Below are 72,089 nucleotides of genomic sequence, written 5' to 3'. Positions count from 1 at the left end.
AGTGGATTGATAGTTCTGTCTTTCCACTAGATTGTTCCAGGAAGCTAATGCTCCTATTTTAAAACGCAAAATGCATAATGCATGCACTGGAAATGGCCCCCAAGCCTACCACAATTCCCAGTCCTGCCTCTGAGAGTCCAGTTACTCTGCTCATTGATAACCGCACAAAATCTAACTATATGCTAGTTCCTTCAGTGCTAAAAACAGTAGTCAAATCAGAGTTGGATTCCCCTATGCAGTCCAAAAAGAATTTATCTCTAGCCTGTAAACAATATGATCTGGATCCTGACTTCATATCATATATTAAGATACCTACAGTAGACAGTCCTGTTTTACTTTTGTCTTCTTGGAATCTTGTTCCCAAAGAAAGAGACGCCCAATTGAAGGATGTAACTGATAGGAAGTTGGAGTTTGCACTTCGAAAAATCCATGCTGCAGCTGCCCTGTCTATAAGGGCATCTTGCGCAGCATCTTCCTGCACACGCTGACGCTGGCAGTGTGTGGCTCAAGGACCTTTTGCACTCCCTTCCCCCAGGTGCCATTCATCAGCGCCAAGCCATTTCTAAACCTTTACAAGCGCAAGCCTTTATGGCAGACACAACTATGGACACACAATTTGCAGCTAGAGCTATGGCCTCTCAAATAGTGGCACAATGCATGCTTTGGCTTAAGAACAGACATGCTGATTCCGCGTCCAAAGTAAAGCTCTCTACTGTGTCCTTTGCTTAGGAGCAAAGGTCACTTCAGTTTCCTTATCTAGAGGGATTAGGGTGTGTATTTTCTTAGCTTATGATACTATGAAATTGCCCCACCCATCTCATATTTTGCGCAGTCCTCTGGGTCAGCCTCGACTTCTGCTGCCTTTATGGCTGATAAAGAGAGTTGTAGGGCAGCCACTTGGTCTCCTCCTTCCACTTTCACTAGGCATTGTGAGTTAAACTAAATGTCTTCAGCTCAGGCAGCTTTTGGCCGCACAGTGTATACCAAGTTTGGTAATCAGTGTGTCAGCCGTGTGGACCCACCCAGTTATTGGGAAGTGCTGTGGTATGTTCCAATCCACTGTTCCCAGCGTCCCATGAAATAAATAGAACAATTGGCTTACCTGAAGTGTAGATTTGTTAAATCGGGATGCTGGGGACAGTGGAACCATCCCTGTGATGGTCTGCAGTCACACTGGTTTTTTCCCCAATAATAGGGGTACTCAGTTGCTGCTCTATTTATTGATTTATGAGCCGGGAAGGGAGGGAGGCTGCTATTCTTTCAGGTGCTTCGGTGAACATTGCTGCTTGGCAAATCCAAAAAACTGAGGAAGTGCCTGCCTCCCACAAGTCTTTGCTCCTGCCTGAGGTCATGTGAGAGGAAATACCCAATCCACTGTCCTCAGTGTCCCCATTTCACAAATCTACACTTCAGGTAAACCAATCTTTCCTTTTAACTGCTTAATGATGACAACAGCAAGTGGGGAGTTGTACAGACACCACTACTTGTGATTGTAGGTTCGTGCAGTTGTGTGAACTGCTTCCGTGCAATAACCACCTGCACTCTAATAAGGATTGGTCCATAATACCGCCAGATATGGGTTAACTACCCCCCCAATCCTAGGCCACCTTTGAAGAATTTGTTCATGATAGCTTAAGTAGCTTAGTTTGCATGTAATGCTAAGCCCCAAACCATGATGTTGCACACAGAGGCAAGGATGTGGGTTCCTTATCTAGCGATCACGACAGCAGCACTCCTCTCCCAAACCTGCTGCTCCCTGGCTTCTTGGGGCTAAGCTGTGGTTAGTGTTGTTTGAACTTGGCTCATGGTTTGTCTTGCTCTAGACATACCGTGAGAAGCCAGCAAGGTTTGTTCTTACAACTTGAGGTTTCTGGGGAAGACAAATCGCAAGCTTGGGTTCAGGTGTAATGCTAAGACAAGCCATAGTTTAGCCCCAGGAAGAATGGCCTGGGAGTGGGCTGCTGCTGCTGCAATCCTTGCTCCAGGAACCCACAAATGTGTTTGTTCACACTTAGCTGTGGTTTGTCTTACTGTTATGTGTGAACAGGGCCATTCTTGTAGCAGGCAGGAAACTGGGGGGAGGGGAGCATTCAAGAACTGGCTTTGTACTTGCTGTTGAATTCCTGCTCCCATCAGCTCCAGCCACTGGGGTCAGGGGTTAGGGCTGGTGGGAGCTGCAGCCCCACGTCAGGAGAGTCACAGATTCCCTGCTCTAGGGATTGCTACATTAATTTCAACAGAAATTAGCAGATTCAGAATTCTTGTGAACAGGTAGTTCTAAAGTAACATAACTATCAAGAAGACTGCTACCTAATCTTTCATTTGTCACTTGCAAAGCCCTTCCTATATCCCAATACTGAACTTCCCTCTTGCTTGCTTTCCCATTTCCGTTCATTATTTAATGTCTGAAAAGTGGCCACACACTTTTAAAATAATAATTTTATGTATTTAAAGAAAACCAGGATTAGAGGTTATGGCAATATAATTCACATATTATTAATCTCCAGATACTGATTTTGGTGGGAAAATAAAATACATGACAGTAGAGCTGTGAACACACACAGCAGCAGAGGTGAACTAGTTATATAAAATAAATGCTATACACTGCTAGAAGAATGGTCTAGGGCCTGCCTTACCTGGGAGCATGCTCTGCAGGGATTAGCTCTTGGGATCGTTCTGTACCACCTGAGACAGTCCTTGTGTGCACACCCAGGTTCCATTCCTGGCGGCGTGGCTTGCAGAGCTGGACTCATTCTGGCAAGGAAGCTTTGGGGAGGAGATGCTCCTCTGGAACATGCCAGCCCTTCTGTCAGTCTCAGCCAGAGCGTGACACTATTCACCCAAGTAGACTGCTGACAGGAACATTTGTCTGAGCAAAGCAAGTGTTACTTTACTCCAGCTGGTTTCCTTTTCTGTAACAGCTGCATAGGTATTTGGATAGAGTTACATCTTTTCTGCATGTTTAAGGGGCTTCCTTTTTCATTCTGCTAGCATTTGCTGCTAGCACCTTCTGATGTGGCAGGCTGGGGCATTTTCATTAAGGATCCAGTGCAGAAAAACGAATTCATCTCTGAATATTGTGGTGAGGTAAGAAACAAAATTTGAATAAAGTTAGCCTTTTCATCTACTACTTCATAATCCAATCTTCAGGAAAGTCCTCTGTATTGCATGCCTCTTAGTTAATACAGTGGAGCTTCCAGATACGAACTTAATTTGTCGTGGGGGTCCGTACTTAACCCCAAAAAATCCTTATCGGGAGGCGCCACTTCTGCACATGCGTGCACAGCAAAACCCAGAAGTATACATTTTCTGGGTTTGCTGCATTCATAACTCAAAACTATGTTACCAGAAGGTAACGTAACCCAAGGTACCACTGTAATTCTGCTGTATGTCAAGCTGCAGTTCCTCAGACCTTTTTCAAATAAATCATGACTTTGAGAGACAGCAGGGACAGATGTGAAAAAGAGAGTAACTTGATTTTTATGCTGTTGGTGCAGATAGCCTAAAGCAATAGCAGACTTGCAAATGCTGACAGAATGTGGTGGTGGAGGATGATAAATTACTATTTTTTAAAAAATCCCACCTTCCTATTTACATAAGATGCCTTTCAGGGTGTACCAATAAGCAATACAAATCTTCAATAAAAATGTATCAACTTTATTGTTTTAACATATCAGCATGAAGTACTGCATGCCAAGGTTTAAACTGAGTATTAGGATACGCTTTCCCTAGAATCTTATTAAAAGTCAGTTTTGGCATGCAACTGCTGGAAATATCTAAATATAGTGTTACCTTGTTTCCCGAACTCAATCCATTCTGGAAGTCCGTTCGATTTGTAAAACGTTCATAAACCAAGACGCAGCTTCCAATTGGTTGATTAGCCCTGGAAATAATGCTGACAGCTGAAATTGACATTTGGGTTCCAAAAAACGTTCGCAAACTTACTTCCGGGTTTGCGCCATTCGGGAGCCAATTTGTTTGGGAGCCAAGCCGTTTAGGAACCAAGGTACCACTGTATCTGAATGCACCTGCCTAGAAGGCACACAGGTTTGATCTGGCTTTGAGCCCTGTGAGACTTTCTGCAAAAGTTGCCAAAAGGCAGTTTCTCTACTCAACTGCTGAATCAGCAATCGTGTAAAGATAGCTGGTAATTTGGGGGATGAGAGACAGTTCTGTTTGTGCATGTTACCAAAACAATGTCAAAATCTTCCTTTCAGATAATTTCTCAGGATGAAGCAGACAGACGAGGCAAAGTATATGACAAATATATGTGCAGTTTTCTCTTCAATCTGAATAACGGTATGTGTGCTACTCTTAATCCCTCCACTATTTAGCCTCTCTTGGGATATAAAAAATTGCTTGTTTTCATGTGACTGTTTCCAGCAAAGTGCATCCTCAGGTTTCAGACTGTAGGAGGGGCATGGGATCAGAACAGCATTTATATTTAAATTAGCTACCTTGTTGGGGGTGTCAACATTTAGTCCAGACTTGCATAGATTGTCACAACAAACCTTTTTAGGTGGTGTGATAAACAAGGCTATATATATAAGGATATATAAGGATATATATAAGGTATATAAGGAAAGCAGAGCCGTGATGTAGCCTGTGGGGGTGGGGGGCACAGGAGTGGTTGCTGCTGAAAGCAGCTTCTCCATGTGAACCAGGAAGTGACCTCTCCAGACAATGGAACATCTTTTCTTACCTCTGCGGCTGCAATCTCCTGGGTGATGTAGATGCCGTTAGGCATTTGAATGCGCAGGCGTACTCCGTCCTTTTCCCTCCCACCCTCTGAGCGGCCCTGGGCCCTGGCAACCCAGGCCACACCACTGAAGCAGAGAAAGTGTTTCATTAAAAAGCATCCATTGTTTGAAATTAAAAACTTTTAAAAACATGTGTAAGATAAGTTTCTTGTATAGCATTAGACACGTATGTAAGATTACAAGTAAACATTTTCATAGATAAACTGGCTGTGTTCAATGTTATTACAAGTTAAGCCAGAGACAATAGCATTTTAACTGTAGTGACAGTCTTCCAAATAGCAATTTCAGTGAATATTGCCATAGTATCCACTTTTCAGTCTGTTGCAGACATTTTAACAACAGTTTTTTTATTTAGATTTTGTGGTTGATGCAACAAGGAAGGGTAACAAAATAAGATTTGCAAACCATTCAGTCAATCCCAACTGCTATGCAAAAGGTGAGTGTTTATACATTTTACGGGAGTATAGCTAAATGAGCAAGGAATCCGATTAGCACTCAAGATATTTTAAAAGCCTTGCACCAACTGCACTTTTTGTTTTACAGTTATGATGGTTAATGGAGATCACAGAATAGGCATATTTGCTAAGAGAGCCATTCAGACTGGTGAAGAACTGTTTTTTGATTATAGGTATGTATAGCGTGTTCAATACCAACCACATTTCTCATTCAACAGCCCAAATTTATCAAGTGTTTCAGCGTTTAGGTCTTCGGAATGCAACCTGCTGATCATTTTACCAAGAAGGGAATGCCGAAAGTGTGGTAGCCAAAGAACTAGCAGATGACAGAAATGATTGACTACAGGAGTCATTTCTGTGCCACCCAGAAAATATTTCTGCCCTGACACCCAACAGCACTTGCTCCAGCCTGGGATCTTCCACAAACTGCCCTGTTAATCTGACTTGACTTGTGTAGAGGTTTTGAGTGGTAAACTCAATTTGCAGACAAATTGCTTTTCATCTTTATTTTTCCTTTTGTTTTGACACTTTAGAAACTCCTAAATTTAACAAATCATTTTGTACTTTGTTTCAGATACAGCCAGGCTGATGCCCTCAAGTACGTAGGCATTGAAAGAGAAATGGAGATCCCTTGATACCAACTACCTCTTCTGTAAAACAGCTGCCTTATCTTCAGGAGTTTCTAGTACTGTGGGCAATTTTTTTGAAGATTGAATTGATGCAATTTCAAATGCAGAATTTGCAAAGTACTGTACCTGTAATTTATAGTGACAAATTTTAAATCAACTTTTTATTGCCTTCTCACCAGCTGCAACCCTGTTTTGTACCATGGAACTTTTGCAATAATGCAGTATGGTACATTTTTAAACCTTGAATAAAGGATACTTGAACTTTGAATTTAAGTGGTCTACTTCCATCATTAATCCAGGTCCAAGCCTGGATGAAAGTGTGTTTGAGCTTTTGGCTGAGAAAAAGCTCATGTTAGGTACTCGCCATGACAGATCAAACTGAATGGTTAAGGGGTGATATGATAGCCATGTTCAAATATATAAAAGGATGTCACATAGAGGAGGGAGAAAGGTTGTTTTCTGCTGCTCCAGAGAAGCGGACACGGAGCAATGGATCCAAACTACAAGAAAGAAGATTCCACCTAAACATTAAGAAGAACTTCCTGACAGTAAGAGCTGTTCGACAGTGGAATTTGCTGCCAAGGAGTGTGGTGGAGTCTCCTTCTTTGGAGGTCTTTAAGCAGAGGCTTGACAACCATATGTCAGGAGTGCTCTGATGGTGTTTCCTGCTTGGCAGGGGGTTGGACTCAATGGCCCTTGTGGTCTCTTCCAACTCTATGAGTCAATGAATGTAATGGATTCTCCTGTAGTAAAGCCTGTAACTATCATTTGCAGCTACTGCTAGCAAACTGTCCCGCCTCCTAAAAAGGAAGAATGTTGAATCAAAAACATACTTGAGTTTACAGCTGGGGTGGATTCAACCTAAGATGACAACAAGAATCAGTATGCTTGGCAGAACTTGGAGGCATAGGTTCAAATCCATGAACCCCCATGAAACTTTCACCAGTAACCACCCTTCATTTGATTTTTTTAAGCAGAGGTTGGAAGGCCACCTGTCCTGATGCTTTAGTGGAAGATTCCTGAATTGCAGTGGGTTGGACTAGATGACCCTTGGGGTCACTTCCAACTTTGATTCTACCATCACTCTTACAGGTTTGCAATTTTCATCCCTTTTCCCATCTTCAGTCAACAGCACAATGAGCAGTGAGGGCCTCAAGTATAGATGTCCTTTTCTTGATCACACAGCTGACTTTGTCTCCCTAAACATCTGCTTGATTGTAGAGGATCTAAAGTAAGAATAAATGTTTTCATAATTTTAGGACATTTGACATTTATCCACTGAACTTAAACTATCAAATGCATCTTTGTGAAGTCATCTCTGTAAAGCACCCAACAAATAAGAACTAATTTTAAATCTTCCCAGAATACCCAAAGATTTGTGTATTATCACAGAATCATCCAACCTCTCCTTAAAAACCTCCAAGGAAGGCACTAGCTGTTGACATTCAAGAGCAGGCTAGTTAGACTTGGGCGAACTGAGCAGGCATCAGGATACATAATAGGAGCTTGAAGGGATAGCTGCAGAATCTGGGTAGGCTCGCACAATTTGGCTGAGCTTGCCCCAAGAAATGCCTCCACCTTTGTAGTACTTCTGAAGTAGTAAACAAAACAGGAGGGAGGCATCAGGTTCATGACAGGCTCCCTGTTGTTACTGGAAGGATCAATGAAGTGCTGAAGCAGCTGCTGCTTTAGAAAAGGCAAATTTGCAGTGTGCTTTGGTGGCAGCAGGGACACGGGTGGTGCTGTGGGTTAAACCACAGAGCCTAGGACTTGCCGATAAGAAGGTTGGCAGTTCAAATGCCCATAACGGGGTGAGCTCCCTTTGCTCGGTCCCAGCTCCTGCCAACCTAGCGGTTTGAAAGCCCGTCAAAGTGCAAGCGGGAAGGTAAACGGTGTTTCCATGCACTGCTCTGGTTCGCCAGAAGCAGCTTAGTCATGCTGGCCACATGACCAGGAAGCTGTACGCTGGCTCCCTTGGCCAATAAAGCGAGATGAGCGCCGCAACCCCTGAGTCGGCCATGACTGGACCTAATGGTCAGGGGTTCCCTTTACCTTTGTGGTGGCAGCAAGCCTTATTCCAAGCAGTGAGATTGGGTGTATCACAGCAACCATGTTTGAGACAGCCACCAAAGCAGGCCTCACAGATGACCAGAGTTGTTCTAGAGAACAAGGCAGCTCCCATTAAGCTGTTAAAAACAAGTGTGGCTGCTGCCAAGTCAGCACACACACTTGAGACTCATGAAACACACAGTATTAGTCATAAGGACTGAAGTAAAAAGCAGAGGCTTAAAAAAATCAGCTGCAGGAAATGGACGGGATATTCAGTGGCCCTACTTCCTTGAATTTGTGTGCATTTCCTCCCTTGAACGCTAGGTAGCCACAATAGCCCCTTTGATGGACCATCATCCACTAACAATGTTCCAACCATTAAGTTCAATAACCTGAACAATCTTAATTGGCATAATTTATTATTAAAAACTGAAATCATTTTAACTTAGGTCCGAATTTCTACCTGATTTCTATGCAGTGTTTATATGTGTCAGGGGTTCAGGAGCAGAGACACAGGAGGGGGAGCAAATGGAGAGCGAGGAGGAGGAATCCGAGTGGGATGGAGGCAGTGACAGTGGCCAGAGTCATTCCACGAGCCTCTCCAGCGAATCGGAAGATTCACAGAAGGGAGCGCCGATGGCCAGGGCAAGGGGGGCTCCAGGGGGAAAACCCCAGGAGGAAGGGGCCAGCGGGGACTCCCTGAGCAGCAGTTGGAAATCAGGACCAGCTTCCCCACCAGAGCGCAGTAGGGAGGGGGAGTCCCAGGAATCGGGACCAGTGTTCTCACCACCAGCGAGAGGAGATGAGTCAGGTTTGACCACGCCTCCATCGGAGAGCGGGGAAACGGTCAGGAGGAAGGTTACCGGCTGGGCGCGCGCGCCAAGTTCAAATGTACAGGCGAGCGGCACAGCAGGGAGCCCGGATAGGGAGCCAGGTCCTAAAGCCCGCCGGAAGGAAGGGCAAGACTCAGGGGGGTCAGCATCAGAAGAGTCCAGGAAGGAGGAAACCCCAGGGGGCAGAAGGACCCAGAGGAGGAAGGAACAGCGCAGGAGGTGGAGCCGGGCTAGGATCTTGAACTGGTGCGGAAGGGATAGTGACTCAGAGGGGACTTCGCCGATCTAGAGTCTAGACGTAGGGCTGCGTGCTCTGGGGTTTGAAATGGAAACTAAACTTCAATAAAGACTTTTGTACATTACATCAACCGGGCGTTGGTCCTCTGTGAGCTGGGACCTAGAGGCAGTCCTGACAGTAAGTCCCCTCTCACTTTTACAACCTCGCGACGTGAGGGAACGCAGCGAGGGGCGAAGATTGGTGCTTCGCGAGCTCACGAATACCAGGCAAAATGACTACCAAAGAGCAAATAGCAAGCCTGCAAAATGCAGTGACACGACTGACCGCAGAAGTTTTGGCATCCAAAAAGAAGGAAGAGGAAGCAGCTGCTGCCTGCCAGGATCTGCGAACCAGGTTAGACGTGTTGACTACACAGGGGCTACCGGCACCCAGACCAGAGGGCATTGGGCTGGGGAAGAGAGGAGGGAGCCTTGTGTCTCATTTCGATGGGAACCTGCAGCAGTATCCTAACTTCAGAGCAGACGTGATTTATGCACTACAGTTGCTGGAGAAGGACTTTAGAAGGGAGGAGGAGAAAGTGGGCTTTATAGTATCTCATCTCCATGGAGAAGCTAAAGCATGGCTGCGCAATCTTTGGAGAGATAAGGATCCAGCCCTCCAAAATGCGGCTGCCTTCATTAAAGCAATGGATGCGTGTTTTTTGTCAGAGATTGATGTGGATATCGCCAGGAGGGAGGTTCACGGACTAAGACAAGGCAGAGCCACTGTAAGACAATATCACTCCCGCTTTTTTGCACTGGTGAACGCGCTGGGGTGGGAGAGAGAGTCAGCTGTCGTCAGAGACCTGTTCTGGGAGGGGCTGAACGGAGCTGTGAAAGACGAAATTGCAAGGGGGGAGAGACCCCAGACCACCAGAGACGTGGTGGAGAGGGCGCTCACGATTGGAGTGCGGCTGGAAGAACGCCCTTGGGGCAAGGAGGAAGGGCGTTGGGGACGCACGCCAGCAAGAGCACCGCCCCCCTTTCCCAAGGAAGCGGCGCGCGCTCAATCCATGCCTCCGCTGGGAGGAGGTGAGGAGCCGATGGAGATAGGTGGTGCCAAGGCTCAGTCAGCACCCAGAGCCCTAACGCCGGGAGCAGTCAAAATGAAGCCTCCTAGAGGGAACAGGAAGTGCTACATCTGCGACAGTGCTCAGCACATGGCGAAAGAGTGTCCCCAGAGGATTCACAAGCACACTGCAGCCTCAGCGACAGTAACAGGAGCAGTTCAGCAGAGTGAATCACAGCAGGGAAACGACAATGTCTGGCTGGAATCGGAGGCACTGGGGCCCAGCCAGACAAGTCAGTGAAGCAGTCCCCAGGAATATTGCAGCCCACGGACCCCCTCCCACCCAAACCAGTGGTGCAGCTCACCGCATCCCTTCAACTTCCCAATGGGCTCACCATGGAAGTCCCCATTACCATTGATTCTGGAAGCAATGCAGATTTTATAGGCGTGGATTTCATCCAGCAACATAGCATAGCGCTTCTGCCAGCGGCAGTGCCCCTGAACGTCGTCACGGTGGACGGCAGAGAACTACTGGGAGGACAGGTGCTGCAGCCGACGCCGCCAATGGTGATGCGAATTGGCAATCACCGCGAAGTCATCAGCTTCAACGTCACCCGCCTGTCAGACACGCCCATTGTGTTGGGCATGAGTTGGCTGGACAGGCACAGCCCGGCATTGGCATGGTACCAGCGTCAACTGACCTTCTGCTCCTCCTACTGCGCAGAACACTGCATCCTAGCTAACCAGGAAGATGAGGGGCGTGAGGAAGGACCACAGCTGAACTTGGGCATGTTGCAAGCTGTACCCAACAAGTACAAAGAGTTTTTGGAGGTCTTCTGCGAGAAGGAAGCGGACAAGCTGCCTCCCCACAGACCCTACGACTGCAAGATTGACCTCCTGCCGGGGGCGACGCTGCCAACGGGGAAACTGTATTCCATGTCTGAAGATGAACTGCAGGAACTCAGGGAGTTCATAGATCACAACTTGAAGCGGGGTTTCATCCGAGAGTCCAAGGCGGTAGGGGGCAGTCCCGTGTTTTTTGTGAAGAAGCGGGACACGCCCCAGAAGAGGCTGGTGGTTGATTACCGCGTCTTAAATGCAAAAACTAAGCCCTCAGCCTTCCCTATGCCCAAGATCGATGACCTGCTGGCAACGGTGAGGAAGGGTCGCATCTTTACCAAGTTGGATCTGCGCGGAGCGTACAATCTCATTCGCGTGCGGGAAGGCGACGAGTGGAAAACGGCCATGTTTACGCCGCTGGGCACCTATGAATACAGAGTTATGCCTTTTGGATTACAAAATGGTTCCCACTGTTTTCAGGCCTTCATGCACCATGTCTTGGCGGGTCTTCTCTACAAGAAGTGCGTCTGCTTCCTGGACGACATCCTGATCTTCTCGGAGTCGCAGGAGGCTCACAAAAGAGATGTCAAGGAAGTCCTGCCGCGGCTGCGGGAGCACAGGCTTTACGCCAAGCTGGAGAAGTGCCAGTTCGACAGGACGGAGGTGGATTTCCTGGGCTACAAGCTGTCTGACAAGGGACTCGCCATGGACAGCGCCAAGGTACATTCAGTGCTGGACTGGAAAAGCCCGCGAAATCGGAAGGAAGTCCAGAGGTTTGTCGGCTTTGCCAACTTTTATCGCAAATTCATCAAGGGTTTCGCTATGCAGACAGCGGCCATCACCGACACCCTCAGTTCCAAGAAGAAGAAGTTCATCTGGATGGAGCAGGCGGAGCAGTCCTTTCAGAAGCTCAAGCGTCTCTTCGCGTCCAAAGAACACCTGCTACACGTGAACCCCAGCAGGCCCATGAGAGTGGAGACAGACACCTCAGACAGGGCCGTGGGGGCCGTCCTGTTGCAGCAAGACCACCAGGGGGACTGGAGGCCGTGCGCTTTCTACTCCAGAAAACTCAGCAAGTCGGAGCAGAACTACACCATCTGGGACAGGGAGTTGCTGGCCATACATGCAGCCTTCAAGGCGTGGCGGCACTTCCTCGTCGGAGCCAAACACACGGTGCAGGTCCGCACGGACCATAAGAACTTGGAGTACTGGCGCACGGCGAGGTTCCTGAACCAGAGACATATCCGCTGGGCGGAGTTCTTTGCAGATTTCGACTTCAGGATAGAATACATCCCAGGAAACAACAACATCATGGCGGACGCGCTGTCCAGGAAACCGCAGTATCTGGAGGAAGAGGCGCCGGCCAAGCACATTTTCGCACCAAAGGCGTGGGCATGCGCTTCAGCCACGGTGGACCTGGACGTGGTACGTCGCGCGCTGCAGACGGACTCCTTCGCTCGAGCCAAGAGGGAGGAGGTGCGCAGCGGCACGGCGAGGGACGAAGACTTCCAAATACGCGACGGCCTGCTCATCCGCAAAGGGGCCCTCTACGTACCGGGAGACGACCTCCGCGCGAAAGTACTGCAACAGCTCCACGACGCGCCCAGCGCGGGGCACTTCGGCAAAGAGAAGACGGTGGACTTGGTAGCCAGAGACTTTTGGTGGCCCAAGATGCGGGGGGACATCGCGAACTACGTCAATAGGTGCGACACCTGCCAAAGGGCCAAGCCAGTACACAGGCCGCCGGCGGGCCTGTTGGAACCGCTAGAGACACCGTTCGAACCGTGGGAGAGGGTGGCCCTGGACTGTCACAGATCTGCCCAGTTCGAGAGGCAAGACAGCAGTACTCGTGGTAGTAGACTTGTTCACCAAGATGGCCCACTTCATTCCTTGCGCGAAGGTGGCCACGGCGGAGCAGACCGCTAAGCTGTTCATAGACCACGTGTTCAAGGTGCACGGCCTGCCACGGTCTATCTTATCCGACCGGGGGCGCCAGTTCATCTCCAACTTCTGGCAGAAGATAATGGGCATCCTGAACGTCAAGGTCAGCCTGGCGTCGGCGAGACACCCGCAGACTAACGGACAGGCGGAGAGGGTCAACGCCATCATGCAGCAGTACCTGAGATGCTACGCGAACCAGCAGCCCTCGACCTGGGTGGACTACCTGCCGCTGGCCGAGTTTGCCTACAACAACACGAAGCACGTGTCCACAGGGGTGACACCGTTTTTCGCCAACAATGGGCGGCATCCCAGAACCTTCCCGGGTTTGGAGAAAGTGAGGAAGGGGGAGCCGCAGGGAGCAGAGGCCGTGGCAGCGGAGTTGCAGGAGGTCCACGAGCAGCTCAGGAGGCAGTTAGAGCTAGCAAAACAGGCTTACAAAGTGCAGGCAGACCGACACAGGAGAGTTGGGGAGGACATCCGGGTGGGAGACTGGGTCTGGTTAGCAGCCCAGGCAGTTCCGGCCAGATCGTTGGCCAAGAAGAAGCTCGGACACAAGCAGCTAGGGCCTTACCAAGTCGAGGCGCAGATCAACCCAGTGGCCTTCCGGTTGACACTCCCGGAGGGGTCCAGAATGCACCCGGTCTTTCATAGATCAGTGCTCACGCCCTACAAGGCACCTCACCGGTTTCAGGCGCCAGGGACAGCACCGAGCCCGCTCAGGGAAGCGCCCACGAAGGGGGGGGTCGCCGAGAGGGGGGCCACTTAATGAAGCCACAGAGATTTTAGACTCAAGGTGGGGGGAGGAAGGGATTGAATATCTCCTCGCCACAGAGGACACCCCGGCCAGCGCCAACAGGTGGGTGCCGGATTATGCATTAGAGGAGCAGTGGCTCAAGGAAGAATTCCATACACTTTTCCCGCACAAGCCCATGCCAGCGGACTTTTTCGACGACTGTCTGTTCACACCCACACTCTCAGCCAGCACTTTCCAGGGTTTTTCTTCAGCTGAGGAATCGGCCCCGGGAGGCAGTTCCCCAGAGGGATCGCTCTCAGGGTTTGGCACGGGGGGATCTTATTGGTGGGAGGACCAACCCGAAGTGGGCCGGCGCAGAGACCTGCCGAAGGGACCCTGGGACGTGGTGTCACCTCAGGTGACAGGGGGAGAGGGGGTCTTGGGTGATTTGGGGGCGGCCTCGGATTTCGAACACACCGCCCGGGAGATGGAAGCAGAGATCGCCGTCGACGAGCCCATGGAGGACTTCCCGGACTTATCCCGATGGCTGCACGCCTCGGGGGACGAACTGTATCCTGAACTCACCCCCACAACACTGGAGCACCTGGAACCTGCACCTGAAGCGGGGGAGGGGGGAAGGGGGGCTTCGAGGGGGGGATGGATGTCAGGGGTTCAGGAGCAGAGACACAGGAGGGGGAGCAAATGGAGAGTGAGGAGGAGGAATCCGAGTGGGGTGGAGGCAGTGACAGTGGCCAGAGTCATTCCACGAGCCTCTCCAGCGAATCGGAAGATTCACAGAAGGGAGCGCCGATGGCCAGGGCAAGGGGGGCTCCAGGGGGAAAACCCCAGGAGGAAGGGGCCAGCGGGGACTCCCTGAGCAGCAGTTGGAAATCAGGACCAGCTTCCCCACCAGAGCGCAGTAGGGAGGGGGAGTCCCAGGAATCGGGACCAGTGTTCTCACCACCAGCGAGAGGAGATGAGTCAGGATTGGCCACGCCCACATCAGAGAGCGGGGAAACGGTCAGGAGGAAGGTTACCGGCTGGGCGCGCGCGCCAAGTTCAAATGTACAGGCAAGCGGCACAGCAGGGAGCCCGGATAGGGAGCCAGGTCCTAAAGCCCGCCGGAAGGAGGGGCAAGACTCAGGGGGGTCAGCATCAGAAGAGTCCAGGAAGGAGGAAACCCCAGGGGGCAGAAGGACCCAGAGGAGGAAGGAACAGCGCAGGAGGTGGAGCCGGGCTAGGATCTTGAACTGGTGCGGAAGGGATAGTGACTCAGAGGGGACTTCACCGATCTAGAGTCTAGACGTAGGGCTGCGCGCTCTGGGGTTTGAAATGGAAACTAAACTTCAATAAAGACTTTTGTACATTACATCAACCGGGCGTTGGTCCTCTGTGAGCTGGGACCTAGAGGCAGTCCTGACAATATGCAACTGATAAACTTTAAAATTTCTAAAAATTAGAATTGCTCAAAGCTGTCTCTGTATTTTAATGACCATGAACTGTGTTCATAGCATCTTGTCATGAGTCACTATGCTTGAAGTTTGAATCCACTGCAATGCCATGTCACATGTCCCTGTACCTGTAAATAATCATGGTGAGTTTCCATATACAGTAGCATCCTGGGGCTTTAAAGTCAGTGTGTGTAACATGGCCAGGCAGCTGCTTGTGTGCCCCACACACTGTAAATATCACATGACCCCATACCTGATGATTATGATGATGTATTCATCCACCTGGGTATAACTGGTGATTCTATGAAAGTGCATGATTATTGGGAAAAGGTGGATTTGTAATATCAATATTAATTTCAGATGGAAGATGGATTTTCTGGCCAAGGAAATATTCCTTTAAACTCCCTCTCACTTTTCACATTGCAATAAAAGTTTTGGGCAAACTTCACTTTTCCAGTACCTGCAACCAGACTGACATCACTAGAAGCAATACAAAAAGCAAAACAGGACTAGTTTATCTGGCTTTCATAATTATACCTTTTATTTACATTTAAGAAAGAACTCATGGAACTTAACAATAAAACCAAATGCAACTTGTACAGAAAGTTTTAAGTTTTTATTTATCACACATTAAAAAATGAAACACACTATACAAATGATTTTATAGCAGATTACACATGGGCCAAATTAGACTCTCTCAAACTGCTGCCAACATGTATGTATAAATGCTGCCTGGCAACAACTGTTGCTGTATAGCCAATGTATTGATTTAAATGCAAGTAGCATGCAACCTCCAAGGGAGGTTTCAGATTCCTTTCTGTTCTTAAATTAGGTTAAATGGCATTGGTGTCCATATTTACATACTTGAAATGTATCAATCCTGAGCAGGTCTGATGTAATTCCAAGACTGGCAGATGGAAGTCCTAGTCTTGGTTATAAAAATGGAGGTCCAGACGGCAGCAGGCCAACAAGTTCTGTTCTCATTTCTTCAATCACTTAACTACTTGCCACCCAGACAGCTGCTGAGAACCGTTAAGCCAAGTAACTGTAGGTGTCCTTCTCGCCATCCACTCGCTCCAAGTATTCCTTCTCTATTAGAATGTCAATGCACTTCTGAAAACAGAAAGATGTGACATTGGTCATAGCCATTTTAGGAAAAAGAAAAAAGTACCGTATTTTTCTGTCTATAAGACACCACCTATTTTGGGGGAGTCCAATTTAAGAAAATGGGGCAAGATCTATCTGTGTATAAGACGCCCCCAAATTTTGGACATTATTTTTTAGGGGGAAAGCCTAGTCTTATGTACAGAAAGATACAGTATGTAAACTACAGCACTATGCTATAGTACAACTTCAGTATTGTAGTATTTTTTTTAATGGGACTTGGGTAGCAATAGAGGGGGAACAGGTTAGAGGCCGTAGCACCAGCATCCCAAGTCTGAACCAAGTTAAATGTCCTCAGAGACGACATAAGCGCAGCAGGCACTGCATGGAGCCAGAGGCTTCTGCTGGGTCTCATCTGAGCAGCACAGGGGTACAGTCAGCCCACAACTTAGACACATTTAGCTTGTGCGCAATCATTTTCACATGCTTGGCAAAATAGTAATAAATAAAAAGAGGGTGGGCATCTGAGGGGAAAAGACTTTGGGCAATCCCACCTGCCATTGCTCCCAATGTATTTTGACTATACGCAATTCTGGCTTTAGGCACAATCCCCTGTGTAAGTTGAGGGCTTACTATATCCAAAAAAGAATTTACAGTCACGGAAAATAGAAAGCACACCCTTGAATTCTGTGGTTTTACATGTGAGGGTATAAGAACAACCATCTGCTCCTTAGCAGGTCTTAAATTTAGGTAAATACAACCTGAGATGAATAACACATGGCATATTACACTGTGTCATGGTTTATTTCCCCAATACTAGCAGTCATCTGCATTTGATAACAGTAATCTTCATTACAGCTGATAAAAAGTGTTTGTAAGAGTGCACAGAGCAACTTTAAAAAAACCACACACAACAACCATGGCTTTCTACAAGAACAATCTATGTAATTATAGTAGCTATGTAATTATATAATGATTGTGCACACACACACAAACGGGGGGAAGGGAGAGCGAGATTTTTTAGGGCAGGAAATCTTTCCAACTTGATTCCCTGCAAGGCATCAGAATGTGAATAGTGAAAGGAGTGAAGTCCTTTTTGAAATCCTGCAAAAGGCAGGCAACTTTTGCAAGAGCAAAGGAACAGCTGGTGCTGTTGTAACAAAAAATAGTCAAAGACAATATATTGGGAGGTAAGGAACGGTAGAGAGATCTCTACATGGTGCTCTTGCACAAGAGCCTGGGGTGCGTGTCCAGGAGTCACCTGATCCTAGGTCAGTTACAGACAGGTAGCCGTGTTGGTCTGCCATAGTCAAAACAAAAAAATTCCTTCCAGTAGCACCTTAAAGACCAACTAAGTTAGTTCTTGGTATGAGCTTTCGTGTGCATGCACACTTCTTCAGATACACTGAAACAGAAGTTACCAGACCCTTTTATATAGTGAGAAGGTGGGGAGGGGTATTACTCAGAAGGGTGGTGGGAATGGGTGATTGGCAGATAGGCTCATCAACAGGCTCATCACAGCTATCTGCCAATCACCCATTCCTACCACCCTTCTGAGTAATACCCCTCCCCACCTTCTCACTATATAGAAGGGTCTGGTAACTTCTGTTTCAGTGTATCTGAAGAAGTGTGCATGCACACGAAAGCTCATACCAAGAACTAACTTAGTTGGTCTTTAAGGTGCTACTGGAAGGAATTTTTTTGTTCTGATCCTAGGTCAGTTTGCCAAAATTGCAGTTTTTCCTTGCCACTGCCCCAAGACCCCGAGCGCTGAAATGCAAGATGAAGCTGCCTTCTAGCAATTGTGGATCTACCTCCGTATTGTCTACACTGACTGGACAGCTTGTGTCCAGAGAAGGAGCAACCTGGTAGTGTGGAGAGAGAGAGGTCACCCAGAACTTGTAGCCACACGTGACCAACCCACCAAAAATGCACTAACCAGCTTCTAGACAAGCACAGACTACAGATGCTGATTTTATTTCTTGGATTTGCTGCAGAAAATCTATATTTAAATGGGGTAGTATGAGCCGTGATTTGGATGAAGGTGATGTGAGATTAGACACTATGGAAACCTGTCGTGTGGAAGCAACCTTTAAAGTGTTGCTGAAAGTTTTACATTGAAATATAATGAAACAGGATCAGACAGTGTCATAATTCTACTTGAAGCTTGGTATATTTTATGCTAATCCCTATTTTTCTGTATGTGGAAAGGGCTGCAGATGCATACTTCAGGAGAAAGATTTGTTTTTCCAACTACAAGATGGCTCTTTAGACAAACCTTTATTACTGGAACTCGTGGCTTGAACCTTGATGACAGTTGTGTGAGAACTTCTCCCAGCAACTGCTGGTGTTTCAGGACTTTTCTCATCTTCATAATCCTTACAATGGCAGCCTAGCATGCAAGGGAGGGAGGGGGGAATCGTTTTAGTCATCCAAGATCAGCCACTGGTTACCAAAGACTTTTGACCAATCACAATTGTTATTATGGAGACCGTGTTTTATAGCAAAACAAATCTATTTGGCTGTAGGAACATTTCAGCAGAAATAGCCAATCTTACAGATTTTCCCCCTTCTTACTTTATTTCATAAAATTTATATACTGCAGTTTAAATGTTGCTCACTTATGTGTTTGGAACACACAATTTTAAATTCCTAGATGGCAGAATATTTCCTTTATAGTATCACCTGAATTAAGTACCGTATATACTCGAGTATAAGCCAACCCGAATATAAGCTGAGGCACCTAATTTTAGCACAAAAAACTGGGAAAACTTATTGACTCGAGTATAAGCCGGTTCACCACACCACAAACCTGGTAGTGGTGGCAAAGGGAGAGGAGGAGGAAGGAACAGCTCCTTTCAGGCGACTCGTCCCTCTGCCGCTCGCAAGAGCAGGCATAGGAGCCGTGGTTGGGAGAGGCCCGGCGCAGCAAGAGGCGGGCGGCGGGACCAGTGGTGAGAAAGGGCTCCTTTCAGGCCGCTCGTCCCTCCGACGCCACCAGCCGCCTCACTCGAATATAAGCCAAGGGAGGCTTTTTCATCATAAAAAATGTGCTGAAAAAGTTGACTTATACTTGAGTATATACGGTAAATTTAAAAGCCAGCTCTGCATTAGATGTCCCACAAGATCAACGAGCAATTCCCTCAATCTAGTCAAGAGACTGACCTCCCCCCTGGCTGCTGCATGGAGGAACCTGCCCTTTGGGACGGAGAGCTGGAAGTTAATGTGGGAGTCACTAAAATACCTGGGCAAGTGCCGCTGCCATTCTACTGCCTCAAAAAAGCTTTTTGTTTGTTTGTTTAGATAAGCTGAAGCAGACATGTACTTTTATATGTACAATTGCTTTAAAAACTGTTGGCATTCATTTTATTATGTCTACTGTTTCTAAAATGTTTTCATTGCCATTTTAACGAGCACTGTATACCATTTTATAAAAGGTATTTAAATCCTGCAGGACTGCATTCTGCCCCATGAACAGTTCTATAAGGGACACCTGCGTGCAAAAGGGCCCTGCTCAATCCGGGGCCTCAGGCAGCTGGCCTGGGAAAGATGGGAGGTTTTCAAGAGCCTGTCTGAACAGACCAGGGCGAGATGGAGCAATGGGTCCAACTCTGGCGTTTTCCTTTCTGCTTACAGCCATGAATCTGTACACTTCTGACACAAACCTCTGGCCAATGTGTTACAATCCTGGGAATGAAGCCCCTTTAGCTCTTGTGGGGCTCCTCCAAAAAGAGTCTTCTGTAATTTCACTTTGCTAATCACCAATATTTGCTAATCACCACCATTGCAGAGGTAAGTTCTGTTAAAAGCAAAATTATTTCATAATTCTGCCAGCCATGAGAACAAAGAGAATCCCACTAGATAAAGATCAGCAATATTCAGAACTTCTGCACATGGTCCAAGTTCCTGAGCTACCTATTCCAAGTCACCTGGATTAGTAGTTTTCGGTCTTCCTCTATATTCTTATGTGTAGCTTCCTGTTCTTGTTTCTGCTCAGTCTTCATTGGCACATTAATGTTCACTCGCAATTTTTTGCTGCCAGGAGAAAGGCAGATAAATAACTTTACAACACACAGATAAAGAAAAACAACAACTATAGAACTGCCTGGAAATTTTACTAGATAAAAAAGGTATGAGCCCTATTCCACTTACTGGCTTTGCCTTTTTACTTTTCACTTCGGTGCATTGAGGAATGTTCTCCTTTGGCCAAGGGCTGCAGGCATCCTGGGGGTGGCCACAGCCTCTCCTTTGCCCCCTCCCCAGCACACAGGCTCCCTCCCTCCCTCAGCCACTCATTCTCCCTCTCCACCTCCCAGGCCACTGCCTGCCTAGGTGCTCCTGGCCAAGGTCTTCTCGCAGCTGCTAAGGCAGCCCCATGCCAAAGCAGAAGGCAGTCTCTCCCTCCAGCGTGTTCTGTGTCAGCCCTCTGCCCAGGGCAGCTGGAGCATCTTGTGGAAGGCACTCAAAGACATGGACTTTGAGTAGACATGGTAGACTGAGAAACTGGATGGATGGACACCATGGATGGGCCCCTAGGACGGACACAGCAGGACTTCTCCTGCATTCCCATGACGTAGAAGGCTGCAATAAGACTTTAAATGGCAGGGGAAATGTGCTGGGAACTGGGGACAGGAAGGGGCTGCAGGGGAGACAATGCAATTGACACTGCTCTTTCCTGAGCATTTCCCTTCCTCCTTCTGAGTCCTCAAGACGGCTTGTTTATTTTGCCCCCATTTTCATTTTAAAAAACTGATATAAAGACATTTCCAAGGAGATGCAATGGTTCCAATTGTATTCTTTAAATATTCCTATATATGCACTTTCTTACATTTATGCTTACAGTGGTGCCTCGCAAGACGAAATTAATTCGTTCCGCAAGTTTTTTCGTCTTGCGAGTTTTTCGTCTTGCGAAGCACGGTTTCCCATAGGAATGCATTGAAAATCAATCAATGCGTTCCTATGGAAACCGCCTTCAGACCAGGTCCGGGGACAGTCTGTTCCCCGACCTCTTCTGAAGGCTGGGGGGGGGGGGGACACAAGGGCTTTTCTTCCCACCCCCAGCATTTTAAAAAACCCCAGGACAGCAGAGAACAACGGGAGCTCACAAGGTCTTTCACAATTCAGTCATTGTGAAACAGCATTTCAAATTCTAAAAATATACTGCAACAAATTACACAGTTCTAAGAAATAAATCTTCTATGGTTATGCATAAATGGTTTATATTAGTTCATCTGCCTTACTTTTTGTAACCAAGATAAAGTTTTATTAAGGTATCTGGCTTCAACTCCACCTCGTCGACATTTGCATTTTCATCTTCTAACACCTACAAACAAAAGAAACAATGCAGGAAAAAGTTGTCAACAAATCATTTCTCTCACATCCTACCCCAGCAAATGAAGAAGACTTACCAGCAACTTTGACTTTAGCAAAATCTGTAGAACTTGTCCCAAAATATCCTAAAAAACAAAGGGAAGGGGGAAATATTAGTCCTTCATTCCATTTATAGTTAGGAGCACACATACTTATTTTGCAGCTGATGGGGAAGAAAGCAGAGTGCTTCTCTGCAAGCGCATAGGTGCATTAGTGTGTGAGGTTTCCCCTCCCTCAAATATGATACCCTAAAGAAAGACAAAATTAAGAAAAGCAAAATGCCATCCTGGGCTCTGCACTGTGAAGAAGGGCCGGATATGAAATGAACAATATAAAATTCCACAAAAGTGGAATGGTGCAGATTATGTATTTTACTTCACTTCTCCTAGATATGGGAAAGGTCAAAGAGTTTATTATCCAGGGCGCTCCAGCTCTACCTCCCTCAACCAAATCCAGCAAGAACCCTTTTATGGCTTTGAAGGTTTCACCATATTAATGTCTTTCTAGCCTGCCATTAGTCATCAGAGCTAGGAAGCCTGCTTTCTTTTTAAAATGAAAGACAAAATTGTCAAGATCTAAATTCTGGAATAAAGAAAAGCCTCCAAGAGTGCAATAAAAGCAAGGATATTGTTGGGTTTCCAGAGGCCTACAGCAAAAACAAATGCTTGGGAAACCTACTGTGAACATAACAAACGCTTACCATTTTTATCTGAGTACTGTCTGTCAGTTGTTGAACAGTGTAGGCATCTTCTGTGTTATATTGCAGCAAGATTGCCATTTGGAATGTAGATGCCTTCAAGGAAAAAATGGGACAAATGTTCTTTTTGAAATAAAATCCAAATTTAAGCAACTCAGAAATGATTTTACTGCTTCATACAAAAAGCAAAGCAAACTCTAGAACAAACCTTTTCTCGTAGACTCAGCTGTTCTGCTTTTTGTACAAATTCTTATTTTTAAAAGCCTCTTCCTTCTAGGTACTGATCATTTTTATAAATCTGGATTATGAACAAAAGCCTATTCATGAAATGTTCCAAAAGACTTTCTCCCCACCAAGAGCCTCAGGACACAAAGCAGACAAATGAACAGAAGAGCTCGTCTGCGTTTCAGTCCCTTTCTAAGGGCATCCAAACTTTTTTCAAAGAGGGACAGATTTGATGAAGTGAACATGCCAAAGTTGTTGAGCTTTTTTTAGGGTTTTGCCACAGGAAATAAACTGCCACAGGGGCTAGATTAGGCCCCCAAAGCAGACTTTGGACATGCCTGCTTTTATCAAACAAATGGATTCAAATGAGCCAACTGGAAGTGTTAGCTATTTTGGCTTTACACAGCACCCTTCGACAAGGACTCCTCTAAAATCGGTGCACGGGTGCATGCTCAGGACTTTGCTATCGAGAGCCGGCCAGGAGCCTCATAGGAGGGAGAACAATGAAGGGGAGAGAGAAGAAAGTAGAAAGTGGCTATTTAAACCATTAATGGGCATCATAAAAATGAATCTGGGGAGAGCTGCAGCTCCTGTGTCTCACTTCTTTGCACCAAACCAAACCTCACTCCAGCCTGTATACTTCCTTATTCTGGGAGATAAAGCAGCTTCCGCAAGCTGCTCTCCATATGCAAATGTAACTCTAAGAGCAGCAGTCAAGAACGGATTTCTAAATTTGTGGAATTGACTCTCACAAGAGCTAGTTGACTCTCCTCCCTTGGAGGTTTCTAAGCAGAGGTTGGGTGGCCGTCTGTCCTGGATGCTTTGGCTGAGATTCCTGCATGGCAGGGGGCTGGACTAGATGACCCTGGGACCCCTTCCAACTCTACAATCCTATGATCCTACGAACTCTATACTCAGTTACTGATACTTGTAGAACCTTCGTATCAACAGCACAAGGGTGCACCTTACCTGTAGAGTGTATCTGTTTTTGAAGCAATTGGTAACCAGTTCCCCTTTGGAGAGCTGATACAACCAGGTCAGTTTTCTTCCACTATGGCGACTAGCGTAAAAAGCAGTAAATCTCTGGTAACTGCGCTCCAGCTACATATTGCAAAGCAAAGCAAAAACACAGCCATGTAAATGTCACGTTTTCAGCCTTATTTTACCAACCTAGTTTTAAAATCAGATTAGACCTTTTATCAGCGTGTCTTCATTGAAAAACTAAAGGGCATTTGCAATATGCATGTAATAGAATTGAAACAATTTGCAGGAAGCTCCTGCACTATAACAGAAAAAGCCCTCATGATGTTCCCTGGGTTCCCAACAAGGGCTTATCGCCCGGAGGTCACTAAGGTCAGCATCTCAACTGCCCCGCTGAGTTCAAACTTCCCTCAAAATACCTGCTGCCATTAGCCACTGACTTAAGAGAGCAAGAGAATTCTCCCTTTATATTTTTACTCCATTACAGCTAACCCAGACAGTTGGAAAGAGAGTCCCCTTAGAATCCACCCAGACCAGAAGACAGACAGTTCCAAATAAATACACTAGTTTAATTAAGGGACCTAATTACATTCAGAATATGCCTTCTTTACACAGGGTTACTATAGTTCCAGATTCCTGATCTAACATAACTGCCCAGCTTATGTCACTGACCATAATAAAAAGGGTATCTTAGGTTTCAGAATAGCATCCTATTTAAAATATAGTTTCATCCACCTCCCTTACAGCTACACTCTCCAGCCAGTTGCTCACTTTGACTCCTCCCGACATCCTCTTCCACTCCCCCCTACTGTGAATACTGTGGTGGAATGAATATCCACCAGCAATTCTGCAAGAACTGCCTGGCTCTTATTGAGGAAGGCAGTCCAAAAGCAAGAATACAGACAGAAGGCAAGAGTTCCCTTTCTTTTGACTGCAGAGATTCAAGTGCTGCCTAGTACAGAAAGCATGCTGAAACTGGACTGTTCTCGAAATGAAGTGGAGAGGTTGGAACAGTAATTCATTGTAAAATCTGACCATATGCCATCACGGTTAAATGTGTTTCACCAGACCTCTCTGGGGTGTTGTGACTGCAGGGAGTTGGACTAGATGACTCTGGAAGTCCCTTCTGACTCTACCACTCTATGATTCTTGGTCTGCTTTACATCTGTGACAGCCACCCAGCAATTGTGACAGCAATTTACAGATGGCTCTCATCCAGACTGAACACATTATAGTAAGTGCTCACTGAACTGTACAACTCATAGATGTGGGAGGCGGAGAAGCCACCTTTATAAATTGCACAAAGCACCTTGGCTTCATTCATTCGTCCCACAGATTACAACTCTCATGTAAATGGAAATGCAAGCTTAAAACACTAATGCACCCACCTCTGAGGGGAGAGCAAATGCACAAGACATTTGGAAGGGCCACGATCCGGAGCTCAGAACCTGTATGCTAAAGTCCACTGGAAGAGAAAAAAGGAAAACACATATACACTCTTTCTTTCAGTATTTATGTACTGAATATATAAAAACAGAGCTTTCTGTTCTTTCAAATAAATTGTATTGGGGAAGATTAAATAGGCTTATATTTAAAACTTAGGGTCTAATAGATCACATTTTGAATTACAGTGGCTCTTGCCAAATTAGACCAAATATGAGCCAGTTGCACAAATAGTATGTCCAATGCACTTTTGAGTTAACCAAACCTACAAGACAACCGACACCACGGGCACAAGGCACTTTGCTCGACTCAAACACATTTTACCAACACTTGCTTATACTTGAGAGCAAGAATTGTCATTTCTTCATCAATTGTTCACTTTCATCACATAAAAAAAAAAGAAATTGGCTACTCAACCATTCAGGTTTTAAAACAAATAGTTAGATTAACTTACAATCCAATGGCTCCGAATTGGACAGGTGCTTTTTAAACTGTTCATTCAAGTCTTTGCTTACACCAATATCTTGGAACATCCTCTGAAGCTTTGAGGTGTACTCAAAGCCACAAGCTTGCTGTAATTAACCACAGAACAGTTTATGAGAGAGGAGAAAAGACCCACACATCTTACAGCAGGACCCAGTTTCCAAAATTATCCAATAGTAGAAACTACCAACAACAAAACACACCTATTTAAAAAGGCGGAAATTCCAGACATAAGGCAGCCCTAGCTGAGCAGAACTAGAACACAGCAAAGCCAACAGAAAGAGCAACCACACAGCAATAAATGTGTAACTTGTCATGGTTGAGGTCTACCTCAAGTTGCAGAAGAGAGACACACAAGTGTTATGATTCCCCCTCTTGTTAATTTGACCCTTCCAGTCACTGGGCTAGAATGGGTTCCTCAAAGGCAAACCTAATGGGAAAGTTGGATTGTTGCTTCACCTCACTCGCTATTGTTTTTCACAGGCATGTAGACAATTGAGAAAAGCCAGACTGTCACTTTTGTGAGCTTACTTGGGATGTCGTAGCTCAGTGGCAGAGAACGGGCTTCACATGTAGAAGGTCTTTAAAAAAAACCCCAAATGGCAGGGCTGGAAAATATCTCTGACTTGAGACTGCAGACACCAGTCAGCACTGACATATTGAATTTGATACTATACCTAAGAGCTTCATGGTTCTTATGCCGTTTAATTATCCTGAATAACCCCCAAGCCAAGAGCAGGCTCTTCCCAGCCACTGACAGCCAGCTTGTGTGCCACAGCCACACAAACGAATCACCAGGAGTCGCTGTGTGACAGAATTTGTAGAGGCTCTTTTGGCCTATAGATGCTTCAGCAACATTCACTAAGAAAGTTTGGTGAGCCGTTTGGAGGCTGATCACTATTCTACAGCCATCTAACTCTAGTAAAGGAAGTATGTAAGAATCCCAGTACATAAAAAAGAGAAAATCCAACCAGCATGCTTCTGTATCTTTCTCGGGATTCTTTTACTGTGGGGGTGGGGAGCCTTATTTGTCTTTCCACCAGCATAGCTGACAGTCAGGGAGATGGAAGCTGTATTCTCGCACCTTCTGGAGGGGCTGCTTTGCAGTGTAATCCTGGGAAGGAAGGTGGTGAGGGAGAGGCCCAAACACAACTCACCTTCAATTTGGAGATCATGCTTGCCTCAGCATCATCACTGGCACTGTTCTGGTGCACAAGCCGCTTTGCCAACATTTTGGCATAGAATTTTTGAAATACGTCTTTGTCTTCAATATACTTAAAGACAACCATCTGGAAAAAGCATGTATTCTTAGTATTATTTTCTAAATGCAAACAATTCAAAAGTATTCAAAGACAAAATCTCAACTTTCAGCTCACTAAAATATTATAACACTTTTAAAAACATTTAAGATTTCAAACATTTCAAATCTTTCAGAACATGTAGCACACAATATAAATTTACATAAATGTAAGCATACACAAACCAATGTTCACTTTAATTATTTTTAAGGGTTGTAACAAATAGTTTAAAACATTTGCACAGATGTTGATATGTTTTCTTCCACAATGCTCTCAATCTTCATTCAATTTTCATTCTAAAGCAGTCTGCAAAAAGAATTACTTGAATGCAGAATACAGCTGAGAGTAAGAACCTTACCACTTGATTGAGTGTGTCTTCAAGCTCGGCTTCCTCTGGATTCTTTGAGCTGTGGTAAAAAGGGCATCATTTTTGTTACAGTTCAACATGCTTACTGTTTGCGATTCATAAAATCTCATTTACTTTCCAGTACAACAAGCTCAGGATACGCACAGCTTAGTTGCAGCTGTAAAGCTCTCCAAAAGGCAGCAGTTTACAACAATTAAGCAGCATCTAACCCATGGGTAGGAATGCAGGTGGCGCTGTGGGTTAAACCACAGAGCCTAGGACTTCCCAATAAGAAGGTCGGTGGTTCGAATCCCCGCGACGGGTGAGCTCCTGTTGCTTGGTCCCTGCTCCTGCCAACCTAGCAGTTCGAAAGCACGCCAAAGTGCAAGTAGATAAACGGTGTTTCTGTGTGCTGCTCTGGTTCGCCAGAAGCGGCTTAGTCATGCTGGCCACATGACCATGCTGAGCTGTACGCCGGCTCCCTCAGCCAATAAAGCAAGATGAGCACTGCAACCCCAGAGTCGGCCACGACTGGACCTAATGGTCAGGGGTCCCTTTACCTTAACCCATGGGTAAACTAAGGCCCGGGGCCCAGATCTGGCCCAATCACCTTCTAAATCTGGCCCACGGACGGGCTGGGAATCAGCATGTTTTTACATGAGTAGAATGTGTGCTTTTATTTAAAATGTATCTCTGGGTTATTTGTGGGGCATAGGAATTCATTCATTCCCCCCCCTAAATATAGTCCGGCCCCCCACAAGGTCTGAGGGACAGTGGACTGGCCCCCTGCTGAAAAAGTTTGCTGACCCCTGATCTAACCATTCCCAAGCATTGTACCAACAGGAATGTTAGTCTCCCCCAGACAGACTGGACACTGATCTCTCACTGAACTGCTGCTCCCTTACCTACCCTCTTTTACTGCTGTGAGTCATGAATGAATGAACCAGGAAATCCTGCAGATATTTTAGCGCAAGATTTTTATTAATCCTGGAAGACTGCATCCTCATTAAAGAGTACACAGTTTCAGTCTCTCCCTGTGGAAAATCCTGAGTCAAAGAGGGGCCCCAGAAAGGTAATGTAGTTGAGCATTTCTGACAGAATTTTTGTGTGTGTAAGGGATTAAAGGAGGTTAACATGTAGGAATAACCAGACTGAAACCTACAAATAAGTTTTCCCAGCTACAGGTAAAGATTAGAAGTGTGCACAAGACTCCTTGATCAACAGTTAGAATGGAATTTCATTTCATGAATGGTGTGTGAACAACTCTAGTCTACTACTAACTTGCAGAAGTCACAGAGTTTCCCATGGAACACATACCTTTTCTTGAGCAGAGAGTCACAATACCGTGCCAACAGCTCTGGGGATTTACTGGATGACTGGGCCATTTTTGTTACTGCGTTGTTATTTATAAATCGACCACAAGCCTGTGATACACACAAAGAAGTTAAACTTGCAGACATCTTCAAAATGAGTAATTATCAAGGACAACTACAAAGTTTAAGTCCATTTACCTTGTCTAGAGCAGCCACAAAGCCAGCATCATTGTTGAAAGCAGACATGACCAGTGCATTGTATTTCTTATGGACATCCAACACGGTCTGTACATACATTTTGGGATCCTAGAAATTAGAGAGGGAGATGACAAAATTGCCCTATTTCAGAATTCTCTCACAGCTACAGATTTTAAGGCAACATTTTCAGCACTTAAACAACCGACAAACAATAAAGACATTTCAGAAAAACATACTACACTGAACACCTCATCATTTCTTCCGACAGAAAATCCTTTAATTACTTCACCACAATGCAAGCTCACCTTGGAGAAAGCTTCACACCCCTGGACCCTATAATATCAAATATGATTGTAAAATGTGAATCAAATAATGAGTAGTTCTCCTGACTGACAAAACCTTCACAAGAGAGTTGAGGCAGAATTCAGGAAGCTCCACGTCCGCGACTAAAGCAGTAATTGAAAATAAGATGCTTATAGCCAGGAGAGACCAGGATATCTTCAACAAGTCACTTGTCTACTTAGGGCAAGTTCACTGGCCAAGCGGTTCAGGATCTCACATACAATGACCCCCTTTCTCATCAAGAAAAAATACTCAAGGTTAGATGAGGTGAGAGCACCAGTCTATTATCCGGCAGAGATGCATTCAAGCTTTTTAAAGCCATATTTTGAAGCCATCATTTCTCTTTAGCTCAGTTTGTATCACAGCACAAGGCTACAGCTTGAGAGGTCACGGGGCACCCACCACCCCCAGCCGTAACTCCCTGCTTGCGTATACTGTCACCGCCTATTACAGACCCAGTCCTGAATCAGCAATGTTTGAAGTCCCTGTAGATATTCCTGACCCTGCAGGAAAAGTCTAGTAATTCTTACACTGCAGTTGGTCTATCTCTTGCTCTTTCAACTCCTTAGCAAACCTATGGTGAATCTGGGGCAATGTGCCCAGATTCAAGATATCAAAGTTCCTTTGGAAGAAATACTTGCATTAAGAGCAGCTTCTCCACACTTTTCAATGGCAGAGAGACCCTGGCTGTGGATGTGTGTTTCCAAAAGTCTTTTGAGCTCCCCAAGGCCATCTTGGATTCGAGACACAAGGCTGTACATGCGCCCCAAGTCTGGAAAAGAGGAAACAGATCCTTTCAGTTGTACAAACGTCAATTCTGCATCTGAGAACTGCTCAGGAAACAAGAAATACATTTGCAAACATATCAGAACCATCTAAACCATCGTAATTCCAGAGCAGGAAAACTTTAAAACCTTAACGCTTAAATTTAACTATTGTCAATGTTATCCAAAATCATGAATAAGCAGGACAAAATATGACATTGAGTTTTAACTTGATGATGAATGACACAAGTGGTGCTCCACAGAACAGCTTCACTGAGGTTAAGGGTTCCCCTCTCAATAGCGGAATCCTGATAAATTTAAGGCACCTATAACTGGGCAGGTAAGTGAAAGAAATGTCTGCCAACCAAAAATCCTTCAGGAGATCTACAGCTAGCAATCAAAAAACATTTTTAGGAAAAAGTTGATTTTGAGGGATATAAACTTTGTAGTTTTTAAAAATCAAACCACCACTGTTACAAGGCAAATGACTAAATTCTATAAGCCCACATTAAATTTATTCATCCTTTTATGGGTAACTATTACATGTTTACACTTGCTTGATGTACTACAAAAATAGGACAATACTTGGTTACTGAATAAGGCTCAGTACTGCTCCGCACAAACACAGTGGACTCAGTTTTAAATTGCTCAAAACCAGTGAAGTTGTGGGGAAAGCTTTTAGAGGTAATACGCATTGGTTTCATCAAATTTATTTGCAGTATAATGAATGGATATAACACAAGTCAAACTAGGCGACTACAAAATATAAAATACCATTCAAATCTAAAATCAAACATAGCAAAGTTTCCAGGTGACTATCCCTCAGAAACAAACTTTATTGTGTGTTAGTTTTTAGTATGAAAAACATGTTAATGGTTTATAGTGCCTTAATTTTCATCTTGAAAATTTAAATTATTCTGTCATGTCTAAAAATGTTCAGAAATAGTCAAATAAAAATAAGTTTTTTTATTCTTTGCATGAAAATCTACACTACACTAAGTGCATTTACTGAATTTTATCCTAAACACATATTTCAGTTCAACTAATTTTGGCTATGGGAAAAACCTGAAATATAAATAAATTAATGTAAAATGAACATGGCATCTGTTTTAAATTTGTTACCCTAAATTCTGCTGAAGAATTCTGCATCAGAAACTTTTCCACCCCACCATCACTGACATCTGGTGACATAGCAGGAGACCTAAAACCCATCCTGTAGAAAGTGTCTTGACAATTCTTTCAGGCCAAGCTATAAATAACACTTTTAGGTAAACATTTTTATTACAATGGCTTTTAAACAGCCTGGAAAGTCCATTATGTCTAACGAATACTGAAGTTTTCAATCAGACCCATGAAACTAATGTCCTATACCACACACACACAAAATCCCCTATTTGCATATTTTTATATGCCTGTTGTCTTTGTCCATGGAGTTTTCTTGGCAGGGATACTGGAGTGGCTTGCCGGTTCTTGCTCCGGGAAGTCGTGTCACGAAGAGTCGGACACGACTAAATGACTAAACAACAACAACAAAATTTGCCTATTTTAACCCATTTTCCTATGCTTAGCATCTGGCAGTATTTATAACTAGGCCAAACTGAATTTGTCTACTAATGCAAGTGATGGTCACCTTAAAATCCTTGTCATTTAATTTTAAAAGCTATTAATCACAGAAATACACTCCTATGCATTGTAAAAATACACTCCTAGGCATTGTAATTCTTTGAAAAATTACAAATCAAGTATTTTTAAATTTGTTCTTCTCCCCCACACCCAATTTTATGTAAATTTCTAAGTAGAAGCCACCCTGGGCAAAGGTCTACCACATTCTTCACATTACTCATAAATGTCTAGAAGTCAAGCTTGAGAATGCTAACCTTCATTTTTGTCAGCATCCAGCAGGTTCTGAAATTCTGTATGAAATATCTCCAAGTGTTTTTCAATCAGTACTTGTTCACATTTCCGAGCCAGCTCATCTTGCGTGCTCTCGTGGAGATACACCTGAACCCTCCTCTGCTCCTCCAGGAGACGGGCTTCAGCCTGCAAATAAGCAAAGTCTGAAATGGTCCTAACGTCCAAGTCGCAAGAAGTCGCAAGTGGTTTTGCTGCTATTTCTATGATGAAAAGTTATGAATTCATATTTGAAGAAGCATATTAAGAACAAGTTTTCAAACCCTTTCCCAGTGGCACGTATATGGACCTACCTTAGACTCAGATCACTGATCTATCTAGCTCAATACTGTTGAAATGGAATCAGTTTTCAACAAATCTCAGGAATTATTATTGCTGTTATTGATTATATTTCTAAGCTGCCCTTCATCCCAAAAGAACCCCAAGGTGGCATATAAAAAGGAATAAAACAGGTGGGTGTGGGTATGAAATAATGGCTGGGGAACCCGATAACCTAAGAATCCACAAAGCACACATCACATTGATACCAAAATCGGAAACTGAAAAGACACAACTCAAGAACTATCGTCCCATCTCCCTTTTAAATGTGGATTACAAAATATTTGCAGATGTTTTGGCAAGTAGATTTAAAAGAGTTCTAAATGAAGTAATTCATAAAGACCAGGCAGGCTTTCTCCCAGGTAGACACATGTTTGCTAACACAAGGAACATTATTGACATCTTGGAACTTTTGCAAACAGATATAAACACAAAAGCAGTGTTAATCTTCATAGATGCGGAGAAGGCCTCTGATAATATCTCTTGGAAATTTATGAAGGGAAATCTGAAAGAAATGGGAGTGGGACGGGGTTTTGAGAATGGGATTGATGCAATATATTCAGAGCAAAAGGCTAAACTGATAGTTAACAATGTGGTTACAGAAGAGTTTGAAATTGAAAAAGGAACACGACAAGGCTGCCCTATTTCCCCCTTGCTATTTATTTCGGTTCTGGAGGTGCTCTTGAATATGATTAGAGGGGACCGGTTGGTGAAAGGAATACAGGTCGGAGCGAAACAATATAAACTTAAAGCTTTTGCAGATGACCTAGTCTTGACCCTGCAGGAGCCAGAATCTAGTACGAAAAGAGTACTACAACTGATTCAAGACTTTGGTCGGGTGGCGGGATTTAAATTAAACAAACAGAAAACCAAGGTGTTGGGAAAAAATTTGACAGATACAGAGTCAGAACGGTTTCAGAGAGAGACAGAACTAACTGTGGTTAAAAAAGTAAAGTACCTAGGGGTAAACATAACAGCAAAAAATCTGAGTCTATTTAAGGATAACTATGAAAAATGTTGGTCTGAAATTAAGAGAGACTTGGACAGTTGGACAAAATTGAAGCTTTCTTTGCTAGGCCGAATTGCTGCTATCAAGATGAATGTATTGCCAAATGTTGTTTTTGTTTCAAACATTACAGATTGTGGACAAGACGGAGTGCTTCCTGAAGTGGCAGAGAGATATCTCTAAATTTGTCTGGCAGGGCAAAAAGCCCAGAATTAAGTTTAAGATATTAACTGATGCAAAAGAAAGAGGGGGCTTTGCCCTGCCAGACCTAAAGTTGTACTATGAAGCCGCAGCTTTCTGCTGGCTAAAAGACTGGCTACTTCTCAAAGACACTGATGTATTGGACCTGGAAGGTTTTAACAATGCTTTTGGTTGGCATGCATACTTATGGTATGACAAGGTTAAGATCAATAAGGCCTTTAAGAACCATATTGTCAGGAAAGCAGTGTTTAATGTCTGGACAAAATACAAAGACTTATTGGAAAACAAAACTCCAAGGTGGCTTTCACCTCTGGAAGCTAAGGCCCGAAAAAGACCCAATATGGAGGCCAAATGGCCAAAATATTGGGAAATATTAGAAAAAGATGGAGACAATTGGAAATTGCAGAGTTTGGAGAAAATGAAGGACAAAGTGCGAGACTGGTTACATTATGCTCAGATTAAAGAAGTCTTTAAAAACGACAAAAAGGTAGGGTTCCAGGTGGAGAAATCGAAGTTGGAAACAGAATTGTTAGAACCAAAGACTAAGGTACTCTCAAGAATGTATAACTTGCTGTTAAAATGGAACACACAAGATGAAATGGTTAAATCAGCTATGATAAAGTGGGCACAGGACATTGGGTATAATATCATGTTTGAGGACTGGGAAAGGTTGTGGACCACTGGGTTGAACTTCACTGCATGTAACGCTTTGAAGGAAAATGTAATGAAAATGATATATAGATGGTACATGACCCCAGTTAAACTTGCCAAGATATACCATTTGTCTGATAATAAATGTTGGAAATGTAAAGAAAATGAAGGAACATTCTTTCACCTCTGGTGGACCTGCCCTAGGGTGAAGGCCTTCTGGGAAATGATATATAATGAGCTGAAAAAGGTATTTAAGTATACCTTCACTAAGAAACCAGAGGCCTTCCTTTTGGGCATTGTCGGTCAGAAGGTGTTAAAGAAGGACCGAACATTTTTCATGTACGCAACAACGGCAGCAAGGATACTCATCGCTAAGAATTGGAAAACTCAAGATCTACCCACGCTGGAAGAGTGGCAGATGCAACTGAATGGACTATATGGAACTAGCCGAGATGACTGGCAGAATCCGAGACCTGGGAGAGGAGAGGGTCGAAGAAGATTGGAATAAATTCAAGACTTATTTAAAAAAATATTGTAATTTGGTTGAATGTTAAGAAAGGATGCTAGATCATAAATAATTGTGCACCACTAAACTAGATGGAATTAAGATGATAAGTAAGTTTGAGGAAAAATTATAAACCTATTGGAGAACTAACAGATTATATTTAAATGAACCTGACACAAGAGTGTAAACAAGATGATAAATTGCGGGCAAGAATTGACAATGATGCAAATGGGAGCGGGAGGTGTGAGGGAGTCCAAAGATGTTAAGAAAGTATGTTATGATATATGTTATACTGTTTTTTTATCTTTGCATTTTTATTTAAAAATCTTAATAAAATATTTATTAAAAAAAAAGAATCCACAAAGCACAAACTGTGCCGTTGAGTTATGTGTCACCTCCATACACTTATTTGGTTCATCAGGGGTTATGCAAGTACTGGCTTGGCTGACAGTCAGCCTCTACCACAAACCACTTTCCTTTTCCTGAAGCCCTCTGACATGTGCAAAATGGGCAGTGCGAAGAGGCAGAGATTTATTGCATTTGCAGTGGGATATCGATAAGGTAAGAACAGCAGCGGTGGTTCCTGTTATTTCTTATCTTCTCCAAACTGTGGTTGAAGTGAGAGGAGCCTGTGAGCTGCTCTTGTCAGAGTGCCAGAAAAATAGCAGAAGGGTGCTCTTTTTTAAAGAAAGGTTTTAGTAGAAAGATGGCTAACAGAGCAATCCAACCCTCCTTTGTATCAACTTTTTTTGGGGGGGGGCATAGGTTGGATCAGGCAGGCCTTCTGGCATCCACTGGCATCTTGCCACCTGCAGAGTGCTTGCCATTCCGCCTGACAACAGACAGGCAGAAAGCCCCCCATGGCTGAGCTGGACAGGATCAGGCAAGATTCGGAGCTGGTTGTAGCGCCAGCTCCAGACTGGAAAGCACCCCCAACTTAGAATATAAATCCAGTTACAGATAGGTAGCCGTGTTGGTCTGCCATAGTCAAAACAAAAAAATTCCTTCCAGTAGCACCTTAAAGACCAACTAAGTTAGTTCTTGGTATGAGCTTTCGTGTGCATGCACACTTCTTCAGATACACTGGTATAGAAGGGTCTGGTAACTTCTGTTTCAGTGTATCTGAAGAAGTGTGCATGCACACGAAAGCTCATACCAAGAACTAATTTAGTTGGTCTTTAAGGTGCTACTGGAAGGAATTTTTTTGTTTAGAATATAAACACTCTATATTAACGTTAGACCAGCTGACAAACGAAGAGGAGGAATTTTATACAAACAAAACCTGAACTACAGGAATTATGAAAAGAAGATGAGGGATTCAGCTTGACTAGAACTAAGTAACCCCTCGAACCTCTACCATGCAAAAACAATCCTATTACTTCTAATTCCATAAGCAGTTTCAAGATCTAGGCAGCAAGTACTGCCAGTGCACTTACTTTTTTCATGTATTCTGTAACTGGATTCTGTTGCAAAAATTCAGTGCTCTCTCTTGTGTAGAACCTCTCTGTGTCAGCAAGAAACTGAGACTCAAAGGACTCCTTATACACTGTCAGTGTAGGGCCCTTAGCAAAAGTATCATCTTCATTCAGACCTAGCTCCACTAGAAACATAGGGACAAAGCAAATAAATAAATCATATAGTTATTCTGCTGAATAGGAAAGGTTCTATGTTTGTACCTATGCCTAATGAACTGCAAAATTATCAATCCATTCAGAAAGATTCCATCAACTTTATCTAAGAATGCTGAAAGTGGGATGAAGAACCTGCACATAAAATTACAAGATTGCACGCTTCTGCAGTTCAAGCCAGTCTCACAGCATAGCATATCGCCATGGCTATAAATTCTAATAATTTTGTTTTGTTTGCAGAGGTGTTTTTTAAAAGTTCAAAATGGTAAATATTTTCTCTTTTAAATTCAAGCTGTTAGAACTGGAGACAAAACTATTATTTCAGTAACTGCAGCCCAAGAACATGGATTGTGAACCTTTTCTGGCCACGAAGCCACATCTTCATCTTGCCAGCTTCTGACACAGTGATGTCAGGGGATGCTTCTCTTTCTAGCCCCCAACACTGGGACTTCAAAGCAAACCACAAGGCTTTCAAATGCCCCCTTGTGCTTCTGTTTAAACCCCCACAAGGGTTTGAAGAAGAAATGCAGAGGGAGTGTCTGAAAACTGTAAGGTGAGCTCCTACCCCCCCATACTTCTCCTTCAAACTGCAGAAGCCTGGAGTGCTACATTTGATCCACAGACTGAAGTTCCCTATCTGTGACTTGGAGCAAAATCCCAACCAAGATTAAAAAGATTTACTCATAGATAGGAGCAGCCTAGGACAGCAGCCTTAAAGGAAACATTTAGACAAAGTAGTTTTCATTTGTGGCAGCTGCATCACAAAATGTTTTCCCCCAAAACAACATTGTTTATTATGCAAAAGTGGCTTCCTGAAAAGGCTTTTCACTGCCACATACCTTCTAGTGCTCAAGTCTCTTGCTTCTACATCTGAAGCGAGCTCTGTTTTCCACATCATAGTTGAAGGTGTCCACAAGACTTAGCGCACACGTGCATAACTTTTGCTCCAATTCCTTCTTTCAGCACAATCCTAGCCATGTCTACTCAGATGTACTACTGAATTCAGTGCTTACTCCCCAATTGGTGGGGTTAGGATTGCAGACTTTTTCTTCCTTCAGTCTTCAATTCTCTATTGCTCTATTCCTACCTCTCTCCCCTGCTGTTTTATACTCTTCGATCGATCATTGTGTGATTTACAGTGGTACCTTGGTTTACAAATTTAACTCAGTTTACAAATGGAACACACTCAACAGGAAGCAAAACATGTTCTGCTTCGAAGGCAACGTTCACAAACCAAAACGCCTACTTCCGGGTTTGCAGCGTTCTTAATCCAAGTTGTTCTTAAACTAAGGTGTTCTTAAACCAAGGTACGACTGTACTGTGTTTAGCAAGCAGCCATTAGACACATAAAAATAAGAAGAACACAGCTAACAATAGTGGTTTACATTTCTACTCCCTGACTTTTACACAAAAAATCATTTCCCATCCCCGCTTTAAGTTTTATTACACGAATCTGTAAAGTCTTGGCAAGAAATCTGGATGTTCTAAATATACCTCTCTATATCAGACAACAAAAAACAGGTCTTTGTAAGAGATGTTCTTCCCTTCTGCCATCTTAACAATGGGTGGATGTAATTGTTTCTAAGGGCATTATAAAAAGGGCATTCAATATAAGCAACATATAAAGCTTTCACTCTCCCAACTATTTACACACAGAGAGTAGGCAGGTATATTGAACTTCATGACGAAGGAGGCATTAGACCCAGATTGTGTCATACAGTTTGTTGTTGCAACAAAGTCTTAAACACGAGGCTATGCAACTTAACTGATTAGCTGAAGCAGCTGATATTCTGCTAACTCTACAACACACCAGGCATGGGGTGGGAAAAGGACTGCAAATAAGGGAGATTTCAAATTCGTCCACAGGGTTGCAAATAGTTGGGAGTTGTACAGGTCTGGCATGGAGAAGTTAGCAATAAAAAATATTTTACCATAAGACTGCACAACTCCACTGATCAGTCTTGTATTGATTGTTTCACCATTTCTTTCCTTTTCAATCAGCTTCAGCACAGCATTTGTTACCTTAAAAAAGGAAATAAAGTGAAGACAAACTAGTTATTTAAACCAATTACACAAAGCACCAATGCATACATTTGAAAGCTTAGGGTCACCCAAAAAATCCTTATAGTTCAAAATCAAAGGTGAATATTAATCATTTTCATCTTAATTGTTTTCCTCTGGAGCATGTTTAGCTCTCTTGAATCATGTGTAACTATCCAGTCTTCAGAAGCATTCTGCCTCCAGGTAGATGGCACGTGACTCAAGTGGCTGCTGGGGAAGGACATCACCAAACACTGGCCTCCCATCAGCCATGCTTACGGGGCTTACTGGGAGATGGGGAAGGTCCAGTGTGGTGCAAGCACAGCAGTGGGGTCAATCTGGTCTCCCACCTCTACACCAACCTCTACTCCCCTGAGAACAGTGGTGGGGCTTTGGGGAGACCAGTTCCATGGCAATGCCCCCTTCCCAGGTTGACCCATTTCAGCCCTTTCATTCTTACAGCTTCCTATAGGGGTATAAGGACTGAAAAGTAAAATGATTAAAAATGCATTTCCAAAGTATGCTGTTATCAGGAACTATCAAGATGCCTCTGGTATAAAACATATTTGTTTTGTTTTTAAAACATTATAGTTAGAACTATGAACTTATATAACATTACAGTGGTACCTCTGGTTAAGTACTTAATTCGTTCCAGAGGTCCGTACTTAACATGAAACTGTTCTTAACCTGAAGCACCACTTTAGCTAATGGGGCCTCCTGCTGCTGCCACGCCACCGGAGCACGATTTCTGTTCTCATCCTGAAGCAAAGTTCTTAACCTGAAGCACTATTTCTGGGTTAGCAGAGTCTTTAACCTGAAGCGTACGTAACCCGAGGTACCACTGTACTGTATGCTATTAATAACACAGAATACTTATGTACAATCAAATGTGATTAACTACTGTTTAAGGCAGCTATTAACTATATGCATAATGATAAACAACTTTTCAGCAGACCAAATTTTTTATTTATTAAAGATTTAAATGAGAGCTGCGCAGCGCTCCCTCTTGCTGTTCTGGCTCCTGGGATAGCCCGCAAAGCCTCCACAGGGGAGCGGGATGAAGGCTCCCCGCTGCCCTGCAGAGGCTTCGCGCCACTAAGGCAGAAGCTGGAACAGCGAGAGGGAGTGCTGCACAGCACAGGGAGTGCTGGCTTCTGGGATAGCCTCGCAGCCTGCATTTGCTCCATAAGACGCACATGTATTTCCCCTTACTTTTTAGGAGGGGAAAAATGTGTCTTACAGAGCGAAAAATACAGTATGTCTTTTCTGGGCAGGATACTGACTTATTTGACAGGTTATAACTTTTACTTAAAGAATATGGATATATATTTATACTATTAGTCCTATAAATAATTCATTAGTTCTATAAATAATTAAGGCAAACCTTATAAGAAAATACAGGAATCACTGCAAATACATACCTGCTTATTTAATGGCCTGAACAAACAGTCCCTCCAGGTGACAAGGGCAAGCTAGGATTTAACAGAAGAAAATAGAAGTTTGTGGTCTACAGCACAAACACACTGTGCTTTTCAGAACTTTCTTCTTTCAACAAACATTTTCTAATGAACATTGTCTTTCAAGGGATTCCCAAGCCCTGTAAAACTGCATGGAGGCTGCCTGCTAAGTGGACTTACTGAGCAACACCTCTGCCTTAGGGCAAGACTGGACAGACTGCAGGCTTGCTGGAATGTGGGGTTTCTTTGTTTTTAATTAGAACCCGATGTTCTATCACCTACAATCAGGTCAAAATAGTGAACTGCAGGAGAAGGAAAAGGGAATGAGCATAAGTTTGTAGTACAGTCCTATGTATGCTTACTAAAATGTCCAGGAAATTGTTTTCAGTGAATTACACTTTCACAGAAAAACCAATTGTGGTCTTTCCCTTAAGCTTTCTGTTTCTCCAGCCTAATTTTGGAGGCACTTCATGCACAAAACGTATGCCATAATGCATTTATTATTCTCTGAGAGAGTACAAGACTCTTTTACTGTCACATATCAGTGAATGGCCAAGATTCAGAAACTCTGCAAATTACCCAGAGATTCAACAGCAGGTCCCGATGATGTTCAAATGCAGCCACTGAGAGATCCAGAAGACAAGGAACATAACTGCCCCTCTCACGCCAGTAGTGCATATTCTATTTTATAGCAGAAGTGTGACCCTCCAGGAGTTGCTGAACTCCAGCCCTATCAGTCCAAGCCAGAATGGCCAATGATCAGGGATGAGTCCAAAAACTTGTGGATTGCCACAGGCTAATGGCTCATGTTTCATAGTGGTAGAGCATTCATAATAAAAAAGTTGCTATGAACATTTTGTGATGCCGCAGTAGAAACAAAGCTACACAAAGCTCTTGTGTCTACCCATTTTAAAACAAACAAGACATCCCACAAATACTTTTCTATTGAAAGTTACCACCTTCTAGGAATACTTACTGAATAGATTTCATATATTCCCTTGCGGCCTTCATCGCACTCACGACGAACCCAGTGTCGATTGAGGTAGGCACAAATCCCATTCAGCACTTTGCTTGAAAACCTATAATCCTCCCACTGTTGAGTGTAGAATTTCAACACACTTTCATCCATCAAGTCTTCGCCATCCTGAAAGAGAAATGGGGGGGGGGGTGTAATGCCAGACACAAGCAGGACGTCTGTGATATGCCCGAGGTCAGAGTACAGCGGGAGCCTTAGCAATCCTTGATTGCTTCCCAAGGAGACACATTTTCTAAGGCATGAGACCATGTCCATCTTTGCTTCCTGCAAAGTCATAGGCTTACAGAATTTCTTCAGTTTTCATCATTTTGGAAAACTGGTTACAGCTCTCCATCATCTCAGATAGCCAGAGATGTTTCTGCAACTGTTGCCATATTATTTATGTACTTAAGCCCCACTCCCCGCGTTAAGCATTTCTTTTAACCCCAGAGGGCTTACTCCAAATTGACACTGGGAATGCAACCACTGGGCAGAAAGGTAGCACCAATTTTATGAGAGACAACAGACATCTTAATACTTTTGTACCTGAGCAGGACAACCATAGTTTAATTTAAATCATCTTTAGGAAAGTGCCTCTTTAATTCTATTCCAACTGGAATGACAAAAGCTTGCTGGGAACAGGTCTGTGAAGAACAGACAAGCATTTGAAAAAATGTTTGGTGGGATCAACCTGCACCTATTTAATCCTATTGCTGAATACTATGTTTCAGAGCAGTCTATGAACTAATGAGAGGCGCCAAGCACTGTAATTCAGAATCTGAGATTCCAGAGACTGGCAGGCCCAGAGCAGGTGTTATGCCAAACCATGATTGTTATGGGCCCAAGCAGTAGCAGAACAAGGCACCTGCTCTTAAAACCAATTGAGAGTTTCTCATTACATCCAAATTGGAGGAACTCTGAATAAGCTAAGAAGGAAGCAAAAGCCTTCTTCTGGTATGCCCTACAGAGGACCTTACGGTCTGCTAACACCACCACCTTGAAGATCCCGGGCCCCAGGGAAATTAGACTGGCCTCGACTAGAGCCAGGGCCTTTTCAGCCGTGGCCCCAGCCTGGTGGAACGCTCTCCCACAAGAGACCAGGGCCCTGTGGGATTTGACATCTTTCTGCAGGGCCTGCAAGACAGAGCTAGGATGCAGTTTGACTTACTTTCCTTTGTATAAAACAAGCCCAAAGGAGGCCCCAACCCGTTCACAGGTCCTTTTATGATCAGTGGAAACAGTTGGTCCTAGCAAGTATTAACCACTCTCAATTCCAACCTGATAATTGCCACCTGATAACTGCCCAGATTTTAACTTGTCTGAATTACTTTTAAGATGTATTTTAATTAATTGATGTCTGTTTTTATGCATATTGTGTTGTTTTTATGATGTTAACTGTTCTGAGCCCAGCCTCGGCTGGGGAGGGCAGGATACAAATAAAATATTATTATTATTATTATTATTATTATTATTATTATTATTATTATTATTACAGCTTACCTTCTTCATGGTCACATCTAAGAGTGAAGTGTACAAGGTCTACACTTCCAGCTGCCAGTGTTTGAAGTGCTAAAGTATGGCTCAATATTACATCCAAAAGGGCCACAGTATGAGGCAGAAACCCAAAGAAACTGGTGTACCAGAACTGGTTACTTCCAGGTTTCAGCGCTTTGCACATGTGCAGAAGCGCCAAATTGTGACCCACGCATGCGCACACACGGCGCTGCGGGTTGCGAACGTGCTTCCCGCACGGATCACGTTCGCAACCCGAGTGTCCACTGTACATGTATTTTAAAAGTGACAGCAAAATGCTCCACAGAAGTTTAAAGGCAACTTGTGCACTACCTTAAATCCTTAGCTTTTGACCTGATACAATTACTGTCTTACCTTAAGAAGATTTGTCAAGTAATTCTTCAGAAATTCTTTAAGCCGCTTGTACAGTTCCAAGCCAACAAACTGAGCTCCTCCAGGTGTTTGGCCTTTTTTAGACTTAGAAGTCGGCACACCAGCCCCTCGTGCTTGATTAGACTGATGGACACTAGTACAGTAGTTATAAACATGACTGGTAGAATAGTTAAGGAATATGCAGTGTAGACTACATGCTATAATCAATTAACAAACAAGTGTGAAATTAATACTTTTAAATATTCAAAATGGTTCACCTACGTTATCTTTTAAATCTTGAAAATAGTGATATATAAAGGTAAGTCAGGACTATCCCTATATTCTAGAAGAGCTGAAGTAGGTTCAGGGCAGAGGTGGATGTCCCGATTCATACAACGGCGTACTTTTAGAAGGTTTCAGTATGGCAGACTTAGATTGGTTGGTTGGGGCATGTTTTCTAACAGCAAGAGAGCTATGGAAATAGGATGTATGGAAAACCTGCCTTACCTTCTTTTTTGGAGAAGGAAATAAAATGAACATACGCTGAGGATAATTACTTTTGCTTTTAACTACAGCAATGATAAGTTACCTTCCAGTTCCAAATTACAAAGACAGTTCTCTACATACTATGGATTTGAACACAGTCTCAGCTTTGTTGACCAACTTTAATATATCTTAGAAGAAACAATAAATTTACATGTACTGAGAAGAGTCAGTGAATACGTTTACCTAAATAGAAGCCAACAGAACTAACAGAAAACCCAAGGAAAGTAAAACATGGGACAGCAAACCAACATTGCTGATGGTGGGAGAAAGAACTAGCTGTAACAGTCAATGCCATTTTTACTCTCAATTAAGAGAACATTATATGTCCTCTTTGGATATAGGGTCCTAGTCATACAATACATTTACAACATATTTAAAGCACATGGCTTTCTCCAAAGAATCTTGGAAACTGCAGTTTACATCTGCCAGAACTACAGTTCCCAGCACCCTTAACAAACCACAGTTCCCAGGATTCTACTGAGGCAGGTTACATTTTGTGTGTGTGTGAAGAAAGTAAAATACAAAACACTCTATCAAGGTTATATCTTTACTCTTAACCCACACAAAGGTAGGTAAAGCCTTCCCAGCTCCCCCCGGGCGCTTCCCCCTCTTCCCACAGCCTCCCACCGTGGGAGATCCTCTATACCCTGCCTCTCATGTAGAGCTTTTCATCATCCATCCTTCACGGAACATATAGAGTTAATGAAAAAGAAAAATAATTATGAAGAAATCAGAAGGACTTCCGATTCTCCATCTGTCAGTTTTGAGTTTGAAGATGATTCAAAATTTTCAAAATGCGCACTCCAAAATAACATCTAGCTGTGTTTCAAGATAATATCCAGCTGTTTCTCACTCTGCTAGTCAGTGTTCTCCTACTTTCAGCCCCAGACACCTCAAGATCATTCATTCCTTTTTCCACCCAAAAAGTCCAGAGAGGCTCTTCTTGTTATTATTAAATATCAAAGATAATCCTTCTCTGATCCAATAGGAGGTATTTCATTCCACGGGTTCCAACAAATCGAAACAATATAATAGTCCGTAATTATTTACTTCTTGAGTCATCATTAAATTGTACCCAATTCCATGTATTCCAGCCCCATTTCCTGTTGGCCATTCTTCTCCATCTTAGATAATAAAAGTCACACACACCCCACTTTTTTCATTCACAAAGAGTTTGGAGGCTTTTTCTTCTTCACTTCAGCTTGTACACAAGGCCCCCCTCTCTCTCAGCTCTGTCTCTGCAATCTCGTTGTTTCTTAGTGTCTCCGATTCCATTCATCTCTTCCAGCATCCCAACAGCATTCTGTGTCTGCTTCAGTCCTGAAGAGCTCTATGGGTAACCACTCAGTTTCAACGCCTGCTGTTACCCACCTTGCCTTTGTCTTCTCAAGTTCAGGCAGACCTAGGTCAAGATCTTTTCCCACAGGTCCTGTGCGTTATTTAACCCGCTATTTCTCTGCTGGAATTGCATTTACCATTCTGCACATCTCTCAAGTTCTATCAGCTGTTCATCTAACATATGAAACCAACAATCGATGAAGCATTCATCAGTATCTTTGCCATACTAGGTGCTGTTCATCTCCCCCTTGGCAGTCTCTGCTTCTAGAAATTTGGGCCTGTCTCTTCAGGCCAGCATTCCATTCCCCATTGATTAGCTGCAGCTTCACTTTCGCAATCAATACCACCCCAACCAGAGAATCACAGGTAATATAAAGATTTTATACCAATTTCTCATCTGTTATCAACTTTTGCAGTCACCAGTAACTAAAATAAGCCTTTGAGCCTGCTCCTTAGCCTGCTGATTAGTACTTTTTAACCCTCCAGCAGTCTGTTTGCTTTCTGCGTACCAATCAAGTGGCAGATAGAAAATCCAAGTTGTGCTTAATTCCAGTCTTGAAATAATCAAAAGAATGTTGTTTTGCTGACCTGGTGCCCTGAATTATGCCATGTATGGGCCTAATGAAAGTTCCTCACTCAAGATGTTCTTCCATCCCTGAAAACTTCTTGTCTCTGGTGTGATGAAGTTGATCCCTGACCTCCCTTATTTCAAAATGGAGTTTAGTAACCAAGATTTATACAATGATGACTTTTAAATCACTGCATTAACTATTTGTACCAATGGGAGCACCAGCAGTCGTCATAGTCCGCCATCATTCCTCCATGTAAGTCCAGAGCCAATGAATGTTCAAGAGATGTGACCTAATTCAGGGGAAGGTGTCGCTGGGACTCAAAAATAGACTTTGTTTCTTCCAAACCCTACCCACACCACTATGACAAAGGGCTTAAATATAAATGGAAACAGATGATCAGAGAAAGTTTCAATATACTTTCCCCCAAATATTTAATTCACTCTTATGGAAAGACACTATAATTCTGACAACAGACTGTAGTCATTTGGCATGGAGGACAGGTGAACAAGTCTAAAAGACCCTTTGATCACACTGAACTAGTTCTGTAGTTCAAAATCATTGCTATACAACAATCCCACTCTACTCAACAATCATTCCTACTGTAACCAACATTAAGCTAATTTTTGCCATGCCTGCCATGTGAACAAAACCACGGATTGAAGAATTAATATGTAAATAACCTGATAAGTGGTTTTCAGTTAGCCAGCTACCCAGTAAGGAAAATACAAAAAGATTAAGCATGTAGGAAATTACCTAGAAGCTGCATAAAAAGTAGCAAGCAAATCAGCCAATCCATTATAACTTTACTTGCACCATTCACACAAAAGTTGCTCATGGCATTTTCTATCTAAATGCTAACATGCTTAAGACAGAAACTGGAAAATGATAGCTGGGAAGTTGCTCCAAGACTGTCAGCTTCTCCCTGTCTTCTAGTGTAACCATGTAAATAGAATGTACAAAATTTACTTCCAAGTAATCTATCAGAATACTGCTCTTATAAAACTTTCTATATTAAATATCCAAATCAATTACTTGTGCAACTGATGTTTACAGTCTTCTGCCATCTGTTCTGCCTCAGCTAATGTCACAAGAACTGATTTAAAAACAAAACAATCCTAGTAACACAAGGATAGATTCAAAACAACAGAACATGTAATCTATCTGCAGTGTAGCAACGAAGTACACTGCAGCTAAGTCAGAAATTCCAAGGAGTCCTATAAATGTTGATTTGTGCCAAAAAGCAGCACATATTGGAACTCCAACTCTGGTAAAAGATACTAATTATCCTAAATTTAACACTGTCCAATTACAAGCTAGATAGAACATTAGTAATATGTACCTGATAATCCTCTAAGGACAAAGTCCTATGCACATTATTTAGTCAGTGGAACTTGCATCTGAGTAAATACGCATAAAATCAGGCTGTCAAATACGAATTAAGTTTCAACAGATTTTGCCTGCTTATAATAAAAATCCTCAATATCTGCACAAAGAAGTTTGGATTTCAAATATGAATATCCTTTAAGTATTTGACAACTTCTTTTTATCTTTAATCAGCTTTGTTACTATTTGGAATTCTAGTAATAATATTGCAACACAAATAGGGAATTTCAATTCAATATTTAATTTTATTTTAAGGGTTTTTTATATATATTTAGATTGTAAAACTCTGTGAAGCATGGAGCTTTTGCTCTCTGGTAAACACCATTCCTTCTTACATAAATGTAAAAATGGAGGCGGCTGGTGTAAAATATTTGGATTGCTTACTCACAAAGTTGTCATCAGAGCACTGTCATCTCGCAACAACCATTCCTACCTACATGAACTCGGCAGCAACATGGCATAACAAAGACAGAATAATTTAGGATGACATTTATGCCAGAGGATAACCCTGCTACTTTTGTCATTTAACAACTTTTTTTTTACAGAATATCAAAAGTGAGCCAAAGACTCTGGTTTTGCCAAACAGCCTCCGAGTCTCTCATTTAAGTTCCTAGGGCAAAAAGTGAACCTAAACACTAACCAGAGGTTCAAGTGAAGTCAAACATCCTTTCTCTCTCTCCACCCAAATACTGAGATCCTGGGCATTCAAGGCCTGATTGGAAAAACTAATTAAATTGTATCATCATAAGTGAACAACTAAAGTTACCCATGTAGAATAATTCTACATCAACAGTAAGATTAGTAGTTGATTGTTCAGAAATGTGTTAGGATACGTGTAGAGTTCCATATATCTGGACTTTGCCATACTTTGCCTTGTATAAACTTGCTGAATTCCAGCTCTAAGGTCATCCCATATCTGGTCAAGACCAATTTGTTTAAGTCCATGTGGGTTCTGACTCCGATTTGATGACATTTTGTATCTTCTGTGAAGTCTTTCAGTGCAGGAATGAGAAATCTAGTTATTCCTCCATCAGAGGCAGAAACAAACCAACATGCCACAGTCGTTCAGAAGAGACGCTCTTTGCATATGTAGGCTGATACTGACTCACAAGAAACCCTGCAGAGGAAGAGAAAAGATGTTTATTCAATTGTCCACTTAATTTCACCAGTAACTAATCTAAAGCTGTAACATATTTCCTATAATACCAAATGGAAAGATGTCCTGGAACATTTGCAAGTATGTCTGGCTATTTTAAAATCGTGTCTCCCCAGTGGTGGTCAGATATTCTTTCCTCAATGTACTAATCACCATATTATCAGTTGAACACAAACCAGTGAAATCAGAATAGCTGGATTTAAACCGCATTAGCTCATCTGATTTGAAACAGTTTGTGAATTACAGCTTACAATTTGTACGATACTAGTAGCAAGTCAGATGGACCACACCACGGGCTTACTCTCAATTCACTCAATAATCAAACTGAAAGTAAATATGAATTTGGATAGCAGGGTAAGTGATAAGATTATGGTCTACACAAATATCCCAAGGTATAATCTATCTGTTCATGACTACTTTATAAAGACAAAACAAAAAGGAGAGAGACTCTCAAACTGGCATTACACACACCAATATTTATTCATGCAACTTAAGAGTACTCAAATGGGAAGCATTAAATAACAGTTACTGAGCAGCATGAAGCAAACCAACATTCTGCTTACTAAATTTCTTTGCTTGGCTACCTAGGAATAATTTTATTAGCTGCAAGCAGCTAAGCAACTGACCATTTTAAAAGCCTAGTTTTATCTATTTCTTTAAAAAAAAAAGCTGAAAGCAACTCCTGAATGAGAATCATTTAATACTTGGTTATCCTGACCCTCCTCTATTCAGTAGTTTATTACAACTCCAATAAAAAGCACTTAAAATACCAACTTGCCACCTACCCATTTATGATGGATCCAATTCTAGGGATAGAAGAGGGGCAGGGAGGAGAGGCCGGCAGCTTTGCTACCTTTAGCCTTCTGCACTGACTCCCACACTATTCTAGCATCCCCCCCAACCCTCTTCAGGGGCTACCAAACCCCGAGTGTCCTATTCCACAAGGAGAACTCCGGTTAAGAAACTCTGGATTCAACCCATTATGTAGATACAGATGGTAATGCAGTAGCACCAAATTATGGAGGCGGCTGGACCCTTGGATGACAGACAGGGCTTCCATACACCCTGCCCTGGCTTGTGTCCCAGAGATGTCACTGTGCTGCTGCTAACACAGCAAACACAACATGGGAGGCAGCAATTACAAGTTCACAGTCTCTGTGTGAGTGTTCCTGCACCATTTACCGGGAAGTGCTTTCCTTTACAGAAATAGAAGCATTACAACTAAAAAGAATCACATGATGTGGGCATGAAAGGACAGAATGAGACAATGCCCCTCACTGGCAGCTCACAGAAGTTGTGACTTTGCAAACTGAAAGAAAAAGGTTCTTCCCAGTGAGTGGTTAGTGTCTGCAGGACTAGGATCTGTAAGACCATGGTTCAAATCCCCACTCAGCCATGAAGTTCACTGGATGCTACTGTCCTATTCATGCCTAAACATACCGTATTTTTTGCTCTATAAGACTCACTTTTCCCCTCCTAAAAAGTAAGGGAAAATGTGTGTGCGTCTTATGGAGCGAATGCAGGCTGCGCAGCTATCCCAGAAGCCAGAACAGCAAGAGGGATTGCTGCTTTCACTGTGCAGCGATCCCTCTTGCTGTTCTGGCTTCTGAGATTCAGAATATTTTTTTTCTTGTTTTCCTCCTCTAAAAACTAGGTGCGTCTTGTGGTCTGGTGCGTCTCATAGAGCGAAAAATACGGTAAGCCCCACTGTGCTCTTGTGCACAACCTGGTTTGCTCTGGCTGGTTACAACCCTCCAAATAACACAAATTGCAAAGAGAACTGATTAAATTATCTATGCAAAGCTATTCGCAAATTTATAAAAACAGGTTTTGGCAAACTACCCACTCTAATTAAGTAAGAGAGAATTGGTTTTTAGTTTTCCTAGAATGAAACTGCAGTCATATTTCTCCTAGCCTACTTTTTCACTTGATTTTTTATTTTAAAAGAACTTGTCTTTTGTGCACAGCCTTTATTCCATCTTCAGCTAAATCCCCCATCTTGTCTTCAATTGTGTTGTAATAGTGCTTCAGGCAGATGTCCGCAAGCCTTGCGAGTCCAGGGGGAGTTCCCGCCGGGCTCGCAAGGCTTGCGGATAGCAGCCTGTTCTGGGGGCTGGGGTCGGGGGAAGCTCGGCGGCTGGGGGGGGGGGATAAATTTTTATAGGGCGAAAAATACGGTACTGTCGTGGAGACTGAAAGCTAGGTTTCATATGCCATTTGGCTCCTAGCTTTTATATCTCAGTTTCTAACACTTGCAACAATATAACACTAGAACTCCTGGGCATCCACAGACATTAGAACAATTGGCTAAATCCTATGGGACTAAAAAGCCAGTGGCTATCTTTTATAGATACTTGTTATCAGTGCTATTTTTATGGAAAAAGAGGTGCAGGAACTCACCATGAACAGCTCCCTCTTTCTCTTAGAATGGCACTTGCACCCACCATAGAGGTGCCAGAACTGAGTTCCGGCGAGTTCTCCCTGAAAAAAAGCCCTGCTTGGTATCAACAATTCAATTTGATATGCAGACTCGGAGAAACAAATGAAATAAAGAATTGGAGGCTTCTATATGGGTGAATGTTATAGTTTCAGTAGCAAAGTTGTAAATTGATTTTAAATTGTATCTTATACAACAGAAAAGATTTAGAATTTATTGGATTTCATAACATTTGTACAGAAAGGAACTAAGACAACATGCTGTTAGAGATGAAATAAGGATAATGCTTCTTTGAAACATATGCAACATCTAATCCAGGCTTCCTGAAACTCAGCCCTCCAGATGTTTTGAGATTACAATTCCCATCATCCCTGACCACTGGTCCTCCTACCTAGGGATCATGGAAGTTGTAGGCCAAAAACATCTGGAGGGCCGAGTTTGAGGAAGCCTGATCTAATCCTTATGAAGTTTGCGTAGAAAGTACTATATTGTATAAATATAGTATACTATCACAGGATAATAATATTCTAAAGTATTTACCTACTATATGGAATTTGACAACTTGTCAATGTAAATGGATTCTCTGCACCCTCACCATGGCTAAAAGACTGATATTGATCCAAATCTATGGCCCTCATTAATCAATGGAGAGAAGATATATGACAACTCTTGAAAAGGAAGGGGAGAATAGACTTGTGCTCGAATCCTATTTGCGAGTTTCCCTGCAAGCATCTATCTGGCTGGCTACTGTGAGACCAAGCAGCTGACCCATTCCAGCAGGCTCTTCTTATGGACTTAGTGCCTTTCCCACTCTACAGCGAAACACAACACCAACTGGCCAATGTAACTGGATTGGAGTATCATTATCCTGGACGCTAATTCCAGTCAAATTTTATGACTACCACTACTTATGTAGCCATGCACAAGATACTAACTTTAAAAATTAAAAAAGCAACAACAGCCCAATGAGGGCGGAGAACACTTAGTAGCCACAGAATGCTGCCTGTTGGGAGGGGAAGAAGAGCTGGGTGGAATAGAATGGCTGGGTCAGATTGATAACCCATAATCAACAGCATTGGTACACCTATAATCAACAGCTTAAACTATGCTCATGATCAATGGTTTTCATTAGGGCTGCACAATATCTGTTTTTCAACATCGCTATATATTCCCAGCTAAACACAGTGATGTACTGATATATCACAATGTCCGAAATAAGGATAGAGCTATGCAGAGGCTAGCAGTAGGGCTGGGAGATGTCTGGTTTTCAACTTCATGATAGAAGCCAGCTAACAACGTGATATACTGATATATCATGTCTGAAATAAGGATGGAGTCAGGTAGAGGCATTGGCTGGCTTCAAATTTTTCCCCACATCATGAATACTGCATTCTCTCTCTCACACACACACACACACTGATTCAGAATATATTTCCAGGTCAAAAATTATGAAACCAATATCATAATATACCAGTGTGAAAGCAATGATTCTTCAACATTAACTTTGTTGGACTGGTCATGTTGTTCAGAATCCTATGTCCCCACTGTGGAAGGATGTGTGAAGGTCCAGTGTGACTGTCTGGAGGCAGTTGGAGGATGGATGGCGGCTAACAGATTGAGGTTGAATCCTGACAAGACATGAGTACTCTTTGTGGGGGGACAGGGGACAGGGAGGACTCCCTGATCCTAAATGGGGTAACTGTGCCCCTGAAGGACCAGGTGCGCAGCCTGGGAGTCATTTTGGACTCACAGCTGTCCATGGAGGTGCAGGTCAATTCTGTATCCAGGGCAGCTGTCTACCAGCTCCTTCTGGTATGCAGGCTGAGAATCTAGCTGTCCGTGGACTGTCTCGCCAGAGTGGTGCATGCTCTGGTTATCTCCCGCTTGGACTACTGCAATGCACTCTACATGGGGCTACCTTTGAAGGTGACCTGGAAACTACAACTAATCCAGAATGCAGCAGCTAGACTGGTGACTGGGAGTGGCTGCCGAGACCACATAACAAGGGTCCTGAAAGACCTACATTGGCTCCCAGTAAGTTTCTGTTCACAATTGGAAGTGGTGGTGTTGACCTTTAAAGCCCTAAAAGGCCTCAGCCCAGTATACCTGAAGGAGCATCTCCACCTCCATCGTTCTGCCCAGACACTGAGGTCCAGCTCCGAGGGCCTTCTGGCGGGTCCATCACTGTAAGATGTGAGCTTACAGGGAACCGTGCAGAGGGCCTTCTCGGTAGTGGTGCCTGCCCTGTGGAACACCCTCCCTTCAGATGTCAAGAAAATAAACAACAATCTGACTTTCAGAAAATATCTGAAGGCAGCCCTGTTTAGGGAAGTTTTTAATGTTTGATGTTTTACTGTATTTTTAATATTTTGTTGGAAGCTGCCCAGAGTGGCTGGAAAAACCCAACCAGATGGGCGGGGTATAAACAAACAAACAAATTATTATTATTAATGACTCACTGTTAAACCCGTGTTTATGGAAGACAATCTTACTTGGCTACGAGTGATTGCCAAAGAAGAAAATGATAGACTTCAAACCGGTTTTGAACAATATGACACCCAGCCCTAGTTTTCATTTCTGGTAAGTTGCAACCTCCATATTGATCATTTAGCACTGGTTCCGTCAGCTTTGCAACTTTAGAGCGGTTTCAGCTTCTGCGCATGCGCGAGCAGCAAACCCAGAAGTAACCCGTTCCAGTACTTCTGGGTTTGCCACGGACGTTCGCTGGAATGGACGCTAGACAGTGTGGATGTTCGCAGAGGTATTACAGTATTCAGTAGCACCAGGAAGGTAACTGTGTTCAGTGCTGTAGGCCTAAGCCTGTGGACCTCCCTCCCAACAGAGGGAGGCACACTCCTTGTTTAACTTCCAGTGGATGACAAAGACTTCCTTTTTCCAGTAGGCATTTTAGGGTAGCAGTCAGGTTTCTGCTTGATTTTTGGTGTTTTCTTTGTCTTATCCTCCATATGTTTTATTTTAATGTACTCTACTTAGAAATGCTATCTTTTAAGCAGTATATAGATGCTTTAAATAAAGGGTCATCTAGTCCAATTCCTTGCAATAAAAGAATAAGAGCATTTGTAGCCAGCCATCAGAACAAGGTGGAAATGTCTTATTTCTGCAAAATACAAAATCTTGTTGCCTTTGCTAGATATTTAAAAAACAAGAAACACAATGACATTAAGCATAACATAGGTAGAGACACCTTTCTGAGACAAAAGTAAGCCTCTTGGATCTTGTAAAAGCTGGTTTCCCTTAAAAGGCCTTGTAACTTTGGGGAGTTAGCCTAAACCAAAACAAATGTCACACACAGCTCAGGGTCCTTCTTGGTCCTGGAGGTATCCATGCATGCTAGTTAATATCTTTTGTTACACAGCTTCTATTTTATGTAACAGAGAGCTTGCTATTCTAATTAAAGTGTTACAAAAATTGTCTTCTTGACTGGGTAACCAGTCACTCTCTCTTACAACGTTAAAATTTCAGCCTGATGTGGAAATTCAGTGGTGTGGAAAAAGAACTGTTGATTTGAATTTTATAATTAATTCAGCCCATTAGGCATACTGTCATAAAGTGAAGTTCAAAATTCAAATTAGCAAGCCAACTAAGAGTAACAGAAGAGTGATTATCAGATTTTCAGTTAACAAATCAGTAAACCACCACCACCCTCTATTTTGTTTTTTAAAAGCTATAAATACAGAGTTAGAACCCCCCCCCCCCGTATTTCACGTGTAGGTAGACAGATAATTTTTGCTGTGTTTCTTAGTATTTGTTTACAAGTTTTAGCAAAATATAAAGCAGAATTAATATTTCTACTATTAGTTCAACAGAACACAGAGCTCAGAGCTCATATAGTTAGAATGGAAGCTGGAAGAACAGGCAGAAATTTTCTCAATATGAAAGATGATGTAAAAACAGTGCCCCAAATTGTTCACAGATCAGAATAACCAATAGGTTTCTGATTCTGAATACCACAAGTGTGCAATGACACTTCACCAAAGGCTAGGTGAGAGATAAGACATTACCAATTAAATGCCACAGTTAAACACTTACTGGATACAGATATAGGAAGGAAGAGCTCTCCTGAAGAAACCCTCTAGTAAATTCCATGAACGTATATTAAACCTATCACAGAAATACATGTAACCTGCATTTCAGAGGAGTGATTATATAATACTATCATAACCAAGATATACCCGCATTCAATGCTGTTGTTTTAAAAATGTTAAGCTACGTGGACTTCCGGGTTGGCGCCATCGCCGAATGGCGGACTCCCTCCGAGCTCCGGAGGGAGTCTGCTCGGCAGGGGTTGGGTCCCGCCGCGCCGGCGACGCGGGGACCCTCAAAAGCCATGGGCGCGGAAGCCCATGGACCTGGTGACTCGGCGGGCACCATTTGCGCCACCCCGACCCGCGAAGGAGCCTTTTTAAAGGCTACGGAGTGGGGGACGGGGGTGGTGTGGTGCTATGAGTCTTCTGCTTCCCCTGCCGAGCGAAGCCGCATGCCATTCAACGGAGAGCGCTGACTTCTTCTATTGAAAATTTGGACTAAAAATAATAACCCATGAGTAATTTGGAAATCGGACCTAAAAGGGATTTTTTTTTTTTTGGAATTCGGAACGAGCGGGGGAGGTGCAAAAAGGAAGTCCGTCTCCCCCCTGTTGTAGATGATTTAAAGCAAGGATCTGACAACTAAGGTCGAGAGAAGAGTCCATTTTTTTATGGATAAAAGTTATTAATTTCACGATGGGAAATTACAAGTAACTGTGCTGGAGGAGAAGAGTGGATTGTGAGAGCTAAAGTTCAACCCCCTGGGAACCGGGAGTGATCCGTGAGAGAGCCTGGTGAAGAGATATAGAGAGTTTGACAGCTGTCAAAGTAGCTGTCAAAGTTGGAGAATAAAAAGAGAACTTTGTTATTATGACTTTGCTGGTTAGATTCGTTACAATTTGGACATAAATTGTTGAAAACAAGGGATTACAAATTAGCTTGACTTTTGGGTGTGATCTGGAAGGAAACTAAGTTACCATAATCCCTCTAGAGGGGGTTTCGGGACATTGCAAGAATGGTTGTAAGTGGAAAAATACTCATGGAATTGAACAGGACTTTTTATCTCCTGGGAAAGCTGCAAAAACGAAACATTATTTTGTCTACAGAGGTCTCTACACTAAAGGAGACAATAGATATATCTATTGAAGAATGGAAGGGACTTGACGCAAGTTTTTGTTCCTGAATGAATAAAGCCTCTGTAGAGGAACTAGAAGTTTTTGAATTAGAATGTTTTTGCAGCAGAACAGGAAAAGAAACCTGAGGAAAGTGAGGAAAGAGAACAACAAGAATTGGACTAAGCTGGAAGTTGGAGCATCTGGGACATTCAGACTTAAAAGGATTAAGTAACAGAATTCGAGTTTTACTCTTAAATATAGAGGTGTGGATGGAAGAAAAATGGACTTTCTTGAGATAGAGCTTCTCCAAGATTGGGTGTTTGAAACTAAAGACTACCAAAAAGACGGCAAAGTGGAGCTGAGAGAGATTTGGACATGGACGTGGGGTCTCAAGTCTGATAGCAGATAGATTGATGGACATTGGGGATCGAAACCGGGGAAGGGGGGAGGGAGATTTGGAATCCAAAGGGTGTAAAATTATATTCTGAAGTTTTTTTTATTTTTCTATTTCGTTCTGCTGTGTGTACTAAAAAGGGGAATTCGTGGAAGGGAATTGGGGTCGACCTTAGGGGGAAAAAATTATTTTTAAGTTGAAAGACGGTGGAATATAAAGGGAAAGTGGTTATATAAGATGAATTAAATTGAATAATGGGCTAATTATAATAAGTTTAAAATTTGGGGTAAGAACTTGTGGAACTAATCTAATGGAAAAGGAATACAAGAGGGGGAGGGGTGGGGAAGTCCTGGAAAGATGTTAATGAAAGTAAGGCCTTAAATGCAAACGCTTCTTTTTTTTTTCATGTTTTGGATTTTTTGGAAATTTCAATAAATATGATTTAAAAAAAATAAAAAATAAAAATGTTAAGTTACATAGATATTACTCCTATTTAATTTATTTGTATTTCTTTCTACTTCTTTCGTCTTCTGGGATGCTTGAGACCAGCATTAAACATCAGAATATTAACAAGGGAGATGAAGTACAGTACACTCAAAATTGACACACCTTTAACTTGTGCACATTCAGCTTTATGTGCTTGAAGGAATTAAAACAAAAATTAAAGAGGGGGCATCCAAGAAATAAAACCTTGGCATTCCACCCGCCATTGTACCTAATGTGTTTTGACTATATGCGATTTTGGTTTTAGGCACTATCCCTAGCACATGTACATTAGGAAGAATGAACATACACTTCAAACCCTTGTTTAGAAAATACAGAATAAAATATCCTATGTGCTTGATGCCTATGTAAGGCAACTGTGGCTTAGACTGGAATGCAAGACTCCAGAACCAAACTCAATATACAGAAGACAATCAGAATTCAATTTTAGGGTACCCTTCTCTAGGCTTGACTGATATTTCTTTTAAGGGGCACCTGTTATGTGATCTCAGACTCTTGGTTATGGATTCAGAAAGTCATTTAAGACAACTGAGTGCTGTGTGTTTTTCTTTTTCTTGCCCCCAAAGCGGGTGGGGAACAACACTAGAAGCAGAGCAATACTTCTCTGATTTCAGAACTGCATGTACAAGCTCACATGATACTGTGTAGAACAGTATGAATACCAAGGCCATGTATATTAAGCCTAACATGCAATCTAATGCCTTTTAAACACAGCAGGCTATGCAGTTAAGTTAGAGAAGTGGTCATATCTATATTGCTTCCTACTTTCTACAGAAAGGATCACTCTATTATTTATAAGATTTGATGCTTACTACATTTTTTCTCAGCGCAGCCTGCTTTTTTTAAAAAAAAACAAAAGAGAACATATAATTTCACATTTTAAATGCACCAGAAAATTACGGAACATTATTAACTAACAGTGTTCATCCTGGAATAATATAAAGAGGACATTCTTAATTACATTAATGGGGGAGGGGGAGCTAATAGTGTCCTGATAATTGGGAGATTTGCTGCTCAATTGACACCCCACCAATACAGTGGTAACTCAGGTTAATAACTTAATTTGTTCTGGAGGTCCATTCTTAACCTGAAACTGTTCTTAACCTGAGGTACTTTAGCTAATGGGGCCTCCCGCTGCCGCTGCGCCGCCACCACACGATTTCTGTTCTCACCCTGAAGCAAAGTTCTTAACCCAGAGTACTATTTCTGGGTTAGCGGAGTCTGTAACCTGAAGCGTATGTAACCCGAGGTACCACTGTACACTGTTCTGTTCACCAACCAGATTAGGTTCCAGTCTCACCATTCCCCACATTTTCACACTTCATAAAGGTATATGGGCTACCCAGAACAAAAGGAGTATTTGCAAAGGAAGACAGAACACATTTTATGCAAAGGGGGTTCAATGAAGAGTCAGAATCTAAGTGTCTCTGACAATATGCACACTGGTTTGAATTATAGAATTGTAGTTGGGATGGATCCCAAGGACCATCCAGTCAAACCTCCTGCAATGCAATAATCTCCACACGTAGTCCCTGTCCAATTTGAAGCTGAACACAGACTGCCCATTGTCAGTTTGCCTCCGTTATATGCATACAAGTCTACAATCCTGCACACACTTACTAGACAGTAAGTCCTCTGAGACATAATCTCAGGAAACATGCATAATTTTGTGCTGTTAATTTTTGAACCAATTTTAGCATTGGGCTCACACTTGGGGTTTATCAGCTTGTACAAGAGGAGCAGCCTAAGATCGCTTTACCATTCAAGTTGTTTGACATAAAGAGGGGGTTTTGAACAATGACATCGATGGGCGTGCATGTGACTTTTAACTTCAATGAACAAAATTACAAAACTTCCACTAGTATTAATAGAATGACTGATTTAGAAGGCAAATCCCCATTTGTGCGTACTCTATTTGCACACCACCACACATATGTGCAGCGCTGGGATCCCAGAAATGGGGGGGGGCATGCTGGAAAGTCCTCCTGGTTTGCAAGGAGACCCTCTCCAGAGCTTGAAGAGCTCTCTCCTCGTGAGCCACCAGGACTCTCCAGGGTGCTCCCCATTATACATGATTTCACGTACGCATGCAGGGGCCCGGAACAGAAGCCCCACGTAAATGCAGTCTCACTCCTTAGTAAACATGGTTAAGAATGCGCTTAGTCAGGTACCAGCCTATGTAAAAAATCACTTGACTGAAAAAATCCTACAGCAGTTTATCTGCAAACATTATGTGAAACCACAAAATATGTTATAGGTACATAATTTCAGGACTGATTTGGTATTTACAGGAGTTTATGATAGGTAACATTGCTATCTAAATTTGAGGGGCCCCCCTTTGCACATGAGAGTGGCCCAAATGGCCCTGCTACATCACCTCCATTTGCCCTGCAGCCAATTAGTATAGAGCAGGGGCCGGCAAATTTTTTTAGCAGCAGCTGGTCCACTGTCCCTCAGACCTTGTGGTGGGCCAGAGAATAAGCACCGGGAGCTGGAAGAAGAGGCAAGGGGGGCAAGTAGTCCTCCTCCCCAGCCCCAGTGCTTACCTTCCCAGGGGCTGACGCTGCTTCTGCTTCTCGTGAGTAGGCAGAGCGAGCTCATCCACTCCACTCTCTGGCCCACAGGAACACCAGAGCAGTGACAGCGGCGGCAGCGGAGGGAAGATGAGTGGCACGAGAGGGCTGGCTCCAGAGAGGGGCTTCTTAAAATGGCACTCAGCCCAGCTCCCTTCCTCCTCTAGGCAGGGTGGGGAGAATCCAGGAGGGAGGGAGGAGGTGCCACCGCAGTGGAGGGGGGTGGAATGCCACGGGGGGGAAATGGCGCAGCCCGAACGAACAGAATCCCCACGCCGATCCACGGACAGTCTGTGGGCCAGATCCTGAAGGCCCACAGCCTTCAGTCTGTGGGCCAGATCCTGATCCGGCCCACAGCCCTTAGTTTGCCGGCCCCTGGTATAGAGCAACCCCTTTTATTTAAGAAAAGCTCATTTTTTAACAAGTACAGTCAAACCTTGGCTCCCAAACACTTCCGTTTTGGAACGTTTCAGCTCCCAAATGCCGAAAACCCAGAAGTAAATGTTCTGGTTTTCGAACGTTTTTTGGAAGCCAAACGCAGCTTCCGCTTAAGTGCAGGAAGCTCCTGCAACCAATCGGAAGCCGTGCCTAAGTTGTCGAACATTTCATAAGCCAAACTGGCTTCCAGAACGAATTACATTCAAGAACCGAGGTTTGTCTGTATTTACAATAACTGCAGGTGCTGTCTCAGAAGATGGAATATATTTTCTATTAACCATTTATACTGCACCACAGTCAAAGCTTGTGTCTTCTTCAGTGCAATTACTTTATTAAACACACATCCACGTAAATTTGATCAATCTATTACAGCTCATATAATTTATTAAGCAATATTTATTTAAATAGGTAATCAACCCAATTCAGATCCAAGAGAGGTTGAAGAGTTTGGATTTGATATCCCACTTTATCACTACCCGAAGGAGTCTCAAAGCAGCTAACATTCTCCTTTCCCTTCCTCCCCCACAACAAACACTCTGTAGGGTGAGTGGGGCTGAGAGACTTCAGAGAAGTGTGATTGGCCCAAGGTCACCCAGCAGCTGCAGGTGGAGGAGCGGGGAAGCGAACCCGGTTCCCCAGATTACGAGTCCACCGCTCTTAACCACTACACCACACTGGCTCTTGTAAACCAGTAACATATAGTTTTAAATCTGAAACAGATGGAATATCCACCATGCTTCAGAAACAAAAATGGAAATTTTAAAAAAGTAAAATGAAATAAACAAACAAACCAAGAGAGGAGAAGATGCACAAGAACTGGTAAGATCAAAAGGAGTCATGGTAATAGAGCCAGTAGCCTATGCTGCACTGTTACACACAAGAAAGCATTAAAGTACTTCAATATTGGTGTCTTATTTCTTATTTGCACATAGTTTTGTAAAAGAGGAACTCTGAATACAGAAAACATGTGTAGCAGAGCAATGAAAAAAAACCCCTTTCCAGCTACTGTTTTGTGTTCAACTGTTTTGTCTTTTTAAGTCTCCTTCTGAACACATATGCCATGACTCAGCCCCACAGGCCCTAACCTATTTGACAGTGTATTCAGAGAGTATTATTACATCTCACATAAGGGTTCTCCCAATTATTACAATGTGAGCATTTGCAAAATTATGCTAACACTTGATCCACTGTAGAAAAAGGAGCAATTATTTAATTCACAAATAAAAAAGAATAGCTTATAAACAAGTCATCTAACATGCCTCAGAGCAAGTTTTGAGCAAAGCAATACTGTATAGGAATTGATTATAAAGTACCCCAAGAACAAGTGTCTGTAATAAAGAGGTATTTATGAAGAAAAATAGCACACATTTCATTATATATACATGTTTCCCCTGGTGGTTCTACTGAGATACTCTTCCATGAGAATATAATTTATTTACAGTCCACCAACCACAAAGCTACACTTCTACACCCAACTTAAGATGCTGATGAGTCATTTTATGTTCTACTTTTTTTAGGTAAATCACGTCTCTATCACAATACCATTTTGCCAATAAATTTCAAATGCAGTGAACAAGAAGAACATTTTGGAGGTGGCAGTTAATACTACCCCAGTTCATGCTTTTATGCAAGTGACATCCCTAATCAAGCTTGCAATTAGATTTCACTCAATTTGTCTGATCAGGAAATAGTTCCACAATCCCACTAACCTACTTAGGAGTATGCACTTCCTTGTTTTCTCCTGCTGAAGAACAGAATGTCAGGTCTTAGGTTTTCCCAAAATGCACTAGCATTCCCCCCCCCCCCGCCCCACTTAATACAGAAGTGCAAACTAGAGACTGAATGATACTCTTATCATCGCAAGTTACATGCAAATGTTTTACCACAGTAACAAACCATACTAAGTTTGGCTGTTTACAATTTAATTTAATCAGTGTCATTTACATAATTCCCTCACTTATCCATTTTGTCTTTGCACAACCCTGTGATGTAGGTTAGGCTGGGTAAAAAAAAAAAACCCTCCCAAAACCTCATACTTCCCCCCCCCCCATACTACAGAAATCAATGTGCATATAACATGTATACTGGCTAATTTTGTTTCACTATTGAAATACGGCAAATTTCAGGGGTTTGTATGAAAGACTTTAAACGGGAACTCCACTAGGAGCTACGAAAGTGCGGTTTTATTTTTAAAAAAACCATACATAATCCAAAAATAGCACAGTACAGTATAGGTTTCTCCTCACCAGTCTCTCAGCCCGCACTCTTGATTAAGGTGTTTGGCAGATGAGCTTTCAAACATCAATATTCTCTCTCAAAATACAGCTACGTATTAGGACAGTTAGAGCAGGGATTCAATGGAATGAATTATTAGCAAATTTAAGAGGAATTGCGCGTCTGGCAGAGATGCGCTTGCTTCCTTAGGGAAACGAAATCTAAGCAGTCGTGTTTCCTTCCTGTCCACCACAAAGCGACTGCGAAGCGAAGGGAGCGCGCCTAAGGAACGGGCGGGTTTCGAGGGGGAAAGGGATCTCTGGGCGAGGGAGCGAGGCGGAGCGAAGGGGATCCCCAGGCGGGCGCAGCTGAGCCTCGGAGTCCCTGCGGAGAGCCACGGGGACCAACGGGGAGGGGGGTCCCCGAGGGGATCCCCAGGGAGGGCTTTCCGAGGGAGCCACGGCGAGGCGAGGGAGAGGCCGGGCCCCGACGGCGCCCGAGGGAGGCCAAGGCAGCGCCGACCGAAGCCCTTCCGTCATCCGCGAGGACACGGGACCAACGAGCGAGGGAAGCTCCGGGGGCGCCGCCGGGCGACAGCAACGGAGCCCCGGGGAACTCGGGGCGGGCGGAGGGGGCGGGAGGCTCCCGCGAGGCCTCCCTCGGAGGCGCTGCGAGGAGATGCCGGTTCGTGGCCGCCCTCGCGGCCCCCCTGCGCCGCCGGACTCCCGAGGCCAACCCCCGCCCTCCCCTCGGCGAAGCCCGCGCGCGCCGCGGCCTCCCTCGCCCGCCCTCCCTCTCGGCTGCGCCACAGCCCCGGCCAGGCCTGCGCCGCCGCCTCCGGGCCTCTCCTCCCGGCCAGGCCCCCCGCGCCTCCCGCGCCCGGCCGGACTCCCGCCTGGCCTGGGTCCCCCAGGCGACGGGCCCCGCCGACTCACCGGCCCCATGGCGCGCGCCTCGCAGAGTCCGTCAGGCAGGCAGGGCCCGGCGGCCTCGTCTCCACACAGGCCAAGGCAGCCCGCCTCTTCCGCTTCCGGGTCGGGCGCCGCCGAGGAGTCGCGTCACCGGAGCGTCATCTCTGCGTCATGGCCTGCCGGCTCTGCTCCGCCTGCGCGCCCGAGGCCCGGAGGGAGGCCCGGAGGATGCTGGGAGTTGGAGTCCTCAGGGCCAAGACGAAGGTGCAGCTGCGGCGCTTTAGGCTGACCTCGGCCTAAAAATCCTCTTGGTATGCCACCTCTCCACAAGGGAAAGTGCTCCAGGCCTCCAGTCAAGAGCTGCCCCATTGCAGCTACAAGAGAGATGGGCAATAAATAGAACACAAAGTACACAAGACAATTTCCATGTACAGTGGTACCTCGGGGTACAGACACTTCAGGTTACAAACTCCGCTAACCCAGAAATAGTGCTTCAGGTTAAGAACTTTGCTTCAGGATGAGAACAGAAATCATGCAGCGGCAGCACAGCAGCAGCAGGAGGCCCCATTAGCTAAAGTGGTGCTTCAGGTTAAGAACAGTTTCAGGTTAAGAACGGGCCTCCGGAATGAATTAAGTGCTTACCGTAACCTGAGGTACCTGAGGAGGAATTTCAGAAATAGACTGGAAAGAGAAGCTGCTGAATTACAACTTATCACCAAACTTAAAACCATGGAGAAACCTGGCCTGAACAAAGACCTTGGATTCTTATCTCATTATACATGACAAAGCCATTTTTCACCTTTTCACCCCTTGCTTCTCCCTGTAAGACCTATTGCAGTCGTTAAGAGTCTTCAACAGGCTCATCACAGCTATCTGCCAATCACCCATTCCCACCAGCCTTCTGAGTAATACCCCTCCCCACCTTCTCACTATATAGAAGGGTCTGGAAACTTCTGTTTCAGTGTATCTGAAGAAGTGTGCATGCACACGAAAGCTCATACCAAGAACTGACTTAGTTGGTCTTTAAGGTGCTACTGGAAGGAATTTTTTTTGTTTTGACTATGGCAGACCAACACGGCTACCTATCTGTAACTGAGGTACCTCTGTAATCATAATGAGATCTAAAAATAAAGGCACACAGAACAACCACCACCCAAGGAAACACGGAGCAAGGCCACAGCCCAGCAGGCCATTCTGCAGCTTTTGCTGCCGGAGTCGTCTGTCCGCCTGCCCACCCCTCCAGGCCTCGCCCTCCCCACTCTGGACAGCTTCCAACAGGATATTAAAAACACAATAAAACATAAAACATTAAAAACTTCCCTAAGCAGAGCTGCCTTCAGATGTCTTCTAATAGTCAGATAGTTGTGGGAGGGCATTCCACCGGGTGCATTTTTTTATGCTTTACTGGTTTCCAAATATAAAAAACATTACAAAACAAAAAAGACCAAATCAAACAATATATAGTAATCAACACAAGGCATTCCAAAAGTGAACTAAAGACGATTTACACTTCTTGCATACCAAAATTGAGTTCATTCTTCGCTTGATCTAATATGACTTCAGATCCCCCCACTGTGGTTCCAAGGTTTCCTTTCGCTGCACACTAGGCTTTATTTCCAGCTCTGCTTCCCGCCAGCCACTGGAGGACATTGCCAGCTACTCTTGGCACAACAAAAGAGAAGAGGCAGGAACAGAAGCCAGCTTGTACCTGGATAGGTTCCTTCACCCAAAAGATGTTCCAGTGTCATTACCTGGACCAGTGGAAGCTGAGGGGATTGAGGCAGGAAGTGAGAACAGTATTGCAACAATAGGGGAAAGCAGATATAAATCACAAGGAATAACTACAGCCCTGTTGCTATGCTTGCTAATAGTATTTTAACTCATTTTGCAGTTGGGAGCTCTTCCACCATGAAGCCCAACTGGTCAGGTGGTACCCTGTGCGGAAAATTTCTTGTCACCCCCCCCCCCTTTGATATTTATTTATTTTTGTCTGCAAAAATTGCTTTACATTATTTCATATTTTCTTACAAAGGAATGTGAATTCTGAGCCTCTGATAACAAGTAGGCGACTACTATAATCTACAGGATGAATTGTGTTTTGGTTTGTGTTATTTTATTTATATTTATTGCTTATTTATTTAATAAAATTTATTTTAAAAAACTTGTAAAGTAGTTTACCAAAACAAAAAACACCACAGCAGTAAAATCAAGAAAAATTAACAATCCTACTTTAAAACATACAAAAGTAAAATATTAAGATTAAAATTACTTCACCTTCCTAAGCATCTAGGTATGCTTGCCTAAAGAAGAAAAGAGTCTAGCAAAGTCACGTGCTTTGTTGAAATTTCAGCCTTCACGACATAGGAAAATGGCCAAGTAAACAGCTATTTTTGTGGAAGAGGGTCAAGATATTAACTGATATGCATGCAATTTCATATGTAGCTATATAATCCATAGTGTAGTAAGATAAGACCTTTAGAACAGGCACTTTGAAAAAAAAAGTTTTTTATGAACTGCCGGGTGGCGCTGTGCGTTAAACCACAGAGCCTAGGACTTGCCGATCAAAAGGTCAGTGGTTTGAATTCCTGCAATGGGATGAGCTCCCGTTGTTCAGTCCCAGCTCCTGGCAACCTAGCAGTTTGAAAGCACAAATTGCAAGTAGATAAATAGGTACAGCTCCAGCAGGAAGGTAAACAGCATTTCCGTGTGCTGCTCTGGTTCGCCAGAAGCGGCTTAGTCATGCTGGCCACATGACCCAGAAGCTGTCTGCGGACAAACGCCGGCCAATAAACCGAGGTGAGCGCCGCAACCCCAGAGTCGGTCACAACTGGACCTAATGGTCAGGGGTCCCTTTACCTTACCTTTAGCAGGGCAGTAATTGTTCCTTGATAATTTGTCACCCCCCTCCATGATGCCCCCCCTTTCCTACGCCCCTGGATCCTTCCATTTCTCCATGCTCTGAGCTGAGCCCCTACTTCCCATATCTTATTTGCATCTCTATTTCTCTGCTTTCATTAACATAGAAAGCACAAGTCTGATTGATAGTCTAATTGATGCTCTAAAACCATTTCCCCCAAAGAATCTATTTCTGTCTGGAGTCCAATTATGACCTTGTAAGTGCTGTTAGCTAAGCCCTCCATTCCCTTAGAAATCCAGGATCAGGCTACTCCTAGGTTAGGGAAGATTATTGCAGGAAACCAATCCCCTTCTGTGACGTCACTGCACCCCCCCCCCCATTGTGCTGAGGTGGGGGTTAATTGATGGAACCCTGCTGGAAAATCATAGGCCAGTGTACAGGTTCCATCCTATCATGGAAGAAGGAATTTACCTGCCCATGTTCCACTTACCCAGTAGATTCCTGCTGACAAGTCACAAAGTACCTGAGGTTGGTACACAGACTTCTGCAGGGCAGCTACGGTTTGGGTAACACCAGGAAACCTTGAAATTGTCAAAAGGGACAAATTCACCTTCTGTCCTTTGACACCATTTCCCAACAGAATGTTGCTATGATTCCCATAGACCCAGGGGTCACTAAGATTTGTGAGGCTTGACACATTAGCTAATGGTACAATAAATGGGCAACATTCTGCTTTTTCCAGGGCCTAGTGCACTTATTCTTAGGAAATCTTCCTCCAGGTGGTTTTATATCAGACCTCCATTATAGATGGGATTCTCTGGAAGATCATTTATTGGCATGCCATGTTATGTACCCTAATATTCCATCGATAATGGGTGGTGACTTTAATGCACGTACAGCCGCCAACTGGAATGGGATAATTAAGGCCAAATGGTGGGTATCTCCCCCCTACCCAAAATCTGATTTAATCTCTTTTACATCAAGAAGATCTAAGGACATCAGAGTGAATGAGGCGGGAGTCCTTCTTTATCAATTGGCCATTCGTATGAATTTGAACATTTTAAATGGCAACTGCCCGCCGGATGTGCCAGGTGAATTCACTCACTTGGGCACATCATCAAATAGTGTCCTAGATTATCTTCTAGTTTCAGAAGACCTATTTTCAAACTTCTTTTATTTCAAAGTAGATAATGTACATTCCAGTGACCACCTACCTCTAGCGGCCAAGCTAACGCTTGACTGGCACCCGGTTAGCGGCACACACCCAATTCATGTAGGTTTAAATGCCACAGCTCAAGTAAGAGGCATTAAATGGTCTATGAAACAGGCCCAAAAATATGCAGAATTCTTCCAGAGGAATATCTCCGAATCCCTTATTGTTTCATTGGCGGAGTTGTCTGAACCAAATAGGATACTGGAGTGGTTCTCCCACTTCTCTGCAGATTTAACTAGCTTCTTTATGATGACGGCTCATCTGGTTAACCGAGATCAACCCAGGTTCGGTGCACCTTGGTTTGATTCCAAATGTAAGCAAGCTAGACTCTCTCTCTGTTGTATCTACAACAGATATAAATCTTCTGGAGCTGAAACTCTTCCCCCAGAGTACTTGCAGGCCAAAATTGCTTACAAACAGGCACAGAAGTCAGCCAAGCACGAGTGGCAGCTAAGACGCTGGCAAGCGCTGATTGCTGCCTCTAAGCCTCGCAGCTCTCGCGGTTTTTGGAATTTAATCAACAAAAGATCGAGGAAATACCCATTGACAGTTATCCCAGCCCCGACATGGGAACAATTTCTAAGAAAATATTTCTCCCAGACAGATATCTCTAACACTCAATCTGATACTCTTTCAAGTCACTTGCCCATATGGCCAGATACTGATCCGGAGGAAATAGTAGATTTAATTGCTAAACTGAAAACTGATAAAGCCCCAGGGCCCGATCTGATCCCGGCGGAAGCTATTAAACAACGCCCAACATGGTGGGCTAAAATTCTTGCAAAAATCTTTGATGCAATCAATGCCACGGGCCAGATACCTAGATCATGGAAGGAGTCCATCATAATTCCTATATATAAAAAAGGACCACCAGAGGACCCAGAAAACTATCGTAACATCAGTTTATTATCAATCATCGGGAAAATCTATACTCGCTTCCTGCTAACCAGACTAACCCAATGGGCCGAAGATTCCAATCTGATAGGCCATGAACAGGTCGGGTTTAGACCAAATCACGCTTCTATTGACCATGCTATAATTCTATATCATTTGGCGCGGAAGTATTCTTCCCCTACTCATGGTCTTCTATGTGCCGCTTTTATAGACCTGAAGGCGGCTTTTGACAGTATCTCTAGAGAGCTGTTATGGGGAAAACTGGCAAAGTGGGGCATAGATAAAAGGCTGTTGTGGCTTATGATTAAATTACATGAAGGGACGGCCGCTAGGGTGAGGTTAACACCTGAGGGCGATCTCACAAACTCTGTACCAATAAATAAGGGGGTACGACAAGGGTGCATCCTTGCCCCCTATCTTTTTAACCTCTATATTAGTGACATGAGAACGCCCCTAGCTGAGGCCCAAACCTCCATTCATGCACCCAGGCTTGCAGACTATCGCTGCCCCTTATTATTGTACGCTGACGATGCGGTGATCCTCTCTTATTCTCGAATCGGTTTGAGGAGGGCCCTTAAGATTTTTGCGTTATACTGCCAAACAAATTTACTTACTATTAACCATTCCAAATCTAAAGTCCTAATTTTTTCCAGGAGTCGTAAACTGTATAGATGGGAACTCGAGGGGAAGCCAATTGAACAAGTTTACAAATTTCAATATCTAGGAATTCACTTCCAGTATAATATGGGATGGAAAGCGCATATCACATATTTACAAAATAAGGTTAAAGCCCTTATCTATGCTCTATTACGCTTCTTCTTTACTGAGGGGGCTATGCATGTTCCATTCGCCTTAAAAGTTTATAGTGCGAAAGTGGTTGCAACTATGGCCTATGCGGTCCCTTTATAAACCTCTTGCCTCTGGTGACATTGCAAAATCTTTTTCTAAGACGCCTTTTGAAACTACCCTCCTGTGTAAGCAACTCTGCCATTCGCCTAGAACTTAAGATCCCCTCCCTAGAGATTCTGATGTGGAGACATGCCTTTAATTATTGGCTGTCCCTTTGGCATAAATTGCCAAACTACCATCTTATTCAGTGCCTTTGGAGAAATGAATTCACCAGCCCATGGGCAACAAAAATCCATTCCAAACTGTTGTCTTATGGAATCTCTCCTTCCGATATACTTAATTTAGATCTAATTACAGCTAAAAAGGTCATCAAACAAAGATTGGAGGAGGTAAGTTTGCAACAAAATCTTACTACAGGTGGAGGTACATGTTCCCCGATAAATCAGGGCATTACATCTACGTCCCAGATACCTCGATATCTGTCTACTTTATCGGCTGCGTCGCATAGATTCGCATTTGTTAGAGCCAGATTTAATGTGTTCCCCTCAAATGTGCTGAGCAATAGATTTTCTAACGGTAAAACCTCTGTTTTATGCGCATGTGACAACAAATCAATAGAATCCCTCTATCATATCTTGTTTAATTGCCCCTTATACATTGTTCCCCGATCAAGGATCCTGAGTTCAATCATTCTGGAAATTGCTGCTAAACCACCTGAATTACATCTAGCTTATCTACTCCAGGACATTGACTCTTATAGAACATTACAGGTTGCTAGATTCCTGATTTCAGTTTTTTCATATAAAAGACTTCATGGAATGCTGCATGACTATTAAAAATCCAGTAAACTCTATGCACCATCTTTATCCTCAAGGCCATAACACGGTGCATCTAGAGATTGTAAATAATGTGAAGGAGATTATGCGTTGAAATATTTTAGTTGATTGTAAAATGCTATTTTATCTATTGATTTGTTTTACCTTGTGGGCTTATAGCCGAATAAAGTATTATCTATCTATTCTTAGGAATTTCTCCTTCCCACTGGAAACATACTTCTGCAGCACCCAGAAATCTCTTGTTTGGGGGTAACTTTCCAAACGTTTGCACCACGAAATGGGAAATGTGAGTAACATTTACCTGCAGTATCACTGGGAACATTCGGGTGGTGTTTTGTTCTGAAATACTCAGGGGTTGTGCACCAGAAGGAAATCCTTGCTGGGAGTAGGACATGGGGAACAATTAGTGAGGTTAACCTGTTTCATTATCGTGTTGGTGTATGCTAGGAAAGTATTGCTTTCCTATCCTGCCCAAATCCAAGCAGGGCCAAAGAGCAACATCCAGACTTTCATTGTGGTGACAGTTGGAATGGTCTCAGGACAATGAGTTTGGCAAGACCTTTTCCTTGGCCTTCCTATGACAATGACCACTTCAGGAGGGTTCTGGTATCTCCACAGATCACCTCCTGCCTTTACAGTAACTGTTGTCTTGTGTTACTATAAAATGGAAATGTGAGAGGTGTCCCCTTGGTTCCCCGGTCAAGGTAAAGTGTAAAGTCCTATGCCAAATTTTTTGTTAATCCAAACCCTTTTATGTTTCCTGTTGACGTGTGTTTCCTGTAAACAAATGATGTCCTATTTCTATTTCAATAATATGTGCTCTATTTTGTTTCTTTTTGACTTGTTGTTTTTACATTTATATTCTATGAAATAAGTTTTAATTCCATAACTTTTTATTTCTGTAGACTCTTCAAATAAACAAAAACATAGCTACACCAATAAAAAACAAAATATTTTTATTCTATATTTCTTCTTTCTGTTTCTTCCTAATCCCCTTTGGAATCTTCCTTTTCTTTCTGACATGCCTTGTAGACCACCATTTTGCCTGTACTTTCTCTCTTCCTTTTTACTCCTTTCCACCTCCACGCTTTCCCCTCACCTCATTCTCCGTCACAATGAGACCCCACGTCACTGCTCCGCTTTGTTGGGGACCATGCAGACAAGCCCCAGCTTAACAGCAAGGTCAGCCGTCCGTCCTCTCCTTCCTCGGTCACCCCGCCCTGTTCCAAAAGCCCTGTTCTTCCTTTCAACAACAGTCTCTGATGGGAACCAAGCCCCAAGTCTGCAAGATCTCCCCGTCGTAAATGCCTGTAAGCTAGCCAGTTCTTATGCCGCTCTTTAATATGCAATATTTTTTTTATTCTTTAGAACTTTCTCTTTTGCAAAGTTTTTTTTCCACAGTTGTTAAAACTGCACTGAGGTAGACCTCCTTTTCTCCTTCCCTCTTGCCTTTGTTTTAAATTCCAAGTTATTTCTTTTCATCCCACATACCTTCGTTATGTAAAATTTGTTCTTTATTACTGAAGAGCAATGTTTGTAACTTCAATTCCACTCATCAGAGAAGTTTAGCACTGGTTTGCTCAAGTCCTGAGGCGTCTCACAGCCGGAAATGCACTGTTCCAAATGCTGAGGTTCTCCCTTCCTCCGTCACTTTTTAAGAAGTGCTGGAGCAATCGAGAAACCCCTTTTCTGTGTTGCTTGATACTCCTAACGCTTAAGACCCCCTCTTAAGCCTTTTCAGAGGTTTATGTTGCCTTTGTTTCACCCCTCAACACAGCTAGGCAACTAAACTCCCACTGACAATTGTGTCCCTAGACACCCTCAAAGCTTGTGATTGCTTAGAATGGAAATACCTACTAGCAGTACTAACTAACATAAAATTTGGTCCCAACTTCTTACAAACCCTCAAACAAATATACTCCCAAGCCTCAGCAAAATGCAGGACTAACAGTATGGACTCTAATACCATAGCAACACAAAACAAGGATGCCCACTATCTCCCTTCCTTTTCACCCTGACTCTGGAACCTCTAGCAACCCGAATATGAGCAGCCACAGACATCAAGGGAGTGGAAATAAAAGGCAGAACCTATAAATTAGGGCTCTTGGCAGATGACCTAATGGTCACAACATCAGACCCCATAAACACAGCAACCTCCCTAATCAGAGAACTCAACACATTTGCAGTGGTGTCGGGCCTACAGGTAAATTTTGCAAAGTCTGAGGCTATGTGCTTCAACACCCACCCTCATACCCAAAAAGAATTCTCCAACATCACCAAGATAAAACTTTGCCGCACCAAGTTCAGATATCTAGGGGTACAAAAAACCAGAAACCTCAACAAATTATACCTCCACAACTACAACCCCTCGTGGTGACAAATCAACAAAGACCTGAGGAGATGGAACAACACCAACTTCACTCTCTCAGACTCTCTGAATATGAATATATCATATTCAGATATGTGAATATCCATGATCAAAATGATCATCCTCCCAAAATTAGCATACCTATTCCAACCCCCCCCCCCCAAATCTGGATTATCCCAGCCCAACTTCGCAAATGGCAGAAAACATTATACTCATTTATCTTCTCACACACAAAAAAACCAAGAATAAGCCTCAAATACCTGCACCTTCCCTCCTCAGAAGGAGGATGAGGAACCCCCAACATAGGAGCATATTACATCACCAACCAAGTACACCACATAATCCTGTATAACCTAGAACATGAGACAAAACAATAGGTACACCTAGAAAGGACACAATTGAAAATACCCGCACCACAGCGTACCCATTCCTCCCCAAAAAAACTAAGGAAAATCCCCACAACACTAAACAGTTCACACAGACCATGCTTAAATCATTGAAAGAAGTAGGTATACTGTCCCTAACCCTATCCCCACTAATCCCAACTAATACGCCTAGCAGACTTCTACAAAAACAACAAACCCAAATCAACGCAAGAAATAGAAGACAAATAGGGGACACCCAAATAGAATAAGATGCCTTCACCCTGGTGTCAGAGAAGCTCCCTTTCTGACAGATGGGAAATGAAGATGGGAATCTGAAGGGGAGAGGGGAGAGCCAGAGACTAGTAGGAATCTGACTTCTTTTCACAGTGAGAGTGAGATAAATTTATCGCTCAGGAGTGCAGCCTAGCAATTCTGAAAGTAACAGAGAACAGGATGAAGAAGAAGAGGGGGAAGGCTAGGAGGAGTAGAGTCACCAAAAAGCCAGAAATTGAGCACCCCAAAAAGTGCATGACAGGAAAAGGAAAGGGGAGGAGGCGGAGGGTATCTTGCTTCCACCAGGGGAAAAAAGAGACTAGATCCGGCAACTGACTCCGAAAGTGACGAATGAGTTAATGAAGCTCAGACTGCTGATTAATTGCTGAATTGTTAATTGCTGTTAATTGTTAATTGCTGAATAAATCTGAAGTAATAAATCTGTCAGAGACAGCTTTGTGTGAAAGAGCCTACCAACCTGACACCCGGCATGGTTCCCCTTTATCACATACACAGCTCAACAAGACAACAACAAAAACCCACCAACGGCATGCAAATCAATCTGGCTAACCTGATCCAAAAACACCCACCCACCCCATTCACACACAAAAACAGCCAATCAAAGACAACCAACCACACCTTAGGCCACCC

The 72,089-nt window shown here is 43.5% G+C and overlaps 2 protein-coding genes across 5 annotated transcripts in view; one reads left to right on the top strand and one right to left on the bottom strand.

Annotated features, from left to right (window-relative positions):
• The window catches only part of LOC310827653 (histone-lysine N-methyltransferase EZH2-like), an 8,056-nt gene extending 1,944 nt beyond the window's left edge, over positions 1 to 6,112 (top strand). The window contains exons 2-5 of the mRNA XM_083703813.1: positions 4,218 to 4,299; positions 5,116 to 5,196; positions 5,304 to 5,388; positions 5,790 to 6,112. Of these exons, the coding sequence (XP_083559939.1) occupies positions 4,269 to 4,299; positions 5,116 to 5,196; positions 5,304 to 5,388; positions 5,790 to 5,850 (258 nt within the window). The 5' untranslated portion in view covers positions 4,218 to 4,268 and the 3' untranslated portion in view covers positions 5,851 to 6,112. The remainder of the gene's footprint in view (positions 1 to 4,217; positions 4,300 to 5,115; positions 5,197 to 5,303; positions 5,389 to 5,789) is intronic.
• Positions 6,113 to 15,495: 9,383 nt separating this feature from the next.
• On the bottom strand, positions 15,496 to 61,995 carry CUL1 (cullin 1; the record flags this gene model as incomplete). Of its 4 annotated transcripts, XM_083706294.1 has the most annotated exons (23): positions 61,808 to 61,914; positions 49,552 to 49,632; positions 46,829 to 47,112; positions 42,160 to 42,334; positions 40,234 to 40,401; positions 39,222 to 39,272; positions 37,692 to 37,782; positions 35,569 to 35,732; positions 31,418 to 31,580; positions 29,418 to 29,548; positions 28,435 to 28,542; positions 28,241 to 28,347; positions 26,936 to 26,984; positions 26,437 to 26,568; positions 25,251 to 25,368; positions 24,742 to 24,818; positions 23,342 to 23,473; positions 22,151 to 22,243; positions 21,489 to 21,536; positions 21,321 to 21,403; positions 20,010 to 20,115; positions 18,359 to 18,472; positions 15,496 to 16,089 (listed from the first exon to the last, which is right to left on the bottom strand). In XM_083706294.1, the coding sequence occupies exons 3-23, from the start codon at positions 46,966 to 46,968 to the stop codon at positions 16,009 to 16,011; spliced, it is 2,331 nt and encodes a 776-aa protein (XP_083562420.1). In that variant the 5' UTR covers positions 46,969 to 47,112; positions 49,552 to 49,632; positions 61,808 to 61,914. The 4 variants fall into 4 exon arrangements, with proteins under 4 accessions (XP_083562420.1, XP_083562418.1, XP_083562419.1 ...); XM_083706292.1 differs by lacking the exon at positions 49,552 to 49,632 and having other exon boundaries at positions 61,808 to 61,995; XM_083706293.1 differs by lacking the exons at positions 49,552 to 49,632; positions 61,808 to 61,914 and adding an exon at positions 60,905 to 61,626.
• Between the last annotated feature and the right edge of the window lie 10,094 nt (positions 61,996 to 72,089).

Source organism: Podarcis gaigeae (genome assembly GCF_964106915.1).
Source record: "Podarcis gaigeae genome assembly, chromosome: 12".
Classification (NCBI taxonomy): domain Eukaryota; kingdom Metazoa; phylum Chordata; class Lepidosauria; order Squamata; family Lacertidae; genus Podarcis; species Podarcis gaigeae.
This window is presented reverse-complemented; position numbering and strand designations above follow the sequence as displayed.